This window comes from Ursus americanus, chromosome 32 (assembly GCF_024610735.1).
Source record: "Ursus americanus isolate L20-20 chromosome 32, mUrsAme1.1.p, whole genome shotgun sequence".
Lineage (NCBI taxonomy): Eukaryota > Metazoa > Chordata > Mammalia > Carnivora > Ursidae > Ursus > Ursus americanus.
Window position 1 is genome coordinate 35,056,923 of NC_142158.1, and position 72,089 is coordinate 35,129,011.

Consider the following 72,089-nt stretch of genomic DNA (forward strand, 5'->3'; position numbering starts at 1 on the left):
ATTGCTCTTGTGGTCGCTCCTCCTAGCACCACCCTTGTAGTGTTTCCTTTTGGCTACAATACTGTATTCATGTCCATAACCCTCGGGATTCCCATTACTGCCTGGCCTGACCCCTCAAGTCCATTCTTGGCTGTAGAGGGATCCTGATGCTTCCACCTCTGCTGCTTTCCTGCTGAGGAAGCGCAGACTTGTGACATGCAGAAGCCTGGGTATAATGCGGGGTGGCAAAGGGAGGAATGATGATATAAGAAAGATGGTTGTTAGTAGTGTGGGGTCTGGACAAAAGCTTGGTGTCGGGGGCGCCTAGGTGGCTCAGTTGTTAAGCGTCTGCCTTTGGCTCAGGTCATGATCCTAGGGTCCTGGGATCAAGTCTTGCATGGGCCTCCCTGCTTAGTGGGGAGCCTGCTTCTCCCTCTCCCACTCCCCCTGCTTGTATTCTCTCTCTCACTGTCTCTCTCTGTCAGAAAAAAAAAAATGCTTGGTATTGGCAGTGCAGGTGGAGGAGCGCATGTTATTTAATTCAGGTGTGGAATAAGCATCCATCATTGGATTTGGTTGTTTAATGATAAGGTATCATTAAACGTAATTAGAAAATTATGTAAGAAACAAATAAGTTACTGTATTAGATTGAAATCTGTAACATTAAAATTTATCTTTGGAGCTTCACAAAGAACAATACCATATGGTTCAAACTAATAAATACGTAGAAGCTCAGAGAGTAACAATTTACTGATAAGCATTAAAGATAAGCATATTTCTATTTTTTCCATAGATATATGTTTTTAAAATGGGTTTCCTATTAATTTTTTTTTCTCAGATCTAGGGTTAGGATTAGGATAGGTGCCTGGTATCCTGCTCTTCAGAGACCTCGACAAAGGATTAGGGTTAGGGATCAGGGTTTCCTATTCATTTTATTTTATAACCATTTCTTTTTATTTAATGAAAATTATTCATATCTTTCATGGTATGGACTTTGATTTCAAGATACAAAATTGAATGCCTCCTCAGGTGGAATTACTATTAAAAATTTAATTCTCTATTGTGGACATTTAGGTTATTTCTTTTCTTTTCTTTTCTTTTCTTTCTTTCTTTCTTTCTTTCTTTCTTTCTTTCTTTCTTTTTTTTTTTTTAATGATCAAGTAGATTTATTGCCAGGATGCAAGGGTGGTTCAGTAGTCACAAGTCAAACATGACGCATCACATCAAAAACAGAAAAGATAAAAACCATATGATCATTTCAATAGACACAGAAAAATCATTTGACAAATACAAAACCAATTCATGATAAAAACACCTTCAACAAAGTAGGGTTAGAGGGAACATATCTCAGCATAATAAAAGTCATCTATGAAAAGCCCACAGTTAACATCATCCTTAGTGGGGAAAAACAGAGCCTTTCCCCTAAGGTCAGGAACAAGACGAGGATGTCCACTCTCACCACTTTTTTTTTTTTGAGCAAGTATGTGGCTTTCATGATTTAATTACAGAACATTTACAGGAAGTGATCCCACATAGATTAAGTCACGTGCCTTCTGAGAGAAGTCAAGGATCACTTACACACTCAGTTCAGCACTGATAAATAGAGCATAGTCCATTTTTCCTATATTGTTTTTTTAAAAAATCGGTCTACAGTTGTGCACCCGTACTCCTGCCAATGGTGTATTTATATTTGATTTTTAATCTCAATGTGGACAAATAGACTTTATTCTTATTCAGTTTTTCAAAATAAAATGTCATTAACCATTTGATGTTCTAATTGTCCCCACTTTGGCAGGTGGAAGCCTCTTCAAGCTGTTTTATGTATTGTTTTGACGTGGCATTATCTATGTATATGAATAAATGTATATATGCGTATATCTTCATGTAATCATATATGTATGTATATATCTATATGCTTGCATGCCTAACCACATACATATGCATATGTATATTTGCATATATATTTTTTGTTTTTATTAATTGTAAATTTATTCTGATGTTTTTAATTTTTTTGAAGTTTTTTATAAATAATAATTTTTTTATTATATTATGTTAGTCACCATACAGTACATCCCTAGTTTTTGATGTAAAGTTCCATGATTCATTACTTGTGTATATTTTTTAAATAACTATGGTGCTAATAGGTAGCCCTATAGCTTCTTTTTTAATTCATCTATTATAACAGTAAGCAAATTTTCTTGAAGTGAGATTCTTGGTCATAAATTAAGGAAAACTAATACCCATCACCAGCCTATGGTGTACTGGGTGTTGTACGCAAGTAATGAATTGTGAAACTTTACATCAAAAACTAGGGATGTACTGTATGGTGACTAACATAATAAAAAATATTATAAAAAAATAAATTAAGGAAAATTAACCTTTTTTGGTATGTATTATTGTTATTTTAAAGAATGCTGCAGGTTGTTTTATTGAAGTATTGTTGACATACAATACTATACTAGTTTTGGGTGTACAGTATAATGATTCACCAATTCTATACATTACACAGTGCTCCCCATGATAAATGCAGTTACATCTGTCACCAGATGTTATTATAATATTATTGACTATATTCCCTATGCTGTATTTTCATTCTAATGAGTTACTTATTTTAGAACAGGAAGATTGTACCTCTTAATCCCCTTCACGTACTCTGCCCATCCTACCATCCCCTCCCATCTGGTAACCATTAGTTTCTTCTCTGTGTTTATGAGTCTGTTTCTGTTTTTTTAATTGTTTGTCTTGCTTTTTGGATTTCACATGTAAGTGAGACCACTTGGTGTTTGGCTTTCTCTGTCTTGACTCATTTCACTTAGCACAACATCAAAGTAGTCACAAAAGGCAAGATCTTATTCTTTATTATGGTTGAGTAGTATTCCATATTCCAGTAATAGTCCGTATATTCTAATAAATATATAACCCATATAATTGAATACACACACACAATGTATCTGCATCCATTCATCTATCAGTGGACACTTAGGTTGCTTCCATAGCTTGTAAATAATGCTGCAGTAAACATAGGAGTGCAGATATATTTTCGAATAGATGTTTTTGTTTTCTTTGGGTAAATACCCAGTACTGGAATTGTTGGATCATATGGTATTTCTATTTTTAATCTTTTTTTTTTACATTTTAAAATCACTTTTATTGCTGTATAATTTACACAGAATAAAAGTCACTAATTTTTAGACATACAATTCAATGACTTGCCAAATATATGCAGTTATGTAACCACAAATGCAAGAAATGCATTTAAAATGTAGTTGGTGGCTAATCGTTATTTGGAGAAAGTTTAAAGAATAACACAAAATCCGTAATTTATAAAGGGAAATGTGGATATATTAAATCTAGGTGGTTAAATGTGGAAAAATTAAATTCTAAATAATAGAAAGCACTATTAATGACTGTATCTGATTCCTCACAGCCTCATCCATGATAAATCATCAATATTTTAGAAACTTAGACAATTCGTTAGAACAAAATGGCACTCTGGCATAATCTTATATATATTTAATTGATTACTGAGTGTTTTACTTTTCATATGATTATGATTAATAGGTATTTTGTTTTGGTTAATAGTTTTCATGTTTTATTCATTTTAAAATTGGTATATTACATTTTTGAAATGCATTTAGAGGAATTAATTTCATATTAAAAATGCTGATCATCTGATATTTTCCACAGTGTTTTTACTTTTATTTTTATAGTGTTTCCATCTTCATATAAAAATATCAATATGCATATCTATATACACTATCTTTCTCTATCTATGTATAGCTACATATGATATGATTTTGATTTTAATATCTTGGTTACTGTCAGCTATTTCCTCTTTGTTTTGTTAATGAAGGATGTTAAGAAAGAATTTTCCAGGGGTGCCTGTGTGGCTCAGTCAGTTAAGTGTACGACTCTTGATTTCAGCTCAGGTCATGGTCTCAGGGTTGTGAGATCTAGTCCTGCATTGGGCTCCACACTGGGCCTAAAGCCTGCTTAAGATTCTCTTTCTCCCTCTCTGTCTTCCCCTCCTCCCTCCCTCTCAAAAAAAAAAAAAAAGAATGCATTTTCCTTCTTAATGTCTAAGTATTTATATATTTCTTTTGTTTTTTCTTTTTTTTTAATGATTTTTTATTATATTATGTTAGTCACCATACAGTACATCCCCGGTTTCCGATGTAAGGCTCGATGATTCATTAGTTGCGTATAACGCCCAGTGCACCATGCAATACGTGCCCTCCTTACTACCCATCACCGGTCTATCCCATTCCACCACCCCCATCCCCTCTGAGGCCCTCAGTTTGTTTCTCATAGTCCGTAGTCTCTCATGTTTCATTCCCCCTTCTGATTACCCCCCCTTTCTTTATCCCTTTCTTCCCCTACTGATCTTCCTAGTTCTTATGTTCCATAGATGAGAGAAATCATATGATAGTTGTCTTTCTCTGCTTGATTTATTTCACTTAGCATTATCTCCTCCAGTGCCGTTCATGTTGCAGCAAATGTTGAGAACTCGTTCTTTCTGATAGCTGAGTAATATTCCATTGTATATATGGACCACAACTTCTTAATCCAGTCATCTGTTGAAGGGCATCTCGGCTCCTTCCACGATTTAGCTATTGTGGACATTGCTGCTATGAACATTGGTGTGCATATGGCCCTTCTCTTCACTACGTCTGTATCTTTGGGGTAAACACCCAGTAGTGCAATGGCTGGATCATAGGGTAGCTCAATTTTTAACTTTTTAAGGGACCTCCACACGGTTTTCCAGAGTGGCTGTACCAACTTGCATTCCCACCAACAATGTAGGAGGGATCCCCTTTCTCCACATCCTCTCCAACAATTGTTGTTTCTTGCCTTGTCTATTTTTGCCATTCTAACTGGTGTAAGGTGGTATCTCAGTGTGGTTTTGATTTGAATTTCCTTGATGGCTAATGATTTTGAACATTTTTTTCATGTGTCTGTTAGCCATTTGTATGTCTTCATTGGAAAAGTGTCTGTTCATATCTTCTGCCCATTTTTTGACTTGTTTATTTGTTTCTCGTGTATTGAGTTTGAGAAGTTCTTTGTAGATCTTGGATACCAGTCCTTTATCTGTAGTGTCATTTGCAAATATATTCTCCCATTCTGTGGGCTGCCTCTTAGTTTTTCTGACTGTTTCCTTGGCTGTGCAGAAGCTCTTTATCTTGATGAAGTCCCATAAGTTCATTTTATCTTTTGTTTCTCTTGCCTTTGGGGATGTGTCATGAAAAAGGTTGCTTTGGCCGACGTTGTAGAGGTTGCTGCCTATGTTCTCCTCTAGAATTTTGATGGATTCCTGTCTCACATCGAGGTCTTTTATCCATTTGGAGTTTATTTTTGTGTATGGTGTGAGATAGTGGTCAAGTTTCATTCTTTTGCATGTAGCTGTCCAATTTTCCCAGCACCATTTATTGAAGAGACTGTTGGACTCTTGGCTCTTTGGGCAACTAATATTTGATAAAGCAGGAAAAAACATCTGGTGGGAAAAAGACAGTCTTTTGTTTTTTTCTTGACATTTAAATATCCATTGAAAATTTCCTTGAGTTCATGTTGAAAGGCAAAGACCTACATTTTTCCAAGTTTCATCTCCTTGTGCCAACACTGTTGATTGAATAATTAACCTTGTCCACACTGATGTATGATTCTTCAGTAATCTGAGAGGTCACTAAGTTTACTTAGGCTTTTCATTCAGTTCTTTACATCAAAGCTTTGGTGACTGCTTGACAGCAGAAATATAGCAAGCAACTCCTTAAAATCCCCAATAATTTTCTATTGCTCTTAGGATGTAAGGCAAAGTTCAATTCACAGATACAAGCTTCCATCCTGGCTGGCCTATTACTCCAGCCTGATTTCAATTGTTCATCCTCTTGCCCTGCTAACCTTTCTGTCTCATCATCTTTGCACATGGTGTTTCCATAGTCTGGACTCTACTTTTCAGTAGTAAGTCCTTGTTCAGCAGAATCCGAACAATCACCACTTGAATGAGTCACATAGTTCTGATGGTATTTTGTTCGTTTCCTGTAAATCTATTATCAGAGTTCTATCTGTATAAAGCTGTTTAATGTCTAGATCCACCATTAGCCTGTAAACCTCCTGAAGTCAAGATCAGTGTTTTATCTCAAAACTTGACACAGTACCAGTCAGATGGTAGATCCTCAATAGGATTATTACCTTATTCTCTTTATGTATATTAGCTGAATGGATAAATTAATATATGAATGTTTTTTAAAAAGTTAATGTTTAAAATTTTTTTTTAAATGATACTTTAAAGAAAACACCTTATGGCTGTTACTGAAGATTTCTTCTTAAAATCAGACTTAATGAAAGCTCAAATCTGTGTTTTTAAATAATAATTTTTGATAAATTCTTTCTTCATTATTTTGATTTGGTCTTTTAGGTTCACCAGGCAAAGCCAATGTATGAAGCAAATTACTCTGAAGTGTCTCCATTTGTATTCTTGGGACTTTCTACCTATAGACCAGTGCAGCACTTTCTCCTTGTTTTCTCTACAGTGTTTTATGTAGCAATTGTTTTGGGAAACCTCCTTGTGGTGTTCACAGTGACCTTTGACCCTTACTTACTTTCCCCCATATACTTCTTTTTAGCCAATCTCTCATTTATTGATTTGTGTCTTTCTACCTGAACAGTTCCCAAGATGATATCTGATCTGCACTCAGGGCACAAAACCATATCCTTTCAGGGATGTATCATCCAGGTATTTGTCCTTCATGTCCTGGGTGGATCAGAGATGGTGCTTCTCATTGCCATGGCCCTGGACCGATATGTGGCCATATGTAAGCCCCTCCACTACATGACTATCATGAGCCCGCAGATGTACATTTTCTTCTGTCTGGTGCTTGGGCTATTGGCTTCATTCATTCAGTGGCCCAGTTAGCTTTTGTTGGCCACTTGCCTTTTTGTGGTCCTAATGAGATAGATAGCTTTTACTGTGACCTTCCTTGGTTTATCAAACTTGCCTGCACAGACACCTACGGAATGGAATTCATGGTTACTGCCAACAGTGGGTTCATTTCCATGGGCACCTTCTTCTTATTGCTTATCTCCTATATCTTCATCCTGGTCACTGTGTGGAAATGTTCCATACGTGGTGGTTTGTCTAAGGCCTTTTCTACTCTGTCAGCTCACATCACCGTGGTGATTTTGTTCTTTGGACCATGCATCTTTGTTTATGTGTGGCCATTTCCCACCGTGTCAGTGGATAAATTTCTTGCCATTTTGGACTTTATGATTACACCCATTCTGAATCCTGTTATCTACACACTGAGGAACAGGGACATGAAGATGGCAATGAAGAGGCTGCATAGTCAACTCCCGAGTTTGAGAATGATCTAAATAACTCATGAGAAAACAAGCGGTGCCTTCTGAAAGTAATACTGTGTGCCTAAATTTTAAAGGGTTATATACTATCTTAAAACAATTAATTTTCTTTCTTCATTTAAGCAATTCAAAAATCTTGGATAGTTTATTCCATGTTAATGGCCAATAGTGTGATAATATATATATATACACATATGTATGTCTAAGACTATTTTGCATATTTTACAAAATTTTACAATACTGAAAATACACATTTTGTGTGGCTTACATTTTGCATAGTCCATAGAATCTCAGAAAGTTTTATGAATTTGAAGTCACAGTACTGTGTTTGCAGAGCAATGATGTAAATTTTTTTTCTGTGTTACTGGGTTGGAACATATTCTCATGTAAAGAGAATGATCGGTTCTTACAACTTATTTTTGGCAAGCAAAGCAGGCTTGTTTTTAAGTTGATTCAGGTGTGCTGTTGCTTTTTTCTTTCCTTTATTACTTATGTTAACAGATACACTCTGTTGCATGAACATAATTTTTTCATAGATTAAATATTATCTGATATTCACCTATGCAGAAAACAATAAAGTGAACGAAAATAGTTAAACAGTTATTCGTATTTGAGATCATATTAGGATCTGGTTTCTAAGAGGGAAAATTTATATCTTCTTACTCTCAACTTTGCTTTTAACTATACCCTTTAAATGTGTGCTGACATTAGAAGGACATGAATTAAGAAGTAGCATTCATTAAAGAGAGTAGAACTAGGATGGGATTTTGGAAATGTTAAAGAGAAGGAATTCAAATGTAGTATTACTCAACCATGGATACATGCAGTACTGAACACCACTCCATGCTCAAGCATTAAGGCTGTGCTTTTAGGCTTGCAGGCCTGACAGTTCACCAACACACAGAGTAAATCAATGCCTTTTGAAGCTTTGGTTTTTGAAATTTTATTCTTATATTGAGATGTAATTTCCTTCCTTATGTATTTCATATTGTATTTCTCATGTACAGTCTAGACGTAGATTGAAATAGCTTCCATAATGTCTCCTCCTTTCATGTTTGAAAATAAAAATGAGCTTTGCGCAGTGGCAGTATCATAGCCAATGAAGTTTATCTGAGGCGCGATTATTGCTAATTGAAAACTTTTCCTGAAAATAAAAATGATGATACTATTTCTTGTACCTTTAAGATAAACATTCTTTCTGAAGCTAAACATCTAAAGTCTTTCTAAGAAAAATCCCCCATTTAGAAACTTTCTTGAGGATTATACATGTATCTAAGTATGTAGGTAACTTTTTATGAGGTAACCTGAAGTGTCAGTTTAATTTCCAGTTAAAATCTGTTTCTGTTGCAACCTGGGCATATGCCGATAATGATTCCAGCCATGAAGCAGAGAAAAATATATGATAGTATTCCATCATACATGAAATGTCATTAAATCTGCAACACAAGTTGTAGAAGAATATGAGAATCAGAAGTTCAAAATATCTGATTGGAAATTTCTTTGTCCCACTTCTGGATCTTGGAGAGACAGAGGGAGCTGCCTCTTTATGGGACGCAGCACCTGTGTAGCAGAGAACTGTCACAGCATAGAACTGAGAGAAATAGGAGCACACTCTGGCTTAAATGTCAGACTCCCCATGCTCTTATCAAGATTCTTGAATAAATATTTCTGAACCTGTTGTATGCCCTCTGGTTATTTTTTTCCAGAGACTTCAAAAAGTTTAAGGATTTTATTTTGTTTTGGGTATTTTTGTCTGAAAACTTTTTCCAGTGTTATTGCTGTTTTTCTGGTGAGATCATTTTCCAAACTTCTCACACAGCCCATCCTAGTTTATTCCTCTTTATTGATCAATACACAAATAATGAATGCGTCAATTGCAGCTTCCTTATCCATTTAGGTTGTTGCAAGTGTTGGTGATCATGAATTGAGTGTCTGTGAACATTCACAAAGTGTTTGTATGGAATAGAGACAATACAGTTGACCTTTGAACAAAGCAAGAATTCGGGGCGCTAACCCCCTACATAGCTGAAAATCCATGTGTGACTTTTGACTCTCCCAAAACTTAACAACTAATAGCCTAGTGTTGACTGGAAGCCTTACCAACAATACCATAAAATATTGATTGACATATATCTTATATATTTTGTGCATTATATACTGTATTCTTTAATAAAGTAAGCAGAACACAAGAAAATGCTATTAAGAAAATGATAAGGAAGAGAAAATACATTTACAGTAGTGTACTGTATTTTTCAAAAGAACTTGGCCTATAGGTGAGCCTGGGTAGTTCAAATCCATGTTGTTCAAGGGTCAACTGTACTCAGTTCCTTTCAGAATGTGAATGTGCTGGATAGCAGTGCCTGCAGAGTCTGGGATTCCAGCTAGGACCCCAGATCTCAGGTGCAGTTTCTTGGAGTTAGACCCATTTTCCTGTTATACAAATAGAACTTCCAAGTTGTTCTCTCCTCTTGGCCAGTGCTCTTCATTATAGAATGATCAAAGCTTGTCTAAGAAATTTTAAAAAAATGTGTAAAATCTTTGTACTTCCTAGGCTGTTGTCCCATCTTTCTCTATCTTCTCCCTGTCTATTCCTAGTCTCTGCACCCATCAGGCCACCGTTTCTGCAATGGTCTGACCTCAGCTCGTTGTCGTAGAAAAGCAGTGTTAATAAACTCAGTCATGATATGATATGCATGACTGAAAACAAGAAGATGTGCTACCGTTTGTATTTTTGTGTATTTAAGTAATGAATGTATTTTTTATAATAATTTTTTATTATGTTATGTTAGTCACCATACAGTACATCCTTAGTTTTTGATGTTGTGTCCCATGATTCATTGTTTGTGTATAACACCCAGTGCTCCATGCAGTATGTGCCCTCCTTAGTACCCATCACTGGGCTATCCCAGTCCCCCACCCACCTCCCCTCTGAAGCCCTCAGTTTGTTTCCCCGAGTCCATAGCCTCTTGTGGATCATTCCCCCTTCTGTTTACCCCCCACCCCCTTCATTCTTCCCTTCATTCTCCTACCAATCTCCCTGCTATTTCTTATGTTCAATAGATGAGAGAAACCATATGATAATTGTCTTTCTCTGCTTGACTTATTTCACTTAGCATCATCTCCTCCAGTCCCGTCCATGTTGCTGCAAATGTTGGGTAATTGTTCTTTCTGGTGGTTGAGTAATATTCCATTGTATGTATGGACCACATCTTCTTAATCCAGTCACCTGTTGAAGGGCATCTCGGCTCCTTCCACAATTTAGCTATTGTGGACAAAGGTGCTATGAACGTTGGGGTGCATATGGCCCTTCTCTTCACTACATCTGTATCTTTGGGGTAAATACCCAGTAGTGCAATTGCTGGGTCATAGGGTAGCTTTATTTTTAACTTTTTAAAGGACCTCCACACTCTTTTCCAAAGTGGCTGTACCAACTTGCATTCCCACTAACAGTGTAAGAGGGATCCCCTTTCTCCACATCCTCTCCAACATTTATTGTTTCCTGCCTTGTCAATTTTTGCCATTCTAACTGGCATAAGGTGGTATCTCAATGAATGTGTTAAAAGCAAATTTATTACTAAAAGATTGAAAAAATGCAGTGGAATTTCAGATCATGTGGTAGACTATACTGAATGAGTTTTTGGGCGAGGGACTCTTTCAGGCCCCATCGAACACATCAGCAAATATGTCTACATTGTGTGTGATCTATGTGTGAAGCTGTCCCATGTTTCCTACTCTGCCAGTGGTAAGAGTACTTGGCATGGATGTGTCAAATAGAAATTTGACTCGTGGGACATGAGGGAGTTCTCTAAATGCCTTGGGTTCTTTCATATTCTCTAATAGTTATTGTGGCTGACCCAAAAATTCTCCTCTCATAGTTCCCTAGATATTGTTAAAATATCTTTATCTTCTGACTGGGAGGTAGTAGTGTAGGCATTTAGCATGTGCCTCTGTAGTAGAATCAATGTGTGTGTGTGTGCTTCTTTCGCACTGCTTCTGTTTTGTTTATGGTTCGTGTTCACAAACAATTTGTATTTGTCTGTAGAATGGGAATATTTCTTTATTTTTAATGGAACATAAGGAAATAATCTATAGGGAAATTTGAATTTATCACAATGCTTTTGGAGACAGTTTGACCATAGTAGAACAGACTTATCCATTTTAAAATTTCTCCTGTAGGGGTTTATATCGCCATTTGTTAAAGTTAAAGAAAACCTTTGCTTATGTTTGGTATTATTCAGATTATTTATTTTCATTGAGTGAATACACAGGATTATTTTCCTATGCTTTTTGTCTCTGTAACCACATTTGCTGCCACTACTTCAAATTTCTTCCCTAATTTCAAGGTTTTCCATAATCATTAAATTCTAGTTTTGTGATTATGTCATATGATACATAAAAGAAGAAAAAAACCTACTAAAAATACACATTGATCCTCTTTTGTTGTTAGGACTCCACTTTTGCCCACAATTAGATTCCTTAAAAGGATAAAATACAACTTTCTGTTGCTACTGTTTTTAACTCATGTATCAATGTCATATAATACAGAGAGGACTAAAGAGAAGTTGTGAATAAATCTGTTCAAGTTCACAACTAGAGAAACTCCATGGAACTGTACTTTATCAGTGGGAATTACTAGTGATGTGACAATATCCAAAGTATAAAATAATAACATGCATGATGTGATTTATTATTAAACATATTTCAAATTCAAATTATCCTTAAGGAAAAATCATTGTATTTCTGAATTTTGTACCCCCCCTTTTTTTTGTGGTCAGGTACATAGTTTCTGAGATAGAAATAATATTGGACGATATTAGCAGCCTTAAAAGCATCTAAAACATCTCATTTTGGAGACAACAAGAAAAAGGAGTGTGTTTGGCAGTATATACGTAGATACTGAAACTCAGAATCACTGTTTTCTTAGGAGGCACCACGTGTGAAAGCTGACTGAAACATTAATATTATTGAGAAAGTAGAGAACCAACTTCGGTCCCACGGTAAGTGCCAAATCAATCTGACCATACAGAAAAATCTGATGGAATTTCTGGGGCTTCACTTTATTTTCCCTTTCAACCAATACCATTTTAATACATTGCTAAAGCACATGTTTACTCACTCCTCTTAAATACAAATGACTTTTTTAAAGTTTTTTTATTTTTAAGTAATCCCTATGTCCCATGTGGGGCTTGAACCTATAACCCTGAGATCAAGAGTTGCATGCTTCACTGACTGAGCCAGCCAGGTGCCCCAAATACAGATGGGTTTTTAATGGACAATTTTTATAATCAATCAGCATCATTTAAAATATATAAAGGCATTGATTTCTTTTTTGTTGTTACTGCATTCAAAATATCTTTGAAGGTCTGACTTTTATATGCCTTATACTTGACTTACTCTCTATAAGTCAATGAAAGTTTTTAAAAGATGTAAAGTTTTCTTTAAAATTTTTTAAAAACTTGTTTCTCTCTAAATTATAATTTTAATCTAAATATCCTTGCTAGAACTCACATAATCATGCCAGAATTTCTTCATTTCTTTGTTTCGCAGAGTGTAGATAATTAGGTTCAAGATGGGGTGACAACGGTGTAAAATACAGCAAGGAACTTATCCACAGAGTTGTTGCTGAAGGGCCAGATACAGGTGAAGATGCATGGGCCAAGAAAGAGAATCACCACTGTGATGTGATCAAAGTGGAACGAGCTTTGGACAGCCCAGTAGAAGAGTGACTCTTAATGGTTTTGAGGATCGGACTGTAGGAGATAAGCAAAGTCATGAACCAGCTCAGGGAGATCATCCCACACTGGCAGCAGTGACAATCTGTACGATATAGGTATCTATGCAGGCAAGCTTAGTGACCAGAGGGAGATCACAGGAAGTGCTGACCACCACATTGGGACCACAGAAAGGCAAATTCACAACAGAGTATCTGAAGCCCTAAATGAAGACCTAAGAATCATGAGGTCACTACCAGCAAAACACACACCTTCCTGTTCATGATGGTTATGCAGTGTAGGGGCTTATAAATAGCCGCATATCTGTCATATGCCATGGAGACCAAAAGTTCCATTTCAGCTCCACCCAGTAGGTGAAGGAGAAAGATTCAGCAAAGGAAATGGTCTTATGCTTTTTTTTTTTTTTAACCAACTTCACAATCGTCTTCACAGTGGAAATGGAAGTGAAGGTCATTCATAAAGGAGAGAGTTCCAGGAAGAACGTACATGGGGGTGTTCAGGTTTGGGATGTAAAGCAGTGTGACCACAATGAGAAAGTTACCTGAAACTATGGCCACATAGACAATTAGGAAAAGTGCAGAGAGAAAAAACTATATATATCCTGCTGGTGGTCAAAATGAATTCTGACACTTCAGACAGATTTACTTATTCCATGGACTCCATTGTGTGGCTTGTTCTGGGTTGACCTGTAAGGAGAAAGTAGAGGGCACTAATGCCATGGAGGTTGCCGCACTTTCATTCATTTGGGTCCTTTAATAATCTCATTTGACTTTGAAATTTAGTGTTATTGTCTGTTACTCTAAGAAGAAGATACATGTCTAAACTGTCTATCTCTAAGCGTAGCCTATAAGCAACAACTTAGAGCAACATTACTGTTTTGTGTAAAAAGTTGAGCAATCTAGAATTCTTACAGTTGGGGCTTACTTTCTTCAATGAGTTACAGGAATCTTAGGATATAATATTCTGCTAACAATTAAATGGTGTTTAAGAAAACTAAGAATATGGAAAATACTCACATTATTTAAGTGAAAAAAGGTAGGTTATAATGAACTTTATACAGTATGATCTCATTTTGTAAACATCAAATGTATTAAAATATATACATATAAAATTTATATATTTTTTAAATTATTGGTCAATGTAACAACTATTAACAAAGACATATTTGGTTGTTGTAATGTGAACTGCAACTAAATAACTTCAATACCCAAATACTCCTTTGTGGGATTCCTATGACCTGAAAATCTTTGTGCTCATATTGATATCTTTGGAGTAAGAAAGTGTTTAGTAGAAATCTACATATGAAGAATAGTAACAGAGCAGCAAGGGTTTTTCCCCCCATACCCTACCGTATTTCCAAGTTATTGCAATCATTCATAATTTAGGGAATAATATGCCTGAGGGTTTCCAAGGAAGTTTGTAAGCAGCTACTGGTTGGGCTAAAAAAAAATACAGGATCAGGACCTTACAACTACTTGTCTAAGTTTGACAGCAGCTTGTTTAGGAAGATTCATTTAATGATCGTTTTAGTTCTACCCTCTGCTACCCTCACAAATCAAGCATGTACTTATTTGCAAACATAGAAAATAACAATTAGTTATGATCTTTTATTAATCAAAAGATAGATAAGCAAGACATTACTTCACAATTGTGACAGGTGTGGGCATTGGAAACAGCTCTGATTGTCATTAAGGTGGTGTCATACCTTGGATTTTACTGATAACTCACATTCTGCTCTTACACAAATCACTTTACTGTGAAAACTTGAGAAAACTAACATTAAAGTCCAATGGAGAGCAAATGAGATTAAGTATGATATGCTGTATGAGGTTGAAATCCTATACAAATAAGAGATAAAATTATTAATGTATTTGTCACTAGTACCTTCTGTATGTGTAGATTATAGCTTATTCTATTTGTGGAAAGCAGGAAAATGAATGAAAAGTAATCTCTGATAGGGAACAGGAATGGCTTTTGGGACCTTGATGGCACTATTAGTAACTACAGTAGGACCAAGGCTGCAGAGTAGAAAAAGTGTGGGAGATGGTTTCAGCTAAAAAGATCAGCTGAGGCTGATGGTTGGTTCCAGACAGGTGGGAATGTGAGCTTTAGGATGCTTTTGTAGAGAAGCAGGTTACATCACCAGACTCAGAGTCTGCACCTGGAAAGGACATATATCATACATGTGAACTGTTTCAGCAGTACTGTGGGCTTAGAGCATGCAGAACCTCTTTGTTGGTAAAGGGCTATTTATTTAAGCAGCAAAACAGTCAGCTACTTTTGTGTGTGTGTTTTGTACTAGGAGATCATAGTCTCAGAAGATCAGGAGGAATAAAGAACGTCTTGCCTTCACTTCCAAAGTAGAGATGCTGTAATTACTAGATACTCATAAGTGTTCCACATTTAATTATACTCAACATTTCTTGACTCTGGGCTGAAATATAGTGTAACTCTGCAGTTAAAATATTTCTAGGGATTAACAGATTTGGTGAACAAGGATACAGAGGAACATACTGGGAATACAACCTGCTGGTTGGCAAGTAATAGCAGTGTAAAACAAGTCCATATCATAAATGTCTAATTGTAGTAACACAGTCAGTGCCCACTGTTCAAGGAAATAGAGGATCCATTTTAGGCAAGATACTGAAGCTGTTGATTCAAAGAACTTTCTTTACACTGTGTGTTAGTTAATGGAGAGAGACCGGGTATGAGGGGGAATGTGGTGAATGAAAAGATTAGGTTATGACCTCTAGCCCTAATCAGCACCCTAGACTGATTGAGAGAATAGAGCTTGCACTTATAAGCAATCACAGAGCAAATGAAAAAGACATCTACCAAGTACCCCCATTGTATAGCATACGAAAGTTCAGAGAGGGAGAAGGGATGTATTGTTTTCAATGATAAAGTCTTATTCTTAAATTTAGTTTTATTCACCAAAAGCCCTTACACAGATGGAAATAAAACATTTGTAGGTTTGAAAATCAGTACATATTTAATAAAAGCCTACAGTGTGCCAGGCCCTTTGTTAAAATGTTAACTATGATAGGGTTTTAACAGGTAGGCATGACTGATTGCCTGCTGATGACAGATGCCACCCAAACCCTTCTTCCTTTCTCCTGCCACTTGTCCCCAGCTTCAGTTCAGATCCTCTAGTTGACTTACATGATCCCCAGACTTCCAATTCTCAGACCCACGTGCTTCCCATTATTAAAGTTATTCGATCAAAGCATTCCTCAACGGCGAGTTTCTAATCTCTGAGGATAGTCAAGGTTGTGATATTTTGTCTCTGATATATGACCATTCAATGAGTCATATACCCCAGCATTTAATCCCTCGTGTAGTATAGTCTCTTCCTCTTAAGTTTGAGCTGGACTAGTGGCTTGCCCTTGACTCATAGGAGGCAGTGGAAGTTATGTTGTCTGACCTCTAAGTCTAATAATAAAGAGCTCTGTGGGGTCCATCTGGGCTTCTTGGAACACTTGCTCTTAGGTCATCCCCTCTGGGAACCCAGCCACCATATAATGAGAATCCCAGACTTCGTAGAAGAGCCACATATATGTGCTCTGCTCAGCAGTCTCAAATGAGCTCCTAGGAGATAGCAGACATCAATTTCTAGCCTTGGAAATCCAGTCCAGTCAAGCCTTTAGTTGACTGCAGCCACAGCTGTCAAATACCTACAATTGCTTTGAAGGACCCAAGGAAAACCATCTAGCTGAACATAATTACCCTGGAGAAGTAGGAAAGCTAATTATACAAGTTTTAAACCACTGAGCCTGTGTTTGTTATGCAGCAATAAATAACCAGAATAAAGCTCATGGAATAAGCACCTCTCAATGCCTTCTTTTCTTTGTATGTGTCCCATATTACCTATCTATGCTCCCTTACCCTTGACTGGCAGTCCTAGAAGATCCACTTCAACTGTGGCTGTGCACAGTGACTTTCCCTCTGAAGAGGCTTGGTCCAGCCAACTAGCATGTGTACTTCAACACAAAAGTACCTGTGGCAACTAAAAATCATTAAAAAATGCATTTTATAATCCACTTCTGTAAAACACACAAATTATTGCTTTCTGATATTATTGTGATTGTGAAACCCTAACTAGTATTTTAATTTAGATTCCACCTAAAACAACTCAGCATACCCAAATTTTTATGCCTCATTCTATTATATTCCTACCCTCCAGGATTTCTCAGCACCATTAACATTTGGGGCTGAATAATTCTTGGTTGCAGGGGCTGTCCTTTGCATTGTAGGATACTTAATACCATGCCTAGTCTCTACTTGCTAGTTACCTGCACCTCCTCTTCATTGTGGCTACCAAAAATGTCTCCAGAGATTGCCAAATGTCCCATGGGGGACAGAATTGTCTCTGGTTGAGAACCACTGCTCTATCTTTTTCACTTTCGGTCATAATTCTATTACCCTAGGCATTGGTCACATATCTCTAGTTAGATCCCTAAATATAAGTCTCTAAACTCATTTATACAGGCATACCTTGTTTTATTACACTTTGGGGATACCGTGTATTTTAGAAATTGAAGCTTTGTGGCAACACTACATTGAACAAGTCTACTACCACCATTTTTCCAACAGCATTTGCTCACTTTGTGTCTCTGTCTCACATTTTCATAATTCTTGCAGTGTTTAAACTTTTTCATTATATTTGTTATGGTGAGCTGAGATCATTGATCTCTGTTGCTTCTATCATAATTGTTTTGGTGTTCTAACTGTACCCGTTTAAGATGGCACACTTAATTAATAAATGTTTGTGTTCTTACTGCTCCAGCAACTTGCTGTTCCCCATCTCCATCTCCCTCCTTAGGACTCTCTATTCCCTGCCACAAAACAATGCTGATATTAGGCCAGCTAATAAACCTACAATGGCCTCTAACTATTTGAGTGAAGAAAAAAAAAAAAGAGTCACACATCTCTCACATTAAATTAAAAATGAGAAATGGTTAAGCTTACTGAGGAAGTCGTATTGAAAACTGAGATAGGCCAAAAGCTAGGCCTCTTGTGCCAAACAGCCAAGTTATGAAAGCAAAAGAAAAGATTTTGAAGGAAATTAAAAGTGCGACTGCCAAGAACACGTGAATAGTAAGAAAGTGAAACCGCCTTCTTGCTGATACGGAGAGTTTAAGTGGTTTGGAGAGAAGATCAAACCAGCCTCAACATTCCCTTAAGCCAAAACCTAATCCAGAGCAAGGCCCTAAGTCTCTTCAATTCTAGGAAGGCTGAGAGAGATGAGGAAGCTACAGCAGAAACAACTGAAGCTAGCAGAGACTGTCATGAGGTTTAAGGAAAGAAGCTGTCTCTATAACAAAAATGTAGGTGGAGCAGCAAGTGCTGTTGGAGAAGCTGTAGCACGTTTAACTAGAAGATCTAGCTAATTAATGAAGGTGGCTACACTAAACAATAGATTCTCACTGTAGATGAAACAGCCTTATATGGAAAGAAGATGCCATCTAGGACTTTCATAGTTAGAAAGGAAAAGCCAATGCCTGCTTCAAAGCTTCAAAGTACAGGCAGACTTTCCTGTCAGGGGCTAATGTAGCTTGTGCCTTTAATTTGAAGCCAAGGCCCAGTTTCCTTTCTGAAAATCCTAGGACCCTTAAAGAATTATGCTAAATCTACTCTGCTTTTGCTCTGCAAATATAACAGCAAAGCCCTATAGCACATCTGCTTACACCACAGATTACTGAATATTTTAAACCCACTTTTAGACAACTACTTGAAAACAAAAAGATTTCTTTCAAAATATTACTGTTGACTGACAATGTACCATGTCACCCAAGAGCCCTGGTGGAAATGTCCAATGAGATGAGTGTTATTTTAATGCCTTGTAATGCAACATCCATTCTGTAGCCCATGGATCAGGGAGTAATTTCAACTTCCAAGCCTTACTATTTAAGAAATACATTTTAGGGGTGCCTGGGTGGCTCAGTCAGTTAAGTGTCTGCCTTTGGCTCAAGTCATGATCCCAGGGTCCTGGGATCAAGTCCCATATTGGGCTCCCTGCTGAGCAGGGAACCTGCTTCTCCCTCTCCCTCTTCCTACAGCTCTGCCTCCTTGTGTGCTCTCTCTCTGTCAAATAAATAAATAAAATCTTTTAAAAAATAGGAAATACATTTTATAAGGGTGTGATTGCCATAGGTAGTGATTCCTTTGACGGATCTGGGCAAAGTCAATTGAAAACTTCCAGAAAGGATTGACCATTCTAGATGCAATTAAGAACATTAATGATTCATGGAAAAGGTCAATATAGCAAAATGAACAAGAGTTTGGAAGAAGCTGATTCCAACCCTAATGGATGACTTTGAAGGTTTCAAGATTCAGTGGGGGAAGTAAATGTAGATATTGTAGAAATAACAAAAAAATTAGAATTATAAGTGAAATCTGATGATGTGACCAAATTGCTGCAATCTCATGATAAAACTTCAACAGATGAATATTTGCTTCTTATAGATGAGCAAAGACAGTGGTTTCTTGAGATGAAATCTACTCCTTTTAAAGATGCGGTGAAGACTCTAAATGACAACAAAGGGTTTATGATATTACGTAAACTTAATTGATAAGGCAGCAAAGTTGGGGAGGATTGACTTCAGTTTTGAAAGAAGTTTTGCTGTGGCTAAAATGCTGTCAAACAGCATTGCATGCTGCGGAGAAATCATTTGTGAAGGGAAGACTCAACTAATGTGGCAGATTTCATTGTATTATTTTAAGAAGTTGCCACAGCAACCCTAGCCTTCAGCAACCACCACCCTCATCAGTCAGCAGCCATCAATACGGAGGCAAGACCCTCCAGCAGCATGAAGATTACAACTTACTGAAAGCTCAAATGATAGTTAGCAATTTTAGCAATAAAGGTTTTTTATTTCACCTGAGATATATACATTGTTTTCTTTACATACAATTCTATTGCACACTGAACAGACAATAGTATATTGTAAACATAAATGTCCTAAGCATTGAGAAACCAAAATATTCATGTGACTCACTTTATTGCAATGTTTGCTATATTATGGTGGTCTAGAACCATCTCTCAGTATCTCCAAGGTATGCGTGCATGTGTTCTATAGAGTTTTATTTTTAAATGTAGGAATTAACACTTTATTTCTGAATTAATAGTTTCAGGAGAAGAAACTAACACTTGTCAGCTTTTGGTATTCCTCAATCCCTTTCCTCACTAGGACTTCTCCACTCCTAGTAACTGCTCCCTCTCTGCCTCCCCGAAGCCCACACAACCATAAATCCTATGGTGCTCTTTTATTGACTCCCATTCTTTTCCTCCTCAGATAAATGGTAAAATCTAGTTTCTTTTCTTTACTTTGACCTAGCCAGTCTTCAGAGCCCCATTTCTGTTGTTATCTAGCCCAGTATATAATGAAGAGAAAGTGGGTAATGAATTTTTGCTCTTCCCATTGGGGAGAGGAATTGGACAGGGCTGTTGAGCAGATCATACAAAAAAAAAAAAGGGAGCCCAAGCTTGGAGAAGTAGAGGTAATTATGGGTGAGGTCACTGGAATAAAGCTGATCCCAAGTGATCTCATTTCTGGTGTGTATGCGGGTTCTAAGAGTAGTTCACGGCAGGTCTGTATTTCTTGTCTAGCGTATTCTTATACTTATACTGTCAAGCGTATTCTTGTCTAGCTCTTATTTATTCTTCCCAGCCTCACAAAAAATAGTCCAAGATCAGCAATATAGCTCTGGCAATTTCTTTATTGGAACTGGTAGAGCTGAAGCTACCACACCAACGAAAACCCCACATGCAGCTACCTGTTTGGATGGAAAATGCTTAGGTTTTCTTAAATTACCTTGGGCTATTGAGAGCTGGCTGTATGTTTTAATAGGTTAGATGCAGCCTCACTCTGCAAAGGCTTCTAGAAAGGATGATGTCAGGAAATTTAATTCCGTATCAAGAAGAAATAAATGCATCTACATAAATGAATCCTCTTGATTTTCTCACTTTTATTTGTCCTTAATGCCTACATCAAAGAATAGATTCTCTGTGGATCTTTTCCTAACAAGCCGAGTCAGAATTAATGCTTCTTTTCTCTGTGCACTCATGGTAACTATTTGCCTTTTTAACTAGTGATGTACTTATTTTTATAGACTTATGTCTTCCAAGATTATGAATTTTTAACATTTATTTATTGTCATCTTAGCACGTAGTGCAGTGCCTGGCAGAAAAATCTTTCCTCGATGACAATAAATGCAGTCACTTATTGAGGTTCTGCTATTTGCCAGATTCGATTTTTAGGAACTTCACGTAAATGATCTCACTTAATTTTCATAACTCTGAGTGAAATTTTCTTTCTGGCTCATTTTCCAGAATCTCTGAAACATTTCCCCGAACCTGAGATTGTGCCTTTCACTAGCGTTTATAACAAGTTGTGCTATTTTGTGTGAGCCTAACAGGCAGATGGATGGACTTTATTATGTTTGCAACATCTTGTAAGCTTACCAGTTCGGAAGCAGCTACAGGCAGTGTGTTCAGATGGGAAGGACGGCCAGGAGTCTTCTGAATTCATAGGTGAGGAGGAATGAATCACTAAGGTGTGTAAACTCCAACCTAGGGACTTCCTAATATACTTTCTGTTAGTATTAGCTAACACCGGTAAGTGCTGGAAAATTCCAGGAATCCTCAGTAGGTGATTTTAATGGGAATTCTTTCTGTTGAGAGGATAATGCTTAAGAAAATTTTGTAATGGTTTCATCTTTTAGAATCAACGATAGTTTTAATAGGACAGAATAGGTGAGACCCACGGTGGCGATTAGAGAAATTTTTAGAACTGGTTGCTTTTTTTCTTCTCTTGTCTTCAGGTGGCTGTGAGGCCAGTAATTGTTTTAAATTTGGTGTTTTAAAATAACCAGATTAAGCACATTTTATTGCCACTGGTACCAGCAAAATGACTGTTTCCAGCCTTATTATGTATATGACTCATTTTCAAATAAAACTCTCCCACAGATGGAGATGCTGGATGGATGGAATGTAAGCCCTGCACCTGCACCTTGGCACTGAGTGTGGTTTGAAAATGTCTTTTTTTTTTTTTTAGAAAATCTTTTATTGGCAAGGCACTGTTATTCTAACGGAATTACCAAAGGCAAAGGTGTTCAAAGCTTTTTAAGAAGCCACGAAACATAGAAGTCTCTGCATATAAGTCATTTGCAATGACCTCAGATATAAAAGCAGAAATATGTCACCTCCTTATCCCAGGGAAGCTGTGATCATATTAATTCCACAGAATTTAAATGTAGTTCAATCCCTCTTTGCCTGAGCATCCTACAAGGGGATGGGAGAGATGGAAAGTAGTTTTTCAGTGTTTGAACTTGGAATCAATTACAGAACCAAACCTCACCAGCAGAGAATGAGGAATTAATTCATACAAAATGTTGTTATAATTATGAAAACAAAATGACATTCTTGACATGTTGGCAACCAGCTATTAGGCGATATAGACACTTTAACTGAGGTCCAACTCAGTGGTGACACAGATATGGAAAGAAAGTGAATGATCTGAGAAACTAGAATAAAATTTTTGAGAATATCCTGGTGAAGCATATGGTAGCACTGATCTGACATGAATAGTTCAGTCCGAGGCGTATAAGGGTTTGCTAGGGTGTATGATACGCTGCCAGAGAACATGTGAGTTGTGTTCCTTTTCTACTTTTTTCATATATTTATTAGAACATTTGAGACACACAGCTGTGATGAAGAATGGGGAAGATCTTCATGACCGTATATGGCAGTTATATGACCTGATATTTCCAGGATACAGTGTTAAAGGAAAGACTAGCATAATGTCTACAGGAAGCAAGCAAAAAGGAAAATATCTGCACATTTATGCAAAATGAAACATAGGAAAGAAATCATTAAACAATGAGATTGGTTACCTATAAGCAGTGAGTGGCATGAAAATTAAAGAAAGATTGAGGAATTGTTGAAGAATAAATTAAAAAAAAAAAGAGTCATGGTAATGAAATACAACTTGTGATCCTGGATTGCTCCTGGACCAGAGACTTTCTTTTCTAAAAGGATTATTCACATAATTGGCAAACAATTGAATAAGGTTGGTTGATTAGATATCCATATCATATTAATGTTGATTTCCAAATTTAAAAATTACGTTGTTTTAGGAAATACACACTGAGGTAGAAGAGCATTATGTCTATAACTTACTCAAGGCTCAGAATTAAAATAATATGTGTATATATAATACATATATTCCTGTGTATTATATACATATGAATATGTATTATACGTAATTATATCTATACACATGTATAATTTAATTATGTACATATCTATATACCTTATGTATATACATATATTTACACAAATGTATTTATTATTTTGTATACCTATATTATCTTTATATCTACATATAAAACCAGTATTAAATATTATTAATATTGTAGCAGAAACAAGTTTACCTACAACAACTAAACGAGACAAAGTGATATTTGCAAGTTAAAAATAATGATATTATGGAGAAAATTTAAAACCTGTGTTAGAAGATATGAACTTTACATCAAAAACCAGGGATGTACTGTATGATGACTAACATAATATAATTAAAAAACATTGAAATAAAAAAATTTTAAAAAAGACCTGCTTTTGCTGCAACCAAAAAAAAAAAAAAAGATATGAATTCCAATTTGGGCATCACTTCCGGCCTCCCTCTAGGTGCCATCTTGTGTCCCCGTGTGTGTGTGTGTGTGTGTGTGTGTGCGCACCTAATCTCAGCTGGTCCGCCTGAGACCCCCTGAGCGCCAACCCTATTCCCCCCCGCGGTCCCATTTCCGCTCCAACAAGATGAAAGAAACTATCATGAACCAGGAGAAACTCGCCAAACTGCAAGCACAAGTGCGCATTGGTGGGAGAGGAACTGCTCGCCGAAAGAAGAAGGTGGTTCATAGAACGGCTACAGCAGATGATAAAAATCTTCAGTTCTCCTTAAAGAAGTTAGGGGTAAACAATATCTCTGGTATTGAAGAAGTGAACATGTTCACAAACCAAGGAACCGTGATCCATTTTAATAACCCCAAAGTTCAGGCATCACTCGCCGGGAACACTTTCACCATTTCAGGCCACGCTGAGACAAAGCAGCTGACAGAAATGCTGCCCAGTATCTTAAACCAACTTGGTGCAGACAGTCTGACTAGTTTACAAAGACTGGCTGAAGCTCTGCCCAAACAACCTGTGGATGGAAAAGCACCACTTGCTACCAGAGAGGATGACAATGATGAAGTTCCAGATCTTGTGGAGAATTTTGATGAAGCTTCCAAGAATGAAGCAAACTGACTTGAGTCAACTTCTGAAGAAGATAAAACTTGAAGAAGTTACTAGGAGCTGCTATTTTATATTATGACTGCTTTTTAAAATTTCATTCATGGATCTGATAAAATCTAGATCTCTAATATTTTTAAGCCCAAGCCCATTTGGACACTGCAGCTCTTTTCAGCTTTTGCTTATACACAATTCATTCTTTGCAGCTAATTAAGCTGAAGAAGCCTGGGAATAAAGTGTGAAACAAGGTTAATAAAGTTCTTTGCCTAGGGAAAAAAAAAGAAGATATGAATTACAATTTGATTAAATGGAAGTACATATCATACTCATGAATGAAATGACAAAACATGGCAAAGACATCAGTGTTATCCTAAATACATGCATTCTACTAAAAACTTGACTGCTTTAAAAAAAAACTGACAGTGAAACATACATAAATAAAGGTGCCTGGTTTGCTAAGTGAACTTTGAATAGAATAACAAAACAGGTGAACACATCAACTAGGTATTAAACCATATGTGAAGTGATAGCATGAAAAATAATAAAGTAATGGTAAAATAAAAGACAAATAAATGGAACTGAGTAGAAAACTCAGACCATCTATGTGTATATGCATACATATAAGTTCTAAAATACATGCACACATGTAAGTATATGCATAGATGAGACACTTATTATGTGATTATATACATATGTGATATACATTTTTATATATACACATATATATGATATACATTTATACACACACACATACACACAAACACACACTTATGTTATAAGCAAGTAGAACAGTGGGAAAATGACAGATTAATTTGTAGTTGCTGCTGAGACTAGTGGTTAACTAAGACAAGAAGAATAAAGTTGGGTCCCTACCTTTCAAATATGCAAAGGTGGGCTCCAGAAATATTAACCACAAAATGTGAAAAATATGATATGGTAATAATAGAAGAACATAATGAGGAATATCTGTGTAGCATATTGTTGAACATTTTATAATCAGATATTTTCAAATGAATAAAAAGGCAAACCTTTAATAAATTTCAGAACACAAATTTTTGTTCAGTCAGGGAAACTAGAGACAAAAGTAATAAATAACAAATTCAAAAGAAATATTTGTAATATATTAAATTGACAAGGAGTAATATCTAGATCACTGCTACCCAGTAGAAGTTTCTATGATGATGAAAATGGTTTATATCTATCTTGTCCCATATGGTAGCCACTGTATACATACAGCTATTAAACACCAGAATCTGAGTGAGTCTTCAATTTAATTTTAATTTTATTTATTTTAAGTCATTTAAATTAGCATTTAAACAGACATCTATGTTACTAGAACAGAAGTACAGCACAGAAAACTTATTTTAAGTGGGCCAGGTCTTAAAAGAGTAGTTCATAGAAAAGCTGAATAGCTAGTAGGTATGAGAGGGGTGCCAAATTCACTGATAATCAGAAAAAATGGCAAATTAAAGAAACAAGATGTTATTTTATGTGGAAACAAAAATTTAGAAGGGCAAATTATGCTAACTTTGTAGAGGGGACATGAGCAATAGGAACTCTTGCTCTGTAGTTGGAATTAGAGTCATTCTGGAAAGCAGTCCGTAATATTTAGTGAAATTATGTGGGTAAATGCTTTATTATCCAGTTTTTTTCTCTTCTGGGTGTTTATCTTAGAGAGATTCTTATACCTACATAGGGCTGTTGGACAAATATTAATAATGAAATCATTTATGGAAATAAGAAATCATAAGCAGTTTAGCTGTCCGTCATTTGGTGAATAGGAAGTAAAGTAAGTTTATTCGTACTGTTGAATAATAGCAGTGCTTTGAAGTAATGAGCTCTCTTTGTATAAAATTATATGAATTGTATTCAGAGGAAAATAAAATAGAATGGCATTTTTGTAAATTAAAGCACCTAGATTCATAAAATAACAGTTCCTATTTCATAAAGAAATTGACATATTTAAAGGGAAATAAATACATTTAGAATGAAAGAATTGCAGTCAAGAATTAATTTAGAGATGAAAATAAATACACTCTAATGTACAATAAACTGAAGCATTGTTTTTATCTCAATGCTACAAAACGGTTACAACAGAAAAAGTAGGGGAAAAATGACTGATAAATGTTGTCTGGTGTTCTATATCTTTTCTTGCCTGCATGATATAAAGAAGCAATTAATTAAGGCCTGTCATGAAGAAGAGGGTCTCTCAAATGTTCAGCTAATAATTTCTCTTAAAAATTACAAAGAAGAATGAACTTATGTATCTGACAAGGTATGTCAGCGATGCCTGCAATCTAATCAGTCAGTCGGTCACGCAGTGTTTAGTAAGTAAATGCTTTATGGCAGACACCCACTAGGGATATTCCAGTGAGTAAGACAGACATGGGCCTTGACTTCATGATTTCTTTATGTCCTAATGGGAAATATAGATTGATGCAAGCATTTGATTAAAATATTATGGTCTGACAACCGCTACGAAACAGCATGCCAGGCTGCTTTGGAATAATACAACAGAGAGTCCTGGTCCAGTTCAGAAGGTTAGGGAAAGCTTCTCTCAGAAGATGCTGCTGAAGCTTTCCCTGAAAAGTGAGCAAGCTTCAGTGTCGAAAAGATGGTGATAGGTGGAGGGGCTTATACTCAACTTTTAAAAATAAGCTGTCATTACTGCATTTTAAACTGTTTTAGACAATAGAAAAAGAGAGAAAGTTGTAGAAAGAACAACTCTAAAACAAACCAAAAGGAAAACAACTAGTAAATTAAACCTGGAAAGATGAAAGGCAAAAGAAAAACCGTATTATTACAAACTGGAGTTTAAACTACAAATTCAAGGAAATGTTGACAATATTAAGTTAATCCGCTAGTATAACAGATTAAATGAAAAGAGATACAATTATCTCAAAGTGTGCATAAACTTTTTATAAATTCAGCAATCACAATTTAAAAAAGATTAAAAATTAATAAAAGAAACATATCTTAATTTTAAATGATATTATTTTAGAAGCAAACTCATAAATTCAGGGGGAAAAATGCCTTCCCTTCAGCATTGTACTGGTGGTTTTAGCCAAAAGCAATACAACCTACTAAAATAACACTAAATATTATAAAATAAAATGTAACAAAATAAAAAGATATGCTGCATTGATAAATTATTTTATTTATAAATTGATCTGTAAATTCTGATTTCAATTGCTATTCTAAAATTGTTTTTGTAGAATTTGACAACTTATCCTAAAATCATCTGGAAGAGTTAATTGACAAGAACTGGGATATACTTAAAGTAGAGCATTTGAGATTGCAGATTCACTATGACAAATAACAACTATGTTTAAGATAGTGTAGTGTAAATGACCAATGAAAGTATTGACAGAGGCCAGAAACAGACCCAAGCATATAATGGGGGATTCTTGATATATGGCAAAGGTGACATTTCAATCAGTAGGGAAAAGCTTTTCAGTAGATGGTATTTGGATGGCTGTTTATGTCCATATAAAAATAAATTAGATTCCTATCAGATACCAATACAAAATTTAACTTCCAGTTGGATTAAATAACTAAATGTGATAAAAGAAAACGTTTAAAATTATAAAAAAGAGAAGACAGAATATTTTGGGCAATCAGTTGTAAAGGTGTATTACATAAGGGACAAAATCACAAACCTAAAGGAAAAGATAATTAAATGTAACTATTTTAAATTTTGTGTATTTATAAACAGCACAAAGTTTTATATTCTATAAGAGCAAAGATATTTTTAATTCATATAATAAATATAGTGAAAAGGCAAGCTATAGAATGGAAGAAAATATTTGCAAATCATACATTTGATAAACACTTAATATCGAAAAATAAATGAATAAACAAACAAAAAGCAGAATCAGGCCTATAAATACAGAGAACAAACCAATGTTTGCCAGAGGGAAGGATATAGGAGGTTGGGCAAAGTGGGCAAAGGGGAGTGAGAGATACAGGCCTTCAGTTATGGAATGAATAAGTCACAAGGATGAAAGGTACAGCATAAGGAATATAGTCAGTGATATTGTGATAGTACCATATGGTGACAGATGGCAACTATACTTGTGGTGAGCATAGCATATATATGTATAGACTTGTTGAATCACTACATTGTACACCTGACACTAATGTAACATTGTGTGTCAACTATATTCAAATAAATTATAATACAAAGAGTTAATATCCAGAATCTATAAAAAACTTCTACAATTTAACAACAAAAACCAAACAGTTTAATGGGCAAAGGACTTGAATAGACATTTATCCAAGAAAAATACACAGATAGCCCACAAGCATATGAAAAAATGCCCAACATCACTCATTATCAGGGAAATGCAAATCAAAACCACACGTGTTAGGGTGGCCACTATCAAAACAAGAACTAAGAATCCAGAAAATAATGGGTGCTGGCCGGGATGCGGAGATGTGGAAGAATTGGAAACTTTTGCACCGTTAGTAGGAATGCAAATGGTGCAGCTGCTCTGGAAATCTATGGAGGTTCCTCAAAAAATTAAAAACAGAATTACCATATGCTACACCAATCTGACTTCTGGGTATATCTCTAAAAGAATTGAAAACAGGATCTTGAAGACATATTTACACACTTACGTTCATTGCAGCATTATTCACAATAGCTAAGAGGAGGAAGCAACCTAAATGTCCATCAGTGGATGAATGAATAAAGAAAATGTGGTATATATCTAACATGGACTAGTATTCAGCCTTAAAAAAGAAAAAATCCTGTCACAGGCTACCGTATGCTTAAAATTTGAAGACATTATGCTAAGTGAAATAAGCCAGTCACAAAATGACAAATACTGCGTGATTCAGTTATATAAATCTCAAGTAGTCAAAGTCTTAGAAGGTGGAATGGTGATTGCCAGGAGCTAATAAGAGGTGGAAAGGGGAGTTTTTTGTAAATGAGGTTAGAATTTTAGTTTTGCAAGATGAAAAATTCTAGAAATCTGTTGCACAACAAGGTGCACATAGTTAACACTACTGTATACTTAAAAATGTTTAAAATGTTATATGGTTTTAACCACAATAAAAAATGAACCAGAGAAGCATATATTTAAATAGGTAAGTCATTAAAACATTAAACTGAGTAAAAAATAAATTTTGGAATAATAATATTTATATAGATTCCATTTATATCAAGTTAAAAACATGCAAAATGTTTTTATACACAATCTATGAAAAATGAGGGAAATAATTCTTGAAAACATACAAAGGAATAATAATGGAGTTGGCAGTGATGTTCTTTGCTACAATAAAATAACTAGATGTAGATGGTTGCTTAGGAGTCTCTATTATCTCTTTAATACATTTTTGTAGTAAAAGAATCTGAAATAAATGTGGCAAAATGTTAGAAATTTGGTAAAGCTACATGTTATATCAATGTCTACACAATTTTATGATTGAATTAATTCATAAGAAATAGATACAAATATATATATGCCCAATGATCCTTAGGGACCCAGTTCCTATCCTCTTCAATGTGTATTTTAAAATAAAATTTGAGTCTAAAATATGTCACGCACATATGGCTAAGAATACATCTTTAAAGCACCCTTTAGTCTATAATTAGTATATTACACATATAAGAGGCAATGATGAAAAAGTACTGGATAAAAGCCTGCAAAAATGTTCCTGAGTGTGTGGGAGAGAAGAGGGCACATCAAAGAGGCCATACAATGTTTTTTTATTCTAATACCCATGAACCACAGATGAAACATTTTAATTGAATACACGTTATACGAGGTAGGCAACTTGAATACTTCCTGTTTTGTTGTGATGTGATTGCCTGGAATATATAGGCACTTCTTCATTTTCCCTTGTCCATGGGAATCAACATAATAGTAATGCTCTTACTTGATCCTTGAGAGATACATGAGAACAAATATGTACACGAACATGAAGGAAAGAGTGAGGTAGAATGAGCTGAGTGTAGCGTATATGTCAGGTGGAATTTCTATTTTTTAAAGAAAGAAATATGTGTGTTTTTTGTGAGTAAATGATACTTAGATCTATCTACTCACAGAAACTGGCCTGTTTGCCTTGTTAAAAGATAATTCTTACACGTATTAGGATCCACAAAACTGTGCGTTTATGTGTGTGTGTTTAGGAGTCTACAAGAGTTCATATAATTATATGCACATTTAGTCAACTAGAGAATTTAGTTGAAAGTTCCCTAATTCTGAATTAAAAATAGATAAATAAATTCCTTTTTGATTCCTCTTTATTTACTGAAATTTAGTCTTGGGCATTTCTTGGTTTCCAACTATAGTTAGTGAGTCAGTTTTTTTCTATTTACTTCTTTATTACATTAAAAAGTATTAACCCTGACTGAATTGAATTTTAATTAAAATAATTATTCTCCAATAAAACCGAACATGTTAAAGAAGTGTAATGATGGAACATTTGACAATTTCAATATATATTATGAATATTTAAAAATGAATGATATTAAATGAATTAATATCAACTTATTCTGAGATGTATCATACATGGATTTTACACTAAAAAGCTTCATCATTATGATTGTTGCCTAGAAGGTCTGTCTGGATCTGATGTGTTGGGTCCTCAGTCTATTCATGGCTGCTTTCATTTCCTGGTTCCTCAGAGTGTAAATAATGGGGTTCAGTAAGGTTGTGATAACCGAATAAAACACAGAAAGAAATTTATCCACTGAAAAGCTATTGAATGGCCAAGCATAAATGAAGATACATGGTCCAAAGAACAGGGTGACCACAGTAATGTGAGCAGTGTGGACTGAGCCTGGGAGAGTCCACCAGAGGATCGACATCGGACACTTACCAGAATGACAGTGTAGGAAACGAGCAGGAGTATGAAGCAGATGAAAGACAGCAGACCACTGTCAGCAATTACCAGTAACTCCAGAACATAGGTCTCTGTGCAGGCAAGTTTTAGAACTAGAAGAAGGTCACAAAAAATATTGTCCACTATATTGGGGCCACAGAAAGGTAAGGTGATAGTAAAACCATCTGGCTCATGGTATGCACAAAACCCGACAGCCCATGATAGCAGCACAGAGCCCACGAGGACCCGGCAATTCATGATGGATATGTAATGAAGAGGTTTGCATATTGCAATGTACCGATCAACAGCCATGACTATGAGAAGAGTTATCTCACCGCCGCCTAAAAGGTGGAGGAAGAACATCTGAGCCATACAGCCCCACAAAGAAATAGTTTTATTCTCCCTGAGGAAATCTGTGACCATCTTAGGGGTTGTGATTGTGGAGATCGACATATCCAGGAAGGAGAGATTTCCAAGGAGGAAGTACATTGGCGTGGAGTACAGAAGTGAGTCAAAGGTTACGGTGACCACGATGAGAAGGTTTCCTGCCACAGTCGCTGCATAGGTCAACAAAAATATGAAAAAAAAGAAAATCTCAAGTTCCCGAGTGTTGGTGAGTCCTAACAATACAAACTCAGATGTTGAGCTATTCATTATATCCATCTACTCTATGTAGGGGTTTTCAGAAAGTCATTAAAATGTAGAAAATCTGGAAAAAGTGGTAATTTAACCTGTGATAGTTTTGAAGCTATAGACATATCGAAAGTATTTGATTCCTACAGAAAGAGAAAAAAATGAACATTTTGGAAAAATACATTTAATTTATTAATTCAAGCAACATTCACATTACCAAATTTGTTTTCAGCCAGAAAGGCACAAAAGGTAAGAAAGCCATTGTAAAAATTTGTAAACACAGTTTGCAGGCATAGAGTGCATCTCCACAGTGATTTGCTGTTTCTGTCATGAGTTTGTGTTTATGAACCATGAGTTCAATAGGCCAACACGTAAAAGAGCCAAATGACCCTTAGTCAAATGATTTAGTTCAAGTGAGTAGTAATATAGTTGTGTAACTCTGTGGTGCTGGTGACTCGTATTTGATTTTTGCCTCTTTCGCTCTCCCTAATTTAAAATACTCAGGTGCATGGAAGTTGTTATATTTTTTCAGCAAGTTGCTTTAGCGTAATTTCTCTATCAGCTATACTGTATTATCACCCCTCTCTCTCTCCTTTTAAAGATTTTATTATCTATTATTTATTTGTGAGAGGGAGAGAGAGAGAGAGAGAGAGAGAGAGAGAGAGAGCACAGACACAGGCTCCCTGCTCAGCAAGGAGCCTGATCTGATGCAGGACTCGATCCCAGAACCCTGGGATCATGAACTGAGCCCAAGGCAGACGTTAACCAACTGAGCCACCCAGGCATCCCTCCCCTCTCTTTTATCCTAAAAAGGTGTACCAGTGATTTCACTTATTCCTTATTATAATAAATTATAATAAAACAACCTTCCTAGGAAGTTTCCAGACAAGACCATAAATGTTTCTCAGTGTCCAGGTTTCTTTCTTTACTTCTTTCTCTCTCTTTCTCTCTCCCTCCCATCTTTCCTTCCTCACTCCTTCTCTTCCTTCTTTTATACTTTCTTCCTTCCTATTTCTCTTATTCTTCTTTCTTCACTCCTCCCCTCATCTCCTTGTCCTCTTCCTCCTTCTTCTGAATAGTGCTGTGTATCTAATACTTTGATTTCTGAACAAAACTCGTGACCTCCACTGTTGAGCCTTTTGCCTGTTTTCCTGAATCTATTGTTGCCAGGTTCTTGACTAGAATTTTCTTTCTTGTTCCTTTACATTGTGTATATAGATGGTCTCTGAACAACCAACAATCATCTGACTAATAGTTTTTATGTTTCCTTGGCTCCTAAATGTTTATCATCTTTGTACCCAGTGCTTTCCTCTGACACAGTATCACACTTGCGTGCAGACTGACTCAACTCTTATTTTGGCTCATACAGCCTTGACACTTGTACTCTGTATGTGTTTCCACATTGACCTGATACTGTTGGCTAAATTTTATCTACTTTTCATCATGATTTAGATCTTTTGGTCCCAGGTTTTTGTTTTGTTTTTTTTTGTTTTTGTTTTTGTTTTTGTTTTCCTTTCTTTCCTTCCTTTAAAAAAAAAACTGTTAGTGAGTACACCAAACACACAGATCCAGACTCATACATATGCAGTCATAGAAGCACATACTTAAATCACGTTCTAGTCCTGAAGCACCAAAACAGAGTGTGGAAAATCTACTCTGAATTTCCATTTTTTTGGGCTTAATAGTTAATGAAATATTCAGAGGTTATTGTTTAGCTTAACTATCAGAATTTAAAAAAAAACTGAATCAAGAATGAAGATTTAAATTAGTCCTGGCCTCAGCATTTACTAGGGAAATGTACTCTTAACTTTTGAACATTGATCTGCTTTTCCATAAAAATGAAATGATGCCTACACTACTACCTCACATATTGTTATGAGACCCCAGGGTAACACATATGGAATATATTCGTGTGTTTTCTGATGATGTAAGGATACTCAAATCAGTAAGAACCACAGAATAATTTTACTATGGAAGACTTGGTAAACAAGACAGTGTTAATGAAAACATTTTTCTCTATGAAATATAAATTGTATAATTACCTAGTTGTCTTCATTATTAAGATTTAATATTATCATTGGTATATATTTCATGCAGTAATTGAGTCTACATACTGGTTATGCATAGCTTTGAAACTACACAGTCCTCAGTCTCAAAATACTAACAGGAGAGAATCTTGAGAATTATAAAAGTAATTTTTTAGTTTAATTTGTAAAATTGGAAGATTAAAAGCAAAATCTATATTTATTAATTTAACCATTTTTGAAAATTTATAAGCCCCTTCATAAAATATATCCAGCAGATAGATGGATCCAATTCTGTTATGATAGGTGAAATCATTCATTATGACAGCTTGAGATTTCTTTTATTGAAGTGTACAGTTGCAGTTTGTTATTAATACTGATATTTAAACCTACCAGTTCTAGCTGAGGAGTGGTCTCTTCAAAGACATGCAGACACTGTGACGTCATATATATATATATATATATATATATATATATATATATATATATAGTTTATCTTTTTTTACCCCCTTGAATATATATGACAGTCATCTGCAGATGAAAAAAAAAAGACAAGAGTCATATACATAAGGTGCTCACTGGTGATCAACCCCCAAAGGGAATTATTTAAATAAACATGCTAGTGTTCCCTCGAGTTCAGAACAGGGACTTACTCTCTCAGTATTTAAGTGGATTGTGAATTCACCAAGAGTATCAGCCGTGTGAACTTTCTCTAGTAAGTGCTTTGCACTAACTCAGGTGTTTTGGTTGGGTGGTGATGAGCACATTTATAGAAAATTGATCTATTATAGATGATAGACTTGAGGAAATCCTAATTCTATCAATTTGATTACATCAGTCTAGATATTTATGATTAATTTGATAATTGAATGCATTTATTCAAGTAAAATTAGAATAGTGCCCACACTGAACAAGGCATAGAAGGAACTTCATGGTATAGACCAGCTCTTAACAGAGACAAATCTCCTTTTATCATGTAAAGGGAAGAAAGAGAGAGAGAGCAGAGAACTTGAGCGAGCAAGCAGGGGAGTCTTTCACCATGGTAATCAATAAATGAATAATGGTAATCAATAAATGATTACTTAGTGGATTTTTGCAATCAACCATTCTAAAGATACAGAATTCTGTTAGCCCTTTATAATTCTATAGAACTTTGTGATGACTCAAAAATATTAAGAAAGATCTGTAGCAGAACTTTATAAAACAATGCAGTTAAGCAAGTAAATTCTAAAGGCTAACAGCATAACAGTGTATGATTGCAGATGAGTTCATATGCTACAGAAATTTTTCTGTATTTACTCTTATATATGACTTTTCCATGTTGTTCTGATTAAAATCCTCTTGAAAAGGTTACAAGAAGTGAGGGTAGTAAATATATGATAAATGTGGTGCCACATTCATTTCCAAACCCATAGCAGACATTGTTAATAGATTTCTCATACTTTTTAATTGAACCCCAGAATTTTTTTAAAATTTGGTTCCTTATATAGCCACTAGCAAGTAGAATTGCCATGAAAAATAAACCTTTTAAAAATATTTATGGATGGGTGCTTGGGTGGCTCAGTCAGTTAAGCGTCTGCCTTCAACTCAGGTCATGATCCCAGGGTCCTAGGATCCAGCCCCATATTGGGCTCCCCACTCAGCAGGGAGTCTGCCTCTCCCCCTCTAGCTCTGCCAGTTCCCCCCTACTCCTGCAATCTCTCTCTCTCCATAAAATAAATTTAAAAATAAAATAAAAACAATATTTATGGTGAGGAAATATATACCATGGTTTGTGTGGCATTTGAAGAGATGTTTGCAAGAAGAAGATTCTTAAATATAGAAATCAGAAAGATAATATTAGAACAATATTGGGAACTCCGACCCAATTACTGAAACCAGTTGGTAAGGATGGTACACATAGAATTTTTTAGAAGGAAGCTGAACTGTTAGGAACACATAGTCTAGGCCAAATCAAAGTAGGGCAAATATACTTAAAAAGGGGATAAGGAGGGAAAATATGTAAGTTTAATGTAGTAAAGTTTTGCACAGCAAAGGACGCCATCAGCAATACAAAAAGGTAACCTACTGAATATTTGGGAGTGATAGATCCAAGAAGGGGTTAATATCCAAAATATATAAAGAATTTCTACAGCTCAACACCAAAAAAAAAAAAAAAACAATCCAATTAAAAATAGGCAAAGGACCCGAATACACATTTTTCCAAAGAAAAATGGTTAACAGGCTCATGCAAAGATGCCTGAAATGATTAATCATCAGGGAAATGCAAATCAAAACCACAATGACGTATGACCTTACACCTGTCAGAATGGCTAGAATCAAAAAGACAAGACATTATAAGTGTTGGTGAGGACTTAAAGTTGTGCTCTGTTGGTGGAACTGTAATTGGTATAGCCACTGTGGAAAACAGTATGGAGATTCATCAAAAAATTAAAAGTAGAATTACAATATGATCCAGTAATTCCACTGCTTGTTATTTAATGAAAGAAAATGAAAGCACTGATTTGAAAAGATATATGCACCCCCACATGTATTGCAACATTATTTACAACAGGCAAGATATGGAAGCAACCAGTGTCCATCACTAGATGAATGGATAAGGAAGATATGATATATATATATATATATAATGGAATATTACTCAGCCATAAAAGAGAATGAAGTCTTGCTATTTGCAACAGCATGAATGGACCTAGAGGGTATTATGTTAAGTGAAATGAGTCAAACAGAGACAAATACCATATAATTTTGCTTATATGTGGAATCTAAAAAACAAAAGAATTAAAAAATAAAAAAGCAGAATTAGAATATAAATACAGAGAACAAACTGATGGTTGCCAGAGGTGAGGCAGGTGGGGAAATGGGCAAAATAGGTAAAGGCGAGTGGGAGATACAAGCATATAGTTAGGGAAAGAACAAGTCACAGGAATAAGAAGCACAGCATAAGGAATATAGTCAGTAATATTATAATAATTTGTATGGTGACAGATGGAGCTACACTTCCGGTGAGCATAGTATAATGTATAAATTTCTCAAATCACAATGTTGTATACCTGAAACTAACGTAATATGTATTTCAACTATACTCAAAAAATTTCATAATAAAAAAGCAAAAAAATATTAAAATGTTTTTTAAACTGAGACATTTAAAAAATTTTAAAAAGACATCAAAAGAGATGGTCCCCGAGATGTTCAAATAATTTTAGGTTTTCAATTTGCCTTTGAAAGTCTTTACAGTTTTCACAAACTCATGTATTATTACTATTATTTAATATTTAAATATTGTTTTATTCAATATTATTGTATTATTTAATAAATTCAGGCTTACTATCTGAAATAGTCCACTATTTCCTCTGCTTTTACTTTTGCTACATTATGTTCTCTATTTAAGGGGGCAGAGCTATACCAAACTGTAATATATGGGATCCCAACTTTCCCTTTATCAAAACACATTAATGGCTTTATATTGACAATAAAAAGGAATCCACTAGTCTGAAAACTCTGGTCCTTTCCTTTCTACAAAGTCTCAGCATAGATCTTCTCTCTTTTATTGATCAATCTCCTTCACCAAGGTCTCTCTTTAATACTAACATAAACTCTTTCTCACTTAACAATGTCTAGGTACACTGGCCTCTTGCCTGGAATACTCTTTTCCCTGTTTAAATGTCTAATTCTAGAGCTTTCTTAACGTGTTAGTATAAATGTCTCCCCTTAAAGTGATCTTCTGAGACCACCATGCCTAACATTGATCCCTCCCCTTGGTTACTGTCTCTGGAACAGGGACCAGGTCTGTGTCTATAACCATGTGATAGATACAGTGGTTGGTACCTAGTAAATATTTTTTTAATGTTTCACGAATGATGGAATTCAGTTGAAAAAGCATTGAGTGTCCATGTGATCTGGTAAAGCAAGCTGCACTGAGCAGTTCATGGTTTTAATCTTTAATATTTCAGTTGATATTGATTCTTTGAAAATTATTTGAGTACTCAAAGATATGTTGGAAATATTTATTTTTAGGCATATTTTTACCTTCTACTAAATATATAGTGTATTGAGGTTATCCAGTGAGAATGTATTCTTACCCTCAATCAAATCACAACCACTCTATGAAGTTCCATATGGTTGCCAAATATTGATAGATATTTGAACACCTATTAAGTTAATATGACTTTAGAAATAAAAATTGATACTAAATGCCATCTAGTGTGCTATCTTACTAAAGATACCTATTTCTCCATACTGAGCCATTAAAACTTTATAAAGTTTTTGTAAGACATTTGCTTATGTATTTTAAACATTCATCAGGGGGAGGGAGTTAAGATGGCGGAGGAGTAGGGGACCCCTTTTCCAGCCGGTCCCCTGAGTCGAGCTGGATAGGTACCAGACCAGCCTAAATAACCACGGAATCAGCCTGAGACGCAGGATGATGCATCTGGATCTCTACAAATGAACATCTCCAGCGCTGAGTATTGAGGTACGAAGAGGGGAGCTGTAAACCGTGCACAGATATTGGAAGATAAACGGAAGGGGGAGGGAGCCTCCGCGTTTGGGCGCCGGGAAGCGGCAGCCACCTGCACGGGGGAGCGGGCGGACTCACAGAGGGCACCCACGGGAGAGCGGACTGAGACCGGTGAGCCGTGAACGCGCGCCACCAGGCATCTCCCGGAACACCGGAATCCCGGTGTGCTCACGGGATCCAGACTGAGACCGGGAGCTCCCGGAGCGCGCGCGGGGCGACTGGCGGCTGGCGGGCCACCTGCATGGGGGAGCGGGCGGACTCGCGGTCGGCATCTGCGAAACAGCAGACTGAGACCCTGAACCGGGTGCACGCGCCACCAGGCTTCTCATGAAACTCCGGAATTGAGGTGTGCTCACCGGGCATAGACTGAGACCGGGAGACCCGGGAGCATGCAGGGCGGCCGGTGGCTGGCGGCATTAGAAACACAAAGGACAGAGATGCACCAGCCCTGGAAGTGAGGGCAGGGACGCCGGGTTGGTGCGCACATCCCGGGACGCTGCAGGGTTGAGCAGCACCAAAGTAATAGGGTTAAAGTGGCCAGAACATCAGTGGAGAACAGGCCGCAATCCCTCTGTTCTGTGACAATGCAGCCTCTGCTGCTCTGACTCTCAGAAGAGGCATAGCCGGCCACCAGGGAAAGCCGCCAGAGAACAAAAGCCTGGAAATACCAGCTCAGAGAGTGCCCATCCCCATCCTCCCTCACGGGGACACAGAGACTCTAACCAAACAGGGTTGCCTGAGTATCGGCACGGCAGGCCCCTCCCCCAGAACACAGAAGGCAGGCTGAAAAATCAAGAAGCCCACAACCCGGGGTGCCTGGGTGGCGCAGTCATTGAGCACCTGTCTCCGGCTTAGGGCGTGATCCCAGCGTTCTGGAAAGGAGTCCCTCATCGGGCTCCTCCGCTGGGAGCCTGCTTCTTCCTCTCTCACTCCCCTGCTTCTGTTCCATTCTTGCTGACTGTCTGTCTCCCTCTCTCAGATAAGTAAATAAATAAAATCTTTAAAGAAGAAGCCCACATCTCTAAGATCCCTATAAAACAAGGGGCACGGCCTGGGACCCAGTCAATAATTTGGGCTCTGGACAACCCCGCAACCTCTCCTCATTAGAATGACAAGAAGGAGAAGCCCCCCCCCCCAGCAAAGAAAAGACAGTGAATCTGTGGCCTCTGCCACAGAAATAACGGATATGGATGTAACCAAATTATCAGAAATGGAATTCAGAGTAACAATGGTCAAGATAATCAGTAGACTTGAAAACAGTATTAAGGAAAATGTTACTGAGAATATAGAATCTCTAAGGGCGGAAATGAGAGCGAATTTGACAGAAATTAAAAATTCTATGAGCCAAATGCAGGCAAAACTAGATGCTCTGATGGCCAGGGTCACCGAAACAGAGGAAAGGGTTAGTGAATTGGAGGATGGGTTAATAGAGGAAAAAAATAAAAATAGAAGATGGTCTTAAAAAAATCCACGCCCACGAATGTTGGCTACGGGAGATTACTGACTCAACGAAACGATCCAATGTTAGAATCATCGGCATCCCCGAGGGGGTGGAGAAAAACAGAGGTCTAGAAGAGATATTTGAACAAATTGTAGCTGAAAACTTCCCTAATCTAGCAAGGGAAACAAAAATTCGTGTCCAAGAGGCAGAGAGGACCCCTCCCAAGCTCAACCATGACAGACCTACACCACGTCATGTAATAGTGCAATTCGCAAATATCAGATCCAAGGATACAGTATTGAAAGCAGCCAGGGCAAAGAAATTTCTCATGTACCAAGGCAAAGGCATCAGAATTACGTCAGACCTGTCTACACAGACCTGGAATGAGAGAAAGGGTTGGGGGAGCATTTTTAAAGCTCTGTCAGAGAAAAACATGCAGCCAAGGATCCTTTATCCAGCAAGGCTGTCATTCAGAATTGATGGAGAAATAAAGACATTTCAGAATCGACAGTCACTAGCCAATTTCGTAACCACGAAACCAGCCCTACAGGAGGTATTACGGGGGGTTCTATAAAAGTAAAAAGGCCCCAAGAGTGATACAAAACAGAAAGTCACAGCCAATACAAACAAAGACTTTACTGACAACATGGCAGAATTAAAAGCATATCTCTCAGTACTCAGTCTTAACATTAATGGTTTAAATTCTTGCTTAAACGCCACAGGGTTGCAGATTGGATAAAAAGAAATGACCCATCCATTTGCTGTCTACAAGAGACTCATTTCGAACCCAAAGATGCATTCAGACTGAGAGTAAGGGGATGGAGTACCATCTTTCATGCAAATGGACCTCAAAAGAAAGCTGGGGTAGCAATTCTCATATCAGATAAATTGGATTTTAAACTACAGACTATAGTTAGAGACGCAGAAGGGCACTATATTATTCTTAAAGGAAGTATTCAACAAGTGGATATGACAATTATAAATATATATGCCCCCAACAGGGGAGCAGCAAGATACACAAGCCAACTCTTAACCAGAATAAAGAGACATATAGATAAAAATACATTAATAGTAGGGGACCTCAACACTCCACTCTCAGAAATAGACAGAACACCCTGGCAAAAACTAAGCAAAGAATCAAAGGCTTTGAATGCCATACTCGACGAGTTGGACCTCTTAGATATATATAGAACACTACACCCCAGAACCAAAGAATACTCATTCTATTCTAATGCCCATGGAACATTTTCAAGAATAGACCATGTTCTGGGACACAAAACAGGTCTCAGCCGATACCAAAAGATTGAAATTATCCCCTGCATATTCTCAGACCACAACACTCTGAAATTGGAACTCAACCACAAGGAAAAATTTGGAAGAAACTCAAACACTTGGAGACTAAGAACCATCCTGCTCAGGAACGACTCGATAAACCAGGAAATCAAAAATCAATTTAAACAATTTATGGAGACCAATGAGAATGAAAATACAACAGTCCAAAACCTATGGGATACTGCAAAGGCGGTCCTAAGGGGGAAATACATAGCCATCCAAGCCTCACTCAAAAGAATAGAAAAATCTAAAATGCAGTTTTTATATTCTCATCTCAGGAAGCTGGAACAGCAACAGAGGGACAGGTCTAATCCACGCACAAGGAAGCAGTTGACCAAAATTAGAGCTGAAATCAATCAAGCAGAAACCAGAAGTACAGTAGAGCAGATCAACAGGACTAGAAGCTGGTTCTTGGAGAGAATCAATAAAATTGACAGACCACTGGCAAGACTTATCCAAAAGAAAAGAGAAAGGACCCAGATTATTAAAATTATGAATGAAAAAGGAGAGGTCACGATGAACACCATTGAAATTGGAAGGATTATTAGAAATTTTTATCAACAGCTATATACCAATAAACTAAGCAATCTGGAAGAGATGGAATCCTTCCTGGAAACCTATAAACTACCAAGATTGAAACAGGAAGAAATTGATTTCTTAAACAGGCCAATTAATTATGAAGAAATTGAGTCAGTGATAAACAACCTTCCAAATAACAAAACTCCAGGCCCGGACGGTTTTCCTGGGGAATTCTACCAAACATTCAAAGAAGAAATAATACCTATTCTCCTAAAGCTATTTCAAAAAATAGAAACAGAAGGAAAGCTACCAAACTCATTCTATGAGGCCAATATTACCTTGATCCTCAAACCAGGCAAAGACCCCCTCAAAAAGGAGAATTACAGACCGATTTCCCTAATGAATATGGACGCCAAAATCCTCAACAAGATACTTGCTAATAGAATCCAACAGTTCATTAAAAGGATTATCCACCACGATCAAGTGGGATTCATACCTGGGATGCAAGCATGGTTCAATATTCGCAAATCAATCAGCGTGATACATCGTATCAACAAGAAAAGGCTCAGGAACCATATGATCCTCTCAATCGATGCCGAAAAAGCATTTGACAAAATACAGCATCCTTTCCTGATTAAAACCCTTCAGAGTGTAGGAATAGAAGGTACATTTCTCAATCTCATAAAAGCCATCTATGAAAAGCCTACTGCAAATATTATTCTCAATGGGGAAAAGCTGGAAGCCTTTCCCTTAAGATCAGGAACACGACAAGGATGCCCACTCTCGCCACTATTATTCAACATAGTACTAGAAGTCCTTGCAACAGCAATCAGACAACAAAAAGGGATCAAAGGTATTCAAATCGGCAAAGAAGAAGTCAAAATGTCTCTCTTCGCAGATGACATGATACTCTATATGGAAAACCCAAAAGAAGCCACTCCCAAACTATTAGACGTTATAGAGCAATTCAGTAACGTGGCGGGATACAAAATCAATGCTCAGAAATCAGTTGCATTTCTGTACACGAATAACGAGAACGAAGAAAGAAAAATTAGGGAATCCATCCCATTTACAATAGCACCAAAAACCATATGTTACCTTGGAATTAACTTAACCAGAGACGTAAAGGACCTTTATTCTAGAAACTATAAAGCATTCTTAAAAGACATTGAGGAAGACATAAAAAGATGGAAAGATATTCCATACTCATGGATCGGAAGAATTAACATAGTTAAAACGTCCATGCTACCCAGAGTAATCTACACTTTCAATGCTATCCCGATCAAAATACCAATGACATTTTTCAAAGAACTGGAACAAATAGTCCTTAAATTTGTATGGAACCAGAAAAGACCCCGAATCTCCAAGGAACTGTTGAAAAGGAAAAACAAAGCTGGGGGCATCACAATGCCGGATTTCGAGCTGTACTACAAAGCTGTGATCACAAAGACAGCATGGTACTGGCACAAAAACAGACACATAGACCAATGGAACAGAATAGAGAGCCCAGAAATGGACCCTCAGCTCTTTGGGCAACTAATATTTGATAAAGCAGGAAAAAACATCCGGTGGGAAAAAGACAGTCTCTTCAATAAATGGTGCTGGGAAAATTGGACAGCTACATGCAAAAGAATGAAACTTGACCACTATCTCACACCATACACAAAAATAAACTCCACATGGATGAAAGACCTCGATGTGAGACAGGAATCCATCAAAATTCTAGAGGAGAACATAGGCAGCAACCTCTACGACATCAGCCAAAGCAACCTTTTTCATGACACATCCCCACAGGCAAGAGAAACAAAAGATAAAATGAATTTATGGGACTTCATCAAGATTAAAAGTTTCTGCACAGCCAAGGAAACAGTCAGAAAAACTAAGAGGCAGCCCACGGAATGGGAGAAGATATTTGCAAATGACACTACAGATAAAGGACTGGTATCCAAGATCTACAAAGAACTTCTCAAACTCAATACACGAGAAACAAATAAACAAGTCAAAAAATGGGCAGAAGATATGAACAGACACTTTTCCAATGATGACATACAAATGGCTAACAGACACATGAAAAAATGTTCAAAATCATTAGCCATCAAGGAAATTCAAATCAAAACCACACTGAGATACCACCTTACGCCAGTTAGAATGGCAAAAATAGACAAGGCAAGAAACAACAATTGTTGGAGAGGATGTGGAGAAAGGGGATCCCTCCTACATTGTTGGTGGGAATGCAAGCTGGTACAGCCACTCTGGAAAACAGTGTGGAGGTCCCTTAAAAAGTTAAAAATTGAGCTACCCTATGATCCAGCCATTGCACTACTGGATGTTTACCCCAAAGATACAGACGTAGTGAAGAGAAGGGCCATATGCACACCAATGTTCATAGCAGCAATGTCCACAATAGCTAAATCGTGGAAGCAGTTGAGATGCCCTTCAACAGATGACTGGATTAAGAAGTTGTGGTCCATATATACAATGGAATATTACTCAACTATCAGAAAGAACGAGTTCTCAACATTTGCTACAACATGGACGGCACTGGAGGAGATAATGCTAAGTGAAATAAGTCAAGCAGAGAAAGACAACTATCATATGATTTCTCTCATCTATGGAACATAAGAACTAGAATGATCAGTAGGGGAAGAAAGGGATAAAGAAAGGGGGGGTAATCAGTAGGGGGAATGAAACATGAGAGACTATGGACTATGAGAAACAAACTGAGGGCTACAGAGGGGAGGGGGGTGGGGGAATGGGATAGGCCGGTGATGGGTAGTAAGGAGGGCACATATTGCATGGTGCACTGGGTGTTATACACAACTAATGAATCATCGAGCCTTACATCGAAAACCGGGGATGTACTGTATGGTGACTAACATAATATAATAAAAAACCATTATAAAAAAAATAAAATAAATAAAATAATAAACTTTGGTGTTTACTATTAAAAAAAATTCATCAGGGTTGTTTCTCTGAATTCTTTCTTTTTTTTAAGATTTTATTCTTTTGAGAGAGAAAGCACAAGTGGAGGGGAGACAAAGGGAAACAGAAGGAGAGGGAGAAGCACACTCCCCGCTGAGCATGGAGCCTGATACGGGGCTCAATCCCAGGACTCTGGGATCATGATCTGAGCCAAAGGCAGATGCTCAACCATCTGAGCCAGCCGGGCACCCCTGTTTTTCTGAATTCTAAGACAAGGAAGTAATTAATGCACACTTTTTTATGTGTTGAATCTGTGCTGTGAACATTTTCCATTAGATTTTTAGTAAAACTGACCTTAATAATTGCATGGATTTTGAGGGAGGAAAATAGATAGTATTTAATATTTTCATTTTAATTATTCCAATAAATATGTAAGACCATAAACCCCCAAAGAGCAGAGACCACAAACAATCAGTTGTTGTAGACATTACTTAGGAAGTGAGCCAGGAACCTAGATGCTGGCTGCTGAGTCTCTTAATGGCTGCTTTCATTTCCTGATTCCTCAGAGTATAAATAATTGGATTAAGGAGGGGGGTGATTATAGAGTAAAACACAGAAAGAAACTTATCTACAGAGTTAACTATTGAATGGGAAAGCATAGATAAAGATAGTGGGACTAAAGAAGAGAGTGACCACAGTGATGTGAGCAGATAGTGTGGACACTGCCTTGGAGGATGCACTGGAGGAGTGCTGCCAGATGGTGACCAGCATGATAACATAGGATATGAGCAAGAGAATGAAGCAGACCAGGGACAGGAGTCCACTGTTGGCAATCACCAACAGTTCTAGGATATAGGTGTCCGTGCAGGCAAGCTTCATGACCAGGGGAAGGTCACAGAAAATGCTGTCCACAACATTAGGACCACAGAAAGGTAAACCTGCAGTGAAAACCATCTGGCTTGTGGTATGTGTGAACCCAATTGCCCACGAGAGCAGTAGAAACACAATGAGCACCCTGCGATTCATGATGGTCTTATAGTGCAAGGGTTTGCATATTGCAACATACCTATCCATGGCCATAGTTATCAGAAGAGACATCTCTCCACACCCAAAGAAGTGCATAAAAAACATCTGGGCCATGCAGCCCCACAAGGAGATGGTCTTGCGTTTTGTAAGGAAGTCTGCAATCACTTTGGGAGTTGCGGCAGAAGAAAGACATAAGTCAAAAATGATAAATTTGCCAGAAAGAAATACATGGGGGAGTGAAGATGGTTATCGACTATCACAGAGATCACAATGAGAAGGTTTCCTACTATGATGGCTACATAGACAAGAAGGAAGATTGCAAAAAAGAATATTTGAATTTCTTGAGAATTGGAAAGTCCCAGCAAGATGAACTCAGAAACACTTGATCTGCTGTTCGGGAGATCCATTCATCCTTTTGTATGAGTTCGTCAGAGGTTGCCTAGAAGAGGGAAAAATGCACAGGATGTCATAGACACTGACAAGTCAATAAACCTGATCTTTACTTACATCCTGTCTCATATGCAGGCAAACAGTCCTTTTGGTAATATCTCCTGTATTTTGCAGGAGATATTTCACAAGACCACATGACAGTAGAAAGTATGGAGGGAATGGAGCCAACTAAATGAAATGTGTGTGTTGATTAGTAGGGGCAAGGTCAGTTGGACATTTGAGAAAAACCTCTCCCTTCTTGTTCAGCTGCAGATCAGACTGTGTGAACACTTACCTTATTAGAAAGAAAAGAATTTTAGAAGGCATCAACAAAATAGATTTTTATCTTTTTCAGGAAGTGCATTTACTAACACATTTTTGTGACATTCTCAGCATGCAGTAAAAAATTTCCCATATTAGGGGCACCTGGGTGGCTCAGTCAGTTAAGCATCCAGCTCTTGGTTTCAGCTCAGGTCATGATCTCATGAATGGTTGGACTGAGCCCCTTGGAGGCTTGCACTGAGCCAGTGGAGTCATCTTCAAATTTTTTCGCCCTCTCCCTCCCCCTGTGCTCATCCTCTCTCTCAAATAAATAAAATCTTTAAAAAAGTTTGCCACATTAAATAGTGCTGAAATCACAGAATCTGCATTATTCTCCTTAAAAAGAATGGATTACAAACCATGAGCATATTGTGGTTAGAAGGTTGACTATGGAGACAGTTACATTATTAACTGAGATTAAAGCCTATTACTTTAGGCTTTAATGAGGAAAGATTAAGGTTTTTAGAATTGAATGACCCACATTGACTCTCAAAACTACTGATGTTCATCTACATATTGCTTATCCCTTCAGTTCATTTGCTCAGACGTCAAGTGTATCCCATCTGTGCGTGCTTATCCATTGTTGCAAAATTGGATCAAATAACCATTTTTATCTGATATTTGTTTTTAAGTTGTATTTTTTCATATATATGAGTATATAGAAACACCTAAATCACTATTATTAAGACTAGTGAAGTTTACCATTGTAGTCTTGTTCCACTTTCCTCCGTTAGTGAGGGGTGAAGAGTAAGGTGAATCATTTAGCTTTGTAAACATGGCTTTAAAAATTTTTAAATATGATGTATTGTTTGAAGAGAGTACCATCTTTGGTTACTTAGCCTCCTTGGACCTATCCACCCTCACAATTATTTTCCTGAAAATTCTTTTAACCTTTAACTTCGTCAAGGATGGAAAAAAGTCATAGATATTATGTTACTGCCTAAGGTGAATTCTGCTAAGCGAAATGAACTATTAAAAAATGCACACATTTAAAAGGAGTAGGTCAGCGCTCAATTTATATAAATTAACTTGTTTAAGTCCTTCCTAATTTTCTTGATTTTAGCTCTATTTTTCAAGTTTTATTCCAGGCTTGTTGTTCATCTCCAGTCCTTTCCTTGCTTCTTTGAGAGCCTAGACCCATACGTAATGCAGATTGTCAGAAAAGAAAATAGAATATATATGGTTTTGGGGTGCATTTTAAACTTTTAGTTGCACAGTTCAAATTTGAAAAAAATATAGTATATTTAAGTAACCATAATAAGCATTTAGTCATATTCTCTTATATATATATATAGTTACTATCACTAAGACACACAATTATTGTAAATGGCCCATAATCTCCCATTATGTTTGACACCATCATTCAGAGTAGTATAAAAACTTCCTTCTTTCACAAGGTAACAGAACTGGAAATGGAAATCTTTGTTAGTTCTCATTCACACATGTGAATGTGTATTTCTTTTTTGTGCTTCATGCCCTTGCTATAAGATAATGATCTTACCTAAGCTATGGCTCCTGGACCTTTCGTATTTGTCTGATGTATGAAGTAAATACATTTGCAGGTGCACATGGGTCTGGCAGAGATAGAGTCCTAGATAAGATGCTTCCTCTAAATTTTTTTTTCAGCTTAAAAGTGTTTAACTACTTGGCCATTTTCAGCCTGTTGCCATAGGAAATTTGAATTTTCTCATACGTTTTTCTAATAATTTCTATCAAGTATAATGATAACATCAATATTTTATGAGTGGTGATATTCTATGATTTTCAAAGTCATGAATCAAGCACTTTATCCTTGCATTCTATCATTTATCTCTCTTTTAAGATAATTGCATTTATAAAAACAATAAAGGAACTTTCTCGATCTTTCTGCTATATATATAATTCAAAGAATATTATCATTTAATCTGATAAGGATAGCCAAACAATTTGATTTCTAGATTTCTTTTCTCTAAGCATAATTTAGTTGGCCTGGATTGCTGGGACTATTATCTTAATTTCCAGTAATCATTGGTATAGTGTTTCTGAATCTTGTATTTTTTCCATTTCTATCAAAATCAGGTATATTCCAGTTTAATTTTCCCCTTTCAGCCCTCTCTTCAGTTATCTTTTTGGCATTTGTACTTATCACTTATGGACACATTTAAGGTTATTAATGAAAATACTGAGATAGATGTGGTATGTACGGTAGAGTAACAGGTCAAGATTATGTAACCTACCAGTTTGCAGTTGGACTTCAGAAGTAACATCAGTATGAAATGGATGCTTAATCTTTCTCATCCAGTGATTTTATTTTTTGGTCTGAATTTCAAAAGACAGCAGTATATTAATGTATCCCTTGGTAGAAGGCACAAAGGAGAAACTCATTTGATTGTTTTAGATTCCTCGAAGACTACTAGTAAAAAAGTAATTGGGATGTTAAAATACACTTTTGACATTACGGAAATGAGACACCATTTTTCATCCATAAAATTGTTAATACCTTAAAGACAATTTTCAATACTCAGATGAGCAGTGGAGAGACAGGACTAGAGTTGAATTATGAGAATTTTGTATGATGTTCATTCTTTTGTTGTAGTTTGTTTTCTATAGTAGACATTGATAAATATGATATTTAGGAAAATATATTCTAGATTATTTTAATTCTAAATTTTATTAAGGCTGAAATTTTCACATTTAAACTCTAACCTGTCTAGAATTTATTGATAAATAATGTGAGATAATTTTTCATCTTTGCAATTAAATAATAATTCATTCCACTAAGAATTTGCTTTCTTTATAACCTTTTAAGTTTGCCAATAGATCAGGCTCTTCTTCAGGTGTGCTCGCTTACTTTTTTTCCCCCCTGATAGTTTTTGAGGAGGTGCTACATATTTTACTACTCATTATGTTTACAGTGTATTTCATGTATGGAAGGGCAAGTTTGCTCCCACCGCTTTATTCATTCACAGTTTTCTTGGTTAGTTTCATATGTTTTTATTCTAAATTAGATTTATTTTCTAAAGTTAAAACAAGCTCCACTGATATTTCAATATCACAATATTAAACTTATAAGAAAGGTAGAAAATTGAACAGATTTACGAAATTGAGTCTTTGATCCAAAAGAATGTTATGTCCCTCTTAATATCTGCCTACTTATGACACAGTAAAATTTTCTCATCTTCATTATCAACACTTTTTTTGTAACACATTTTTTGTTATAAGTAATTTTGCCTATTTCCTACTTTGATGCTTTACTTAATGTGATCTTTTCCTTTACTGTAATTGATTTATTGCTCTAGTTTTCATTTTTTACATATTTAAGTGGTAAATGGTATCATTGTGGAAATCTCATTTGTAATTTTTCCCCCCAGTTCATTGCCTTCTTTACTTCAGGTTACTTGTAAAATAATCTACAAACATTAATAACATATTTTTTTCTAATGCCTTTCTTGTGCCTTATTGCATTAATTCGAATTTTAGAGCAATGTTGAATAACAGTGATGATAACTGGCTATGGCAGAATTTGTTAGTTTCCCAACCATAACTCTTCCTTCTTTCTTGAAAAACTAAGAGTTGGTTGCTTAACCGACTGCACCACCCAGACGCCCCTCAATAAGTCTTTTATTATGTGTGGAGGGGAAAATTGGAGAAGGAAAAAGTCCCAAAGAAATTTGACAGAAATTTTTGATAACATTCCTGGAAAGAAAATGTAGGAAGAGAGGGGAAAAAAGGAAAAAACTAAAGAAAAATCAACCTCAAAAATCCATAAACTCCTGGGAAATTTAGGCAATATGCTGGTATTTTAGGGCACACTTACTAGGAAACATCAGAACATATGTTCTATGTGACAAGTAACATTTGTAACTAGCAGCTAAATGTTATGGAAAAGGATTTATAGCACATGGGCACATATCTGTGCATAGAGACTTATTCACATATGTATAAACACACACATAGTTAGTCTAAGAACCAAAACAAATGAGGGACACCTGGGTGGCTCAGTCGTTAAGCAACTGCCTTCGGCTCAGGGCGTGATCCCAGGGTCCCGGGATCGAGCCCCGCATCAGGCTCCCTGCTCCACTGGGAAGCCTGCTTCTTCCTCTCCCACTCCCCCTGCTTGTGTTCCCTCTCTTGCTGTCTTGCTGTCAAATACATAAATAAAATCTTAAAAAAAAAAAGAAACAAAACAAATGAGCAAAGGGGAAAAAAGAGAGAGAGGCAAACCAAGAAACAGACTCTTAACTATAGAGAGGAAACTGTTGGTTACCACAGGGGAGGTGGGTAAGGGATGGGCTAAATAGATGATGGGGATTAAGGGGTGCACTTGTTGTGATGAGCACCAGCCCTTGTATGGAAGTGTTGAATCATATTGTACTCCTGAAACTAATGCTACACTGTATGTTAACTAACTGGAATTTAAAAAGAAATAAAAACCTAAAAACAAAAGAAATAGGGAAAAAAACCCACTTCTGGTGTCCTTGAAATTAGCTTAGGAGCTTCCTTCTCTCTTTTACCCAGTATGCCTCCACATTCATTTCTTATTCTGTCTATAGAAACCTTTACAAACCTGCTCTTAGGAAAGTAAGTCAATAGCTCCTTCAGCCTATTCTTAGGTTTTGTGCTTTCCAGGTGCTCACTGACAGTTATAACTTTCTTGCTTCTCTGGATTGGCAATTCCAAGCCACAGGAAGCATTCTAAGAGTTACAATCTCCCTCTCTTCCTCTGCTTTTGTTTTTCCAGAACCACCTCTATTCCCTATTACTAATAGATGGAATTGCATACCACTTCCCCCCTCTTTAATCCACTTTCTTCTCCCTTCCATTTACATACCTTCTGTTCCTGTGATTCTCAAATTGTGCTCATCACAGAGACTGAGGACAGACATGCATCAGATGAACATTACTCTGCATAAAATGAATTCCTGGGGTAAAGAATCCCAAAACAATGATTCACAGAGACCAGTGTATTGCTCTAGCCAGAGAAGGCAAAGAAGTATTGTCAGTGTAGGCTAGGATAGAGACCTGAATGTTTTCATCATCCCTAACCTTCCTTGTTATTTCAGTTGATACAGAAACACATCTGGCATTGAAGATGTGCAGGTGGAGAGAGGCCTCATATCCTCTGCTGTTTCTCAGAGGGCAGACACACAGCATCCTCAGGCCACACTGAGCATGCCTAGATTCCAGCTGCTATAGATCAGCTCCTGGAAGCAGGTGTCTGGGGACTGACCACCTTCCTAGCATCTCCTCCTTCATCTCTCCCCATTCATTTCCTCTTGCTCCTTTTTTATTTTTCCTATTTGTTCATTCTCTTCTGGCTAATTCTATTTTACACACTCATTTTCTCAGTTATTCTTTTTACATTTGGCTTATCTTTTATTCCTTTTTTAATTTACCTCCTTTTTGTTTCTTTTTATATCTTTTATTCCTTTATTTTTCTTGTAATTTCTCTCCATTGACCTTTTGCTTTTCCTTCCTCATTGCTCTCTTTCTTATCATTGTTTTTACTTCTCTGGTTTGCCCACATTCTTTGAGTCTTAATTCATTTCCACTCTGTTTTGTGCATGTATTCTATCATTATATTCAATGCCTGTCTTTCTGTTAATTGTGAGACAAGAGATTGTTTTTCTCCAAGGTAGAGGGAGCACGATACCTACTTGGTAAGTGTTCCATTCCAATGGATTTTTTTAAATTCAATTAGCCAACTTACAGTACATCATTAATTTCAAATGTAGAGTTCAATAATTCATCAGTTGCATATAATGCCCAGTGCCAATGGATTTTTCTACAGATTGGAAAGCTTGGCTTATTCTTCATTGCTAAGAATTTCTTTCTGAACGTTATTCTTTTTGAAATTTAGTCAGTCTCAACCATTCATTAGTTAATTCACATTCTCTCAAATATTTTGTCTAACTCATACTGATAAAAATAAAGTGACTTATCTTCGTGCTCTACATTGTCTTAAAACCACCCCTGATAACATGAATCTATTTAATGAAATGTTGAAAATGACAGTGTGGCTTCTGATATGGTACTGATTATCCCTTTTAAATTATTAAAATACATTCTTACCTATTACTATGAATTTTGAAAAATGTGGATTAAACTGAAGAACATAAAAAATATTTAATTGATACTGCAGTTGAGGATCATATAAAACTTTATCAGCTGCACAGATTTTCACCCAGACAACTAGTTATCAGTTCAATGGGATAACTAAATTGGATGATGGGACCCTCTATTGTCCTTTAATATTCTATGATTTAGGACAGTATCATGAATGTTATGGGAAGAACCCTGCTTTGGGGATTATTCTATTTTACTTCAGTCACTATTCCTGCAATTTGGTAACTGTATAATCTTAGGCAAGTCATTCAGTCTTTTAAAATATGAATTTTTTAAATCTATAAATAATAAATAATACATCCACTCTGTCTACTGCACAAGCTTGATATGAAGATCAAATGAGATAGTAGCCAGATCACATCTACACAAACTAAACTAAGAAAGCACTTAGTTATTAGACAAATTCTAGTAAAAATGCTGAGCGGACCCAGTGTCAGTAGTTTTTGTTTTTGTTTTTGTCACTGTGCTGGAGTTAATCCCAGAGATGGTGACTGCTTAAATCTGAGTCACTGCAGGGTAAAAATTTGTGTTGTTTCAAGGAAGAATGTAGTTTTCTTACCTAATTCAGCTAGAATCTGTGAAACAAATGTTTCTTGTTTTAAGATCTTTAACTCTGAGCCTCATGTTCATGTTTTCTGGGACCATATGCAGGAGAAGAAACTCATGCCAGCTGAGTGTGGAAACCAAGAGGCTTGCACACTTGTGAAGTCAGCGAAGTTTGTCTCTGGATTTGGTTTGGCCTGCCCTCTGTGACTTGTGATTCCTAATTTTCTTTTTCCTGATTTACCCTGGGGAAAATTTAGTCATTTGAATGATACGCAAATTAAGTCCAAATGGTGAATCTCCCTAAGCTATTGGCATTCTCACTTTTTTTTTTAATAATGCAATTAAAGACTTTCATCCCCTTAATATAATACTATTCATGAGGAGGGCTGGTGGGAGGTATATTTGAGGGATAAGGTAGAAAGTGCTGTATGTCTGAATTTAGATCTTACTCTTTCTCTTTCTGCAGGATGATTCTATTCCCATGCTATTTAAGGCAGCAGATGTCCCATTCAGATAGTATGACTTTTTTTTTTCTCTTCTTCCTCTCAATTTCTCTTAAATATGAAGAGTGGTCAAAAATTTCACCTCCTTAGGGCTCCAGAGCCACTCTCAAACAAGGGACTCTCCTCTTCCTTTTGATGAAAAAGAGATTAATTGATCATTCCTGAATTATTCTTTAAATATATGTCCTCATGGTGGGACATTGTAAATTGTGAAATCTGCTCTCTAATTTGTGATGCAATGGGGGATATGCTTTGGGGTTTTATAGCTACCTTAAGCAAGCAGAATGCTTCCAATGGTAATTATTAGAATGTCAAGTAGAATTAGAAAAAGAATAAGACAAGAACATTTTAAGAATTAAAGATATTCAAAACATGTGTCAGCTAAGGCCCCACAAACTCGTGTCAGCATTTTAAATTTGACATTTTAACACTGACAGTGATAATGGAATGGTACACATGTTTACCAAGCATAATAAAAATAGTAAGCCTGGAGAGGTTATTTCATTTCATTTATTTTTAAGATTTTATTTTTAAGTAATCTCTATACCCACCATGGGGCTCAAACTTAACAACCCTGAGATCAAGAGTTGTTGCTCTACTGACTGAGTCAGCCAGGTGCCCACTAGGGAGATTATTTTAGATCTTTCTTATATAATTCATGTAAGTGACGAGAAGGTATTGGTGTTTAATAAGAGGTTAAGACTAAGTCAATGGTATATGTTAGCATCTGCATATTTTGGGTGCAAAAGAGTTACAGAGCATATTATGCTCAAGATTTTTCAGGAACAAATAAGAGAACTTTAAATAAGAGAACTTTAGGGTGTCTTAGAGACTACTTCTTTTAGGGAAGTGCCCTCTCAAAGAAGAATTACTCTATCTGACCTTGGTATTCATACTTACTCACTTTTTTCGATATGTAATTCCTGTGTTCTGCCATAGCAAAATGAAGGTCTTCTCTTTTTCAACCAAAGAATATTACATAAAGAAAAAAAAAACTTAATCGTACAAAACTCCATTTACTTTAGTTTCCTTGTTATATGTTAAAAGGGAAGATGGGGTCAGTTTGAGTCATATTAAAATTAAGCTAACAAATTTAAATTTTACAAAAGAAATACAATATACAGTCAAATGTACTTCCATTCAAATATGTCTGGTTCAGGCAGAGGTATAGTAGGAGATGATGAAAAGTGGAGAAAAGAGGTAAAGTGATAGAGATAATATTGTTTGCAGTTCTCTAGAAGGATATCTCAAATATTCTAATGAATATGAAAGAAAAATAGAAAAGGAACAGAATTCAAATGCTCTCTGGCAGCTAAGTGTTCTTAGCTGCAGTGGTCAAAACCTGTAAGATTCTTGGAGATCATATTTTCCAGCCAAGGTTCTACTAGGCATTGTCTCTAGTGTTCCTGAAGACTTATCAAAGGGGCTTAGAGCCACATCATTGATTTATTCTTTATTCTGAAGTTATTTCTTTCATGAAGTTTCTTTCTGTTTGTTTTTGCCAATTGGACGGACTGTCCTGGGTCATCTACAGTTTCTCTAAGATCTTTTGAAAACAGATAAAAGTATTTCTTCTTAGGATCTCTCTGTCTTCCTGTACTCTATCACACACAGGATTAACATAATCATATGGTGTTGTCGACATTCTGTATACAATATTCTTGAGCCATATCTTTAAGGAAACTTATACATTTTCCATATTCCATATTTATTTAACTGAAGATACTTCACCAAACATGTCACTATCATATGCGAGGTGCTTCTCTTTTCTATCCTCCAATGTCAAGTTCCTTACTTGCTATTCTGGCCCCTCTGACTATCTCCTTGCTGACATTCTAAACTCTGCCTTTGCTGGTCCCAAAGCTGCTGCCACATGTTTTTGTTTGCAGTATCCCAATACAGGTACCTATCTCCATTTATTATTTATAACTGTATAAGGATTAACTCATAGCCTAGTAATTTAAGACAATGATAATTTGTTGTTTATTCATGATTCTGGAATTCAGGCAGTGTTTCAGCAATGATAGCCAAGTCTTCTCCATGTGGCATTGACAGGGTTAGTCAGCTGGGCACAGATGATCTAAGATGACTTCAGCCATGTCTCACACAGTAACTGGTGTGTGACTGGGCTTCTTACTCCATGTACTCTTTCAAACTTCAGGACCTCTGTTTTCATATGACCTCTCATTTTAATGAAGGCTGCCATGGGCTTCTGTACAGCTTGGTGTTCTTGGATGTCTGAGGACATGAAGAAGTAGTTTCAGTGACCTTAAGCTTAGAAATTCCAGAATGGTGGTTCCACCACATTCTATTAATCAAAGCAGTCCCAAAAGCAACCAAACTTCAAGATAGGGGGAAATAGAATGCACCTTTTGAAATATACCCCATTGCAAAGAAGCATTCATATAGACAAGAGTGAAATTTGTAGTACAAAATATTTCTGTTGCATTCCATTCTTCTAATGAAAACATAAAACCAGACCAAATACAAGGTAGGGGAAGTGGACTCTACCTTTATGGAAATAGCTTCAAAGAAATGTAGCCATTTTTTCTAACCTATTGCAGTTAAATATAGTATATTCTTGATTTCTTCTAAAATATTCCTTAGAAAGAATATGTAACTGCGTTATTCCACTGTATTTATAATTATTTGTCTGAATTATTTTCGTTTGGGTGACAGTTTTCCCAGATATGAAATATTAGTGTGTGTTTTCTTGCCTAATGGATTATTTTAGGTTTTGTTCTGCTTCCATCTGTTTACTAGCAGGTAATCGGTTTTCTGGAGCAATGCATGAGTGACCCACTAGATTGCTACCCAGTGGGAACTGCATGGGCTACACCTCTCCACATCCTAATAATGAAAAACCCCTCTCTAGGATCATTTTATTTTCTTATTTATCTTTTTTCATGTGTTAAACTTTAGTAAAATGAGCTATTTAAGTTTGCAATTTTAAAAAAATTGTATCTCAGTTTTGAAAAATAAACTATCTCAATTTTTATAAGATGTAATAGCAAACAGTCTTTTACATTCATGTTAACAAAGAAAGAATGGATGACAATGAGATTTTAATATTTTAGGCAAGTCATAGGGGTCTTGGTAGTGTATCACAACCTGTGACTTAAAATCTTTTTTTTTTTATTTAATCATAAATTGCTGATAATGAAAGCAGAAGAAATCAGTAGCTGGAAAAAAGAAAAAAAAAAGGGAAGAAGAAATCCAAAAAGATTTAAAGAGGTGACAGACAAGGCAGGTGAATTGGTTGGCATGTTTGCTGTTCACTGGCAAGTTTAGTGGCTGCAGTGGAGGCTTTTACAGGAATATTACAGGAATAGCGTGAGGTTGTTCTCTGATACCTCTCTCCCCTAGGCTATCCTGCCTTACCAATGTTTCTAGTCCAGACATGTCCCCATGATTCAGACTTGCTCTCTGCTTTCTAACGTTCCAGGAGTGTCCTTCTCTTTCTTCTGTTTTAGCTTCTGAATCCATGTTATTTTGAACTTAGTAATACTTCATTACTTTATAGTTCTGTTTGTTTTTGTTTAGTCAAACTTAGTTTGACTAAGTTTACTTTAGTCAAACTTAGTCAAACAAGTTAGTTTTGTTTATAGTCTGTTTTGTTTAGTCAAACTTAAAATGAAAAATTTTAAGAAAATATCCCTGTGTAATACCAGTGCGCTGCTTTAAAAATCATTTCAGGCAATGGTACCTTACTAGTAACTTTAACCCTACTTATATGAAATATATTGTGACAAAATAAATAGAAGTCAAGCTTGCTTCAATACAGAGATTTGATGTTAAGGTAACAGGACAAAAATAGATACCATCATTGTATTATTCATGTATATATATTTTCTTCTTTCTCTCACTCTTTCTCTTTTTTCTTTCTTTCTTTCCTTTTAATTAGATGGATGTTTGATCCTATGGAGAAGTCAATTGTTTTATCATTTCTAGGCAAAGAGGAGTCCATTCAAAATTCAGAAATCATAACTAAAAATCAGCCTTCAAGTTCTTGAAACAAAAGCCACATTACTATTAAGGAAAGGAAAAGATCGTCAGAGGAGATAATTCAATATAAAAGGAAGAACCCCTTTGCATTCCACATTGCACCTTGAGAGGCAAACTAACTTCTCAATTAAAAATTAGAATATTTTTAGGTGAATAGAACCTCTGAGATTCTTCATATTAGTCATTCAACTTTATTTGTAATGAAACTATGACAGCAATCTATTTTCCCCCAAAGCTTGACACATTACCTTGTCAAGTAAGAAGACTAAAGCTCTATCTAGTCATGTGAAATGACCTATAACTTTGATGACTGCGTTTCTCAGTTTGAACTGAGAACTTGATATATACACTTAATAAAAAATGTAGACTAAAAGTTAAACGTTCTAAACTACGTTTCTATTTGTAAAATACGGTCATCTCTTCAGGTGTTAGTACCAGGGAAAAAGAGTTTGGGTAATAAATAATTTACTCATAAATCAGATTATTTTGCTGGAAGGAACATATAAATTGGAATATACTGTTAACTATAGTGTACTGCTAGTTTAATTTTAACACATAATGTAAAATTAGGCACATAATGTAAAATTAGGCACAAATAGGCCACAAAAATTCAAAAGACAAATTTAAAATAAAAAAACTCCAACGAACAAATAGCAAGATATCTGTTAAGCCCAGCCAACCGATTGGAGGAAAAAGGAAAGAATTCCTTTCCCCCAGGCCTATTTTTACTCTGGAGCATGTAATTAGGCATTGGCTGTAAGAACTCACAGCAGCTGGCTAGAGACTCCTCAAGGGAGAAAAACAGATGTTTCTGGTAAAGAAACAAAGCAAGATATTGCTCTAAAATAAATAATATTGTTTCCACAATGTATCAAAACATTTTCTTTTACTGGCAGTACTCTTGAAAGAATATCATCCCAAATCCTACTTAAAACCACTTTATTGTTTTTGTTGTTCTTTTTTTTTGTACTAGCCTGTTTTTAATTCCCTTTATGATATGAGAAATATCTTACAGATATTAAGATGAGCTTATCTTAAATGTATAGATTGAATTTTTTTCCTTTTTTTTGAAATTTCAATCACTTTATTTTTTTTATTATAGTAATATTTTTATTATGTTAGTCACCATTCAGTTATACACAACTAATGAATCATGGAACTTCACTCGAACACCAGGGATGTACTGTATGAAATTTTTTTCCTATGCACGAATCAATGAAACTACTACACTTACCAAATTACAAAGCATTTATCTTACAAAAATTTCCTTTGGGCTCCTTTGCAGTAAATATTCACTATCAGAGCTAATAACTTCTCATTTCTATCAGTAAATATCAGTTTTGTCTATTTTTAAACTTCATTTAAATAAAATCTCACTATATGTACTCTTTTGTTTTGAATGTCTTCTGACTAATACAATGTTTTAGAGATGTATCTATACTGTTGCTTATGCTAGTTTAAAAAATGTTTTTAAATTTTATTACTGAGTTGTATTCCACTGTGAATATACTCTAAATGTGTCTAGGTGTCTCCTTCTCAGATGACGTAAACTAATAAGTGGTACTGGGAATGATCTGAGAAAGCAGGTGATAAATGGGGATTGTGGTTGGTTTACTCACTACCTGGTGTGGGAATAGGACTCCATTACAAGTGGTAGATGGGACACAGACAAGTCCTGCCATAATATAAGTGCCTGATTGCTTAAGACTTCAGTGGCTGTGCGGTGCCTGGCTGGCTCAGTCAGTGGAGCATGCAGCTCTTGAACTCTTGATCTCAGGATCATGAGTTCAAGCCCCATGTTGGGAGTGGAGCCTACTTAAAAACAAAAACAAACAGATAAAAACCCTAAAGATTGCAGTGGTGGTGACCTGGGGAAACATCTTGTGGAAAAGCAATGCTATTGCCAGTGACTGATCCAGTCATTTGGAATTTAAGGGGAGAAAAATTCCTATGAATAGTAGAGTTATTTGCTTATTGCTAAGTTGTATTGGTGCCTTACAATAAGAAATGGAAGACCATAACAAGCAGTTATAGTTTAAGTATAGGGACCTAAGGAACTCTTTTATGGTTTACAAAGACCTCCTTATCTCCTGTAGTAGAAGTACCGTAAACAGGAATAACTGAAGATCTCACAGGGTTACACAGCTCCAACAACATACAAACACTCAGGGAAGGCATGTGTGTCATGTATGGTAAGGTCAAGGCACTGGAAGGAAAAATCTAGGACCCTAAAATCTGGGATGGGTACCTCTGGGTAAATGCCCCTGAATATTTTGGCTCTGCAAACTCCTTGATTGCAATAAGAGGTAGAACTTCCTCCTGCTCAAGGAAGCTTCAGAGCCTTTTCTCCTGTGAGATAACTAAAGTCCCAGCAGGATCCTTAGGACACACTGGGCCTGATAAAAGAGGAAAGATACTGACACAAAGCAATTTCAAGAATGAGCTTTCAGGTACCAGCAGAAGCCAGGGGACTATTATTGAAAGGGAGTATTGAAGTCTCCTTCATACATTATTCTCTTGACCTCAGTGAGCATCTTTATATTTGTTTTAATTCTCTGTCAGGTAAATCATATAAGTTCATTTTATTAGGGTCGTTTTCTGTAGATTTATCTTGTTCCCTTTTTTTGGCTTGGTTCTCCATTTTCTTCAGTTCTCTGTGTTGGTGTTTCTGCATTGGACAATGCAGGCACCTCTCCCAGTCTTCACAGATTGGTCTTATACAGGAAGAGATCACCACCAATAAGCCTGGCCAGGGGTTCTTGGCAGGGGGTGGGGGGTCCTGCAAATTTTTCCGTCCCCAGGAAGAATCAGGTAGCTTCTTGGCATGGTTTTTGTTTTCTCACTCTGTGCTGAGCTTGGGGTAGGGTGTAGGGGAAGCTCTGGCTTCTGTCAGACCAAGCTGTATCTCCTTTCTCTCCCAGCTGCTTAGACTATGCAAGAACCATCAGAGCTTCAGTATTGGTGAGAGAGAAGCTAGTTCTTTGGGAAGCTCGAGAGAAGTTAGGGTGTTGGATGCATGGATCAACTCTTATACTCCCCAAGGAGAAGGTGAGAGCTGGGATTTTTTAATGTACCCACTCTGTGCTGAGCAGTGAGGAAGCTCAGTGGTATCTACTAGCCCAAGCTATTGCCTCTGTTCTCCCTCAGACAGCTAGAAGGTACCAAACATGTCAGAACTCCAAGACTGACAAGGCAGAATCTAGTCATCAGGAAGCCCATTCTGAAAAGCTGGGACACTGGACGTGTGAAGAAGCTCCTATCCTCCCCTTGGGGAAACTGGGAGCTAGGGCGTCTCTTCCTGTTCATATGACATTGTGACAGAGACAGGATCTCTGGTGAAAGGGTGTCCTGAATTTCCTTAATGCTTCAGTGAACCTGGCTTTGCATTCACCTAGGGTGCAGGAGACTTTCAATTAGTTTTTTATTTTTCTCAAAAGGAATTTTTCCATGAATTCTGGATGAATTGGTGTATTTGTGTGGGTAAGGGGGGATTTCCTACTCTGCCATGTTGCTGATGTGGCTCCTAGCATTAAGTATTCATGCATGCTGTCATGTGGGTGAATCTGGAAAACATTAGGCTAAAGGAGAGAAGCCAGTCACAAAAGACCACATCCTTGTTCCCCTCCCCCCATACCTAGGTAACCATTAATCTACTTTGTTCCTCTAAAGATTTGCTTATTGTGGACACTTTATACAAATGGACTCATGCAGCATGTGGTCTTTTGTGCCTCCTTTCTTGTCCATTGCCTAATTTTTCAAGAGTCATGCATGTTATAGCATCTGTCAGTACTTGATTCCTTTTTATTGCCAAATAATATTCCATTGTATAGATACACTGCCTTTGGTTTATCCATTCATTAATTGATGAATGCTGGGTTTTTTGCATTTTTTTAAATTTTGTGAATAAAGCTGCTGTAACCTTTCATGTTCAGTCTTTTGTGTGGGCATGTGTTTTTTTTCTGTTGCATATATATTTGGAGTGAAATTTCTAGGTTACATGTTAACTGTATGTTTAACATTTTGAGGAACTGCTAGAATTTTCTCCAAAATGGTTGCACCATTTTACATTCCAGCAGCAATGTATGAGGGTTCCAACTGCTCTGTGTTCTCGTCTTTTTTGATTATAGCCATCCTAGTGGATATGAAGTGGTATCTTACTATGATTTTCATTTGTATAGCCCTAGTGACTAATGATATTGAGCATCTTTTCATGTGTTTATTGCCCATTTATATATCTTCTTTGGAGACTTTTTTACTTAGATCCTTTGCCCATTTTTTTTAACTGAGTTATTTGTCTTTTAATTCTAGAATTGTGTTCTTTATGTATTCTGGACCAATGTGTCTTATCAGATTCATGACTTATAAGTATTTTTTCTCCCATTTCATGCATTGTCTTTGTACTTTCTCCTGACTGTCATATTTGATGGGATGTTTTTATTTGTTTGTCTTGTGATTTTTGATTGTGAGTTTTTTTGTAAAACTTTTCTGTGAGAGTTCAGTGTAGCCTAGTTTCAAGGAACATTTTTTTTTCAGTGAGTATTTGTTTAATTTTGCCAAATGCCTGAGCCTACAACCTTAAGTAGCAAGTTAAAAGAAAATTCTCACACTGATGTGTGGAAACATACAAAGAATATGATGATAAGCCCAGCTTTTCTGAAGGACCCATTTATTTTCATCTACATCCAGAAACAAGTTTGGTTAACATCTTTTTCTTGCTGTCTGCTTCTGCTAGCCAGGCTTTCTTCTAATATTCTCTCTCTCTTTCTCTCTCGCTCTTTTTTTCCCCAGAAAATATGTGTACACAGCACGGCCTCCAGTCAATTTCTATCCCTGTTAGGGCCCAAGGGCCAATCCACAGTACTCTCCCAAATTTATAGGATCTCTAGGCAATAGTATTTTGTCGGTGTTCTCAGAGTGGGCAATGGTCCAGTGTGGCTTACCCTCCTGGCATGGAGCTGAAGCTTCATACAGGGCCTCAGATGTGATTTGTTTACTTTCTCTTAAAATCTGTAATTGATTTTAAAGATTATTTTAGATGATTCTAGCAGTTTATGTGCTTGGTTAGCAGAGTGGTTTAGGACTTTGAGTGTACTATACTGACAGACACAAAAATCTTATGTAATATTTTATCAGTTGGAGTGTAATCCCATCCCCCACTGGATGCATATTTTACCTTATAAATGGTTATCATTTATTTAAATAGGATGTGCTTTATTGTAAGACTGACATTTTATATTTACTGTGTAAAGATACAGTTGAATATAGTTTTCATAGCAAATATTCTGAACTTGCTTTATTTTCTTCCATTTGCCTAAAATTTTTAATTTCTTCCACATTCCTTTTCTTTAATAACAAGGCTCTCATCCATATAATTCAATTACTAAAATATATGAGCAATATATACCCTTATGTACTCTGATTTTTTAACAGATATCTCATAGTAGAAGTGCATGTATTTCTTAGTTGTAGGTCAAATTGAATAATATTCTGGTAGAATACAGTTATTTCATCTTTTCTTTCTTCATTCAGTAAATATGTATGAACTGCTGGGCACCAATAGGTATGCTAGATATTGGAAGTACATAGAATTTATAGCTAAAGACAAAGCTGATATTAACCTATAAGTGTGCAAATAATTATTGCCATATTTTATGCAAAGAATGGAAATTGCAGCATCTATAAATGAGTAAAATAAAAAAATCTACACTGGCCAAGGACATATAGGAAAGGGGTTCTAAAATATAATATTGAATGTGGGTTCTGTACTGTAAGAGGAAGTTAGCTGGGTGAAAAAGTAATGGAAGATCATTCTAGGTGAAGGAAACAGCCCGGAAATAGTCCTCAATTAAGATGCCTGGTACTCTGGAGAATTTGAAAGAAAGTCAGTATAAACTGAAGGGGAAGAAATCAGAGAGGGAGACAAACCATGAGAGACTCTGGACTCCGGGAAACAAACTGAGGGTTTCAGAAGGGGGTGGAGGTGGGGGGATGGGGTATCTAGGTGATGGGTATTAAGGAGGGCACGTGTTGTGATGAGCACTGGGTGTTAGATGCAACTAATGAATCGTTGAACTCTACATCAAAAACTAATGATGTACTATATGTTGGCTAACTGAACATAATAAAAAAATAAATGAAAGGCAAATATACGATTAAAAAAACTCAGTAGTCTTTTAAAAAAAGTAAGTAAATATAAATCTGACATTATGAAAGAGTAGATTAGAGCAGAATTCCAGAAGCACGTTGGCTTTTGAAGGCCAGTTAAGGATATGAAGCTTCGTCTCAATGCCAGAAAACAGTTTTAGGCAGGGAAGAAACATTGAGAATTGCATTTTAATCACATCACTCTGGATGCTTGTGGAGAATGCATTCAATGGAGGAAAGAACATATACAGTAGTTTAGAATCTATTAGAAAGCTGTTGCCTAGAGGAGACAAGAAATATTGGTGTCTTGAATTGGGACAGAATACTTAAGATTACCATCAATGAGTATGGGATTCCCAATTTGGCATGCACTGCCCCCTCCTCAACACTCAGAACCAAATCGGATTTAGCTGATAATTAGAATAAGGATTGTAAGCTTACCAGAGGCAAATTTAAGTGTAATTTTATGTAAAGAACTTGGAAAGAATAAGTTACATGGTATGGTACCTAAAATCAAGAAATATCCTTCTACTTTTATTTATTGAGGTTTGAAATGCAACTGTGCAGCCTTATGATATTTCTTGGAGCATTTGGTTTCAAGGCTGCTTTTTGTACTTCTACTGAAACTGTCTTTGCATTGGTTCCTTCCCTCTGGTATCTCACATTCTCTCTGGCATTTTATATTCACTCTGCTGTCAAATTTAATTATTTGTCTCATTGGATCAAGAGATTAGAATCATATCTTTCCCATTGTTGTTCACATTATTTCACTCATCATTTATACTGGTACTTCATTTAAAGAGAGTATGAGTCTATGAATGTCGTTACCAATCCACATCTATTAAAATCATCTCTGTTAGTATTCACCATATTTTTTAAATTGTTTTCTTCACCAGTAAATATACTGAATATCTGTGGAAAACTGCTTAGTGATTTCAAATGTCTGTTTTCCGTATGACTCATTCTCATTATGTGCTTTAGCAGTAGTAAACGCGAATTAAAATATTTTATGGTTTTCTGCACAATGGTTCTGCCCTGGTCACTTAAACATAAGAGTGAAAGCGTATATTATGTATAATCTATTTAACCTCTGTTATCACAGTATTTGAAAGTTATGTTAATTATATAATGCTCAGATCTAGAAGTTCTGTGTAGAGATAACATGTTGGAACCATAATTTGCTCATAGCCCCTTGCATTTTCTGATTTCTCAGGGTGTAGATAATAGGATTCAGTAAGGGTGTGAAAACAGTGTAAAACACAGCAAGGACTTTATTGCCTGTGAAACTATTGAATGGCCAGGCATAGATAAAGATACAAGGTCCAAAGAACAGAGTGACCACAATGATGTGTGCAGACAGTGTGGACAGAGCCTTGGAGAGCCCTCCAGATGGTCTTTGTTGTACAGTGATCAGGACAACAGTGTAGGAGACAAGCAGGAGGATGAAACAGGTGAATGAGAGCAGCCCACTGTCAGCAATGACGAAGAATTCCAGGGTGTATGTGTCCATACAAGCAAGCTTAATCACAAGGGGAAGGTCATAAAATATATTGTCTATGACATTGGGGCCACAGAAAGGCAAGTTTACTGTCAATACCAGCTGGCTCATGGTGTGTACAAACCCAATTGTCCATGAAAGTATCACAAACCCACTCAGCAGCCTGTGGCTCATGATTGTCCTGTAGTGCAGGGGTTTGCATATGGCTACATACCTGTCAAAGGCCATGGCTATCAAAAGAGTCATCTCAGCACCCCCAAAGAAGTGCATAAAGAACATCTGGGTCATGCAGCCCCAAATGGAGATGGTCTTGTGTTCGTTGAGTAAGTCTGTGATCATTTTGGGTGTGGTGACAGTGGAGAGACACATATCCAGAAAGGAGAGGTTTCCCAGGAGGAAGTACATGGGAGAATGAAGAGTGGAACTAAATGTCACTGTGACCATAATGAGAGTATTTCCCAAAACAGTAGCACTGTAGATTAAGGAGAATGTTACAAAGAAGAAAATCAGAAGTTCCCATTGTCCAGAAAATCCTAGTAAAATAAACTCAGTCACTACAGATCCATTTTTAAGATCCATTTACTTGATTCAGAAAGGCTCCAGAAGTTCTTTTATACCAAGAGAAAACAAAAGTAAAGCCATAATTAGCACTGATGTTTTCCTATTTCTATTTGATGAATAATAGTTGAACTTATGAAAATATATAATATTAAACATATCAGCATCACTGTCTATAATTTGAAATTATTTTGTAGGTCACATCACTTTGAAACAATATTATAGTTATGCAGCAATTAAAAAGCATTTGAAGGAGTGGAAATTTTATTTTCTATTGATTTATTCTTTTAAATGACCCTCTTTTATCAATTGATCTTGATTGTTACTAATTTGCTCACTTGGAAAAATTAGATAAGTTGTTACATTAGTGTTTATTTTGCCATTTATTATCACTATTTTCTGTCACCTCTTGAGATTATCTTACAATATATAAGGAATAGAGAATTTGAAAAACGAGGAAATTGTATTGTCCTGTATCAGTGAAGTAACTTGTTAAGACCATTCCATATTTCTACAATAAATAAAATGTACACACACACACACACACACACACACACACACACACACACACTCACACACACACACACACACACACACACACACACACACACAACCTAGGGTTAATTTGTACATGAAAGAAATTTCTTTAAGTCATTAAAAATAATTTTGCTTTTTTGGGTGCCTGGCTGGCTCAGTTGGTTAAGTGTCCAACTCTTGATTTTGCTGAGGTCATGGTCTCAGGGTTGTGAGATCAAACCCTGCACAGAGCTCCAAACTCATCTGCTTAAGATTCTCTCCCTCCTCCTCCCTCTGCCCTTCCCTACATTCACTCATGCACTCTCTAATATATATATATATATATATATATATATAATCTCTAATATGTATATATATTATATATATAATCTTTTAAAAATAATGTTGCTTTTTTGTTTCTGTTGTGTAGTATACTGAGAATTTCTGGAAGCATGGACTCATCCTTAGATCCTTATGAGCTTGTTTTCTCCATTTCTTGTATTACTATTCACAGTGAGAAGTGGGTGTGTTTTGTGTAAATGTACATATGTGGTGGTTAAGAAGTAAATAGTGAAAGGATTCAACCCTAACATGTAGATTTTGCTTTGGCTGTAACATGTCATACCAAATTGTCTTCACTTGGTGTTTTTATTGTTCATAGGATCTAGAGTGATCTAAAATGATCAGTAACAATTAAGTGATCTCTATGTGCTATACTCTGTTCTAAGGGTTTCAGTTTATTAGTGCATTCAATGCTCATAACAGTCCCAGGAGGGCAGCATCATTATTATTCTCATTTTGCGTATTAGGAAACTATGGCATAGAAGTATTTAATGACTTACAGTTACACAGCTAACAAGGGTCAAAGCTGGTATTCAAGCCCAGTTGGTCTGATCCTGAATCTGGGCCCATACCAATGTACACGTTGCTTCCCGAATTAAAGGAACATATTTTTATAGGCAATTTAACAAGTATTGATTGAATTCATATGTTCCACGTGAATTCCTTAGGGGATATGCTTCAACAAGTATGTGGGACTTTTTCTGTGTTACAGTTAATTACACTGTATTTTCTTATGCAGAATGAATCCCTGCCCCACTTCTAGGGACAATCTAGAGATACATAGTTATCACACACAAAAATAGCAATACACCAAATAAAAATATTAAGTTAGTACATGGTGTATGTGGCATATTGTAAGAATTTTAAAAGAATGGAGACCAATTCCAAGTGACATTTTCAGATATGGCTTTAGGATTGCTTTCCGTTTTCTTCAAAACACTTAAAAAATAAACAAAATCCTCATGGTAGACCAAAAGGACAAACCTTAGAGCACATGTGAAGATTTATGAGAAGAAGAGAATTTAGAGCAGTGAGTAAGAGGAGTGGTACATTTAGAAAAGGGACTGAATGCAGATAGGAAGGTGCATATGAAGTGTCTGTTCTCTTTTCTCCAATGACCTGTAACTTTCTCCTTGTTTTTATTTCTACTCAGGCCCTTGTCAAAATATCCTACCACCATTATCCAGCCTTAATTCCCTCGATTGCTTTCCTATCTTAGATATTTTTAAGAACTGGATAATGTGTACAAATCAGGGAAAATAAAGATGAAAGTGATATTCTTGTCAGTCAACCTCCAGGAGTAGACATAGTGAATGTTGAATGATGACAGTGGGTCAGGAAGAGCAGAGAGGACAGCCACCCACCACATCCTCTTCAAAGGGCTGTGTTTCATCATTATTGGGTGAGCGAGCAGGAATTTTGCGTTGGAAACCTTTGTGAAAGTAAATTTTTTTAAAGATTTTATTTATTTGTTTGTTTGTTTATTTAGAGAGAGCCATTGGGGGAGGCAAGGGAGAGGGAGAGAGAGAATCTCAAGCAGACTCCATGCTGAGTATGGAGCCTGATGCGGGGTCCATCCCATGACCCTGAGATCATGACCTAAGCTGAAATCAAGGGCCAGATGCTCACCGACCCACTATTCAGGCACCCCAAAAGTAATTTTAATAATTACATCTTTTTGGAGAAAAGAGAAGGCTTGATGATTGAATGATTATGAAGTGAATATGCCACCTACAATTTGGGAATACCTTTGCTACATGGAATTTCATGCCCCGTGATACACCGACAACAGAAAAACTTGAATATGGAATGAATACAGTGAAATGGAATGGAGTTAATACAAATAAAGCCTACTTTATAGCTTTATTTTGCCTTCAAATTTTACTTTAGAGGGAAAGCTGGCATTCATTTATGTCGATAGCTTTCCCAGCATTTGTTTCTCTTATTCCTCTCTTTCCTTTCCCAAGCAAATTTCTAAAACCCACTATTTATTTAGTTCTACAGTTAACATACCTTACATGATGAGTGAATAAAGGCAATATAAATGAAACAAAAGAAAGTATATAGTTTTGAGAGAAATTCTATTAGTGAAGAAAATTTTCTTCCTCTCGAATAATCAATTGCATATTTTATTATAATTATTTTACTCATAATTATGTGCTTTGGAGGAAATTGAAGGTAGAATAATTATATATTTGACTAGGAGGGAACTTTGTAATCATATATTTCCCACATCTTCATTAGTAAATGAAAAATCTAGATCCACATGAAGAAGTAAATTTCCCAGGTCCTAGATGCAGGACTACCCTAAAGAGATGTGGTATTAGGTGAGACGGTGTATGTGTAAGATTCTCGCCAGGCACAGAATGAGCACCAAAATGGCATGCACTGAATTCTGAATCATTCTTGTAAGTCCAAGATTACAAGCCGAGAATTTTCCTTATAAATCCCCACTAGGAAAGGCACAAGCCAAGACTTGTTTTACTAAGTAGTTGGATATGAGCATTTCTGCTCTTGCTCACACGTATACAATATACGTTACTTAATATAAAAATAACTGATTCAAGTAAATATTTCCTCCTTTCATTGTAGGCACTTGAAGAGAAAATAAAAATTTCAATCATCACTGATTTTATGTTTTTCAAAATTTATGCATACTTATTTAAAGTATGCATACTCAAAAACATTAGGCTAAGTAAAAGAAGCCTGACATAAAAGGCCACATGTATGATTTTATTTATATGAAATGTCTGCTAAACAAATCTATAGAGGTAGAAAGTACATTAGTGATCACTTTGAGCTAGGGAGTGAGTGTAAATGGGCAGTCTTTTCTTTCTGTGGTGATAAAATGATTTAAAATGAAATTGTGGTGATGGTTGCATAACTTTGTGTATACAATAATAATCACTGTACTATGTATTGAAATCAGGTATATTTCATAGTATATGAGTTATGTTCAGTAAAACAGAAACTGCTATAGATTTTTTGTTTTTATTCTTAAGTTTAAAATATCTTTAATATATTAGTTTAGTATTTTGTATACTATCCAGCTACTTGTACTCAAAGATATTTCACTGAGACAAAATGACACACTGCATATTCAATACAACTAGGTTTTTAAATTTCTTAATGTCTCCTGTTTGAATTATGTTTTTGACACCCTTATGCATTTGGCAACTAACTACTTTCTTTTTGTTAAAAGGTTTTCTTGGTACTCTTTCTACTATTTAGAATACTCATATGAGTTTCCTGAATTATTCAGCTTCCTTCCTTTGCCTGCCTATGAACATCTTGTAAGGACTTCTCCCTCTTTATTCCTAAGATCTCATTTGTATTTATGCTGTAATGGTCAGTTTTAGGCAGAGAGTTTCTACCTATTTAGCTATGGTCATTAATTCTCCCTCACCTGCTCCTTCTCCAGCTTTCATTATGATGTGCTTATTTGCATGTCCTATCAGCACCTGAAATGATGAAAAGAAAAATATTGCCATTGTGTTAAAAAAAAAAAGTTGAGTTTCTAGCTATTACATTGTTTTCAAAGCTAGTATGAGTTACCTAGATACTCACAGTTTGCTTTTCTTAATTTTAGTCATCATTTTTAATCACTGACCATATGATGTCATGTTTTACTCATCAATGTCATGTCAAGAGCATATATCCTTTAAATTTGTATAAAAATTTTTGTCCCTATGTCATTGCGAAATTGTAATATGATCACCCAGTGAGAGAGAATTTTTTTTTAAGATTTTGTTGATTTATTTGAGAAAGAGAGACCAAGCATGGGGGGATGGCAAGGTGGGGAGAGGGGGAAGCAGACTCCCTTTTGAGCAGGGAGCCTAATGTGAGGCTACTTTCCGGTACCTGGGATCATGACTTGAGCTGAAGCAGACACTTCCCTGACTGAGCCACCCAGGCACCTGTGAGAGAGGATTTGATGTCTCAGAATTCACAGCCTTTTCCTTCTAGCCAACAGAAAATTAATTAAAATACCATCTTCAGTATATTAAACCTCTAACAAATTAGCTCTCTATGATGTTTCCACTTACTTGTTCTAAAGGCACAGTATGAAGAACAGTATGTTCAAGGGTTGATCAAAATTAAAAATCTGCTTTTCACTCTCTGCGATGCTCTGTATATGAATGTATATAGTATCATCTGCTTCTTTTATAAAGATGCGAATCACTTGAAGGCAGATGTGTTGGACCTCTGGGAATCCATATTTCACTGGGAGTTGTTAGAGCACAGAGGCTGCTGCCCTAGCAGGACCAGGAGAGATGTTTACACTTAATTTCTGGCCCTGCAACATGCTGTGGTTCTCTCTGAGTATTGGCTTGATTACAATGGGCGTGACAGTGTTGGTTGATTGGTTGTGCTATAGGAATTGTAGACTTCTTTGAATTAATGGACACTTGCTTTCCCTCATATCACTCTAAGCTATCCTCTTACCTTCTTCCTAACAACATTGGATAACTTTTTAGATGAATAATCTGCAGACTTTGCTGACCATAATACCCTCAACATAAAAATAGATCTCTGTATGTTATAAATTTACTAGTGACAACATATATTATGTTACAACATTAATATATTCAGGAAGTAGGAATTTTAAAAGACAAAGTTAAAATAAATTATGCTAAGTAATTTAAAATTTGAAATGGTACATTGATGATGCAACTGTTTTATGCTTACCAAAATGTAATAATTATTTTTTTATTTATGAGATTTTTCAAAGAATACCTATATGGCCCAATAATAGTTTCATAATCATTGTCCCTTTTACTGTAAAATGCTACAATAAATTCTTGTTCTATAGGTATGGCTTTTATAAAATTAATAATTGATGATCTTGGTGTACTTTGCACCACAGGCTTCAAAGTTTGTTTCAATAACTTGCCAACAAAAGATGTCGTGAATAAGTTTGAAATTGGCTGATATCGCTGTCACTTCTATGGAAGTTCTTATTTAATTCCAGTCAAGTTCACCACTTAACCCACCAATTAATGTAGTTTTTGTCATAGACATTGCATTTATTATATCATTACAGTTGGTGAAAGAATATTAGGTACAGATGTTAAAATCATAGATACGTTGTATAATGCAAGTCTCCTTGCTGTAAGACAGACATGATTCTACTGCAATTCATTAAATTTGAAAATCATTAGAAATAGTTCTCTGTGTACTTTTTGATATTGTTTGCTGATAAGAGATGCATTTTATTTATTGCCATATGCTTATTTAAGCCATTTTACAGTGGCCAAAGAGAGAAATATTTTCTGACTGGAGTGTGACTTTTGTCCTTTTGGTATTAGTAAGAAACATTCAAGAACACTTTATTACATTTAGTGAAATATTTAAACCATTTATTAGCTGGTAAGTATTAATACTGCAAACATTTTTTTTATTTTTCTAAAGATTTATTTATTTTAGAGAGAGAGAGAGTGTGAGTCGGGGGAGGTGCTGAGGGAAAAGGGGAGAATCTCAAGCTGACTCCATGGTGAGCCTGGCGCCTGACCGAGGTCAG

General features: G+C 36.3%; 2 protein-coding genes and 4 pseudogenes across 2 annotated transcripts; 3 read left to right on the forward strand and 3 right to left on the reverse strand.

Moving 5' to 3' along the window:
• Positions 1-6,409: 6,409 nt before the first annotated feature.
• LOC123784805 (olfactory receptor 4F6-like) lies at positions 6,410-7,347 on the forward strand (annotated as a pseudogene).
• Positions 7,348-8,402: 1,055 nt separating this feature from the next.
• On the forward strand, positions 8,403-8,522 carry LOC123784847 (U4 spliceosomal RNA; annotated as a pseudogene).
• A 15,275-nt stretch (positions 8,523-23,797) lies between these two features.
• On the forward strand, positions 23,798-24,412 carry LOC123784838 (transcription factor BTF3 pseudogene; annotated as a pseudogene).
• A 6,501-nt stretch (positions 24,413-30,913) lies between these two features.
• On the reverse strand, positions 30,914-31,848 carry LOC123784837 (olfactory receptor 4K13-like). Its single transcript, XM_045786341.1, is given in 2 exon segments — positions 30,914-31,131; positions 31,134-31,848. Coding segments are annotated over 2 exon segments (933 nt in total).
• A 13,218-nt stretch (positions 31,849-45,066) lies between these two features.
• On the reverse strand, positions 45,067-46,008 carry LOC123784841 (olfactory receptor 4K13-like; annotated as a pseudogene).
• An 18,784-nt stretch (positions 46,009-64,792) lies between these two features.
• On the reverse strand, positions 64,793-65,754 carry LOC123784835 (olfactory receptor 4L1-like). The gene has a single exon (XM_045786340.2). The coding sequence runs from the start codon at positions 65,729-65,731 to the stop codon at positions 64,793-64,795; it is 939 nt and encodes a 312-aa protein (XP_045642296.2). The 5' UTR covers positions 65,732-65,754.
• Positions 65,755-72,089: the final 6,335 nt, after the last annotated feature.

Excerpts from the sequence above, each read along its gene's own strand:
- LOC123784835 (XM_045786340.2), bottom strand. The coding sequence starts at position 65,731 with ATGGATCTTAAAAATGGATCTGTAGTGACTGAGTTTATTTTACTAGGA.